This window comes from Brassica rapa, chromosome A10 (genome assembly GCF_000309985.2).
Source record: "Brassica rapa cultivar Chiifu-401-42 chromosome A10, CAAS_Brap_v3.01, whole genome shotgun sequence".
Lineage (NCBI taxonomy): Eukaryota > Viridiplantae > Streptophyta > Magnoliopsida > Brassicales > Brassicaceae > Brassica > Brassica rapa.
The window spans coordinates 5,515,331-5,587,419 of record NC_024804.2 but is presented as its reverse complement, the minus strand read 5'-3'; the positions used below and the strand labels follow the sequence as shown (position 1 = coordinate 5,587,419).

At 40.3% G+C, this 72,089-nt stretch overlaps 1 protein-coding gene and 1 non-coding gene across 2 annotated transcripts; one reads left to right on the top strand and one right to left on the bottom strand.

Annotated features, from left to right (window-relative positions):
* The first annotated feature begins 36,900 nt into the window (after positions 1-36,900).
* Positions 36,901-37,005, top strand: LOC117129407. Its single transcript, XR_004453056.1, has one exon. It is a non-coding gene; the product is annotated as a small nucleolar RNA R71 (small nucleolar RNA).
* Positions 37,006-63,324: 26,319 nt separating this feature from the next.
* On the bottom strand, positions 63,325-64,445 carry LOC117129302 (oleosin-B6-like). Its single transcript, XM_033282866.1, has 2 exons — positions 63,827-64,445; positions 63,325-63,365 (listed from the first exon to the last, which is right to left on the bottom strand). The coding sequence occupies exons 1-2, from the start codon at positions 64,443-64,445 to the stop codon at positions 63,325-63,327; spliced, it is 660 nt and encodes a 219-aa protein (XP_033138757.1).
* Positions 64,446-72,089: the final 7,644 nt, after the last annotated feature.

The following is a 72,089-nucleotide window of genomic DNA, read 5'->3' as shown; positions in this document are numbered from 1 at the left end:
ATTCTCCACCACTTTATGTATCCAAATCAAGCTTCTTACAAAGTGATTCATCCTGGTTTGATTGGAACGACGAAGAAGCTGTCATATTCCCAAAATGGGAAACTAGAATCACCATATTTGAAAGTGGGATAACTTCTTCATCCCAACTCCTATGAGATTTATTCAGCATTCCTGGTGATTCTCCACCACTTTATGTATCCAAATCAAGCTTCTTACAAAGTGATTCATCCTGGTTTGATTGGAACGACGAAGAAGCTGTCATATTCCCAAAATGGGAAACTAGAATCACCAGATTTGAAAGGGATAACTTCTTCATCCCAACTCCTATGAGATTTATTCAGCATCCTGGTGATTCTCCACCACTTTATGTATCCAAATCAAGCTTCTTACAAAGTGATTCATCCTGGTTTGATTGGAACGACGAAGAAGATGTCATATTCCCAAAATGGGAAACTAGAATCACCAGATTTGAAAGTGGGATAACTTCTTCATCCCAACTCCTATGAGATTTATTCAGATCCTGGTGATTCTCCACCACTTTATGTATCCAAATCAAGCTTCTTACAAAGTTGTATCCAAATCAAGCTTCTTACAAAGTGATTCATCCTGGTTTGATTGGAACGACGAAGAAGCTGTCATATTCCCAAAATGGAAACTAGAATCACCAGATTTGAAAGTGGGATAACTTCTTGATTCATCCTGGTTTGATTGGAACGACGAAGAAGCTGTCCTATTCCCAACTGGGAAACTAGAATCACATATTTGAAAGTGGGATAACTTCTTCATCCCAACTCCTATGAGATTTATTCAGCATCCTGGTGATTCTCCACCACTTTATGTATCCAAATCAAGCTTCTTACAAAGTGATTCATCCTGGTTTGATTGGAACGACGAAGAAGATGTCATATTCCCAAAATGGGAAACTAGAATCACCAGATTTGAAAGTGGGATAACTTCTTCATCCCAACTCCTATGAGATTTATTCGCTCCTGGTGATTCTCCACCACTTTATGTATCCAAATCAAGCTTCTTACAAAGTGATTCATCCTGGTTTGATTGGAACGACGAAGAAGCTGTCATATTCCCAAAATGGGAAACTAGAATCACCATATTTGAAAGTGGGATAACTTCTTCATCCCAACTCCTATGAGATTTATTCAGCATCCTGGTGATTCTCCACCACTTTATGTATCCAAATCAAGCTTCTTACAAAGTGATTCATCCTGGTTTGATTGGAACGACGAAGAAGCTGTCATATTCCCAAATGGGAAACTAGAATCACCAGATTTGAAAGTGGGATAACTTCTTCATCCCAACTCCTATGAGATTTATTCAGCATCCTGGTGATTCTCCACCACTTTATGTATCCAAATCAAGCTTCTTACAAAGTGATTCATCCTGGTTTGATTGGAACGACGAAGAAGCTGTCATATTCCCAAAATGGGAAACTAGAATCACCATATTTGAAAGTGGGATAACTTCTTCATCCCAACTCCTATGAGATTTATTCAACATCCTGGTGATTCTCCACCACTTTATGTATCCAAATCAAGCTTCTTAACAAAGTGATTCATCCTGGTTTGATTGGAACGACGAAGAAGCTGTCATATTCCCAAAATGGGAAACTAGAATCACCATATTTGAAAGTGGGATAACTTCTTCATCCCAACTCCTATGAGATTTATTCAACTTCCTGGTGATTCTCCACCACTTTATGTATCCAAATCAAGCTTCTTACAAAGTGATTCATCCTGGTTTGATTGGAACGACGAAGAAGCTGTCATATTCCCAAATGGGAAACTAGAATCACCATTTGATGAAAGTGGGATAACTTCTTCATCCCAACTCCTATGAGATTTATTCAGCTTCCTGTGATTCTCCACCACTTTATGTATCCAAATCAAGCTTCTACAAAGTGATTCATCCTGGTTTGATTGGAACGACGAAGAAGCTGTCATATTCCCAAATGGGAAACTAGAATCACCATATTTGAAAGTGGGATAACTTCTTCATCCCAACTCCTATGAGATTTATTCAACTTCCTGGTGATTCTCCACCACTTTATGTATCCAAATCAAGCTTCTTAAAAAGTGATTCATCCTGGTTTGATTGGAACGACGAAGAAGCTTTCATATTCCCAAAATGGGAAACTAGAATCACCAGATTTGAAAGTGGGATAACTTCTTCATCCCAACTCCTATGAGATTTATTCAGCATCCTGGTGATTCTCCACCACTTTATGTATCCAAATCAAGCTTCTTACAAAGTGATTCATCCTGGGTTGATTGGAAGGACGAAGAAGATGTCATATTCCCAAAATGGGAAATTAGAATCACCAGATTTGAAAGTGGGATAACTTCTTCATCCCAACTCCTATGAGATTTATTCAGCATCCTGGTGATTCTCCACCACCTTATGTATCCAAATCAAGCTTCTTACAAAGTGATTCATCCTGGTTTGATTGGAACGACGAAGAAGCGACGAAGAAGCTGTCATATTCCCAAAATGGGAAACTAGAATCACCATATTTGAAAGTGGGATAACTTCTTCATCCCAACTCCTATGAGATTTATTCACATCCTGGTGATTCTCCACCACTTTATGTATCCAAATCAAGCTTCTTACAAAGTGATTCATCCTGGTTTGATTGGAACGACGAAGAAGCTGTCATATTCCCAAAATGGGAAACTAGAATCACCAGATTTGAAAGTGGGATAACTTCTTCATCCCAACTCCTATGAGATTTATTCAGCATCCTGGTGATTCTCCACCACCTTATGTATCCAAATCAAGCTTCTTACAAAGTGATTCATCCTGGTTTGATTGGAACGACGAAGAAGCTGTCGTATTCCCAAAATGGGAAACTAGAATCACCATATTTCAAAGTGGGATAACTTCTTCATCCCAACTCCTATGAGATTTATTCAACTTCCTAGTGATTCTCCACCACTTTATGTATCCAAATCAAGCTTCTTAAAAAGTGATTCATCCTGGTTTGATTGGAACGACGAAGAAGCTGTCATATTCCCAAAATGGGAAACTAGAATCACCAGATTTGAAAGTGGGATAACTTCTTCATCCCAACTCCTATGAGATTTATTCAACTTCCTAGTGATTCTCCACCACTTTATGTATCCAAATCAAGCTTCTTACAAAGTGATTCATCCTGGTTTGATTGGAACGACGAAGAAGCTGTCCTATTCCCAAAATGGGAAACTAGAATCACCATATTTGAAAGTGGGATAACTTCTTCTTCATCCAACTCCTATGAGATTTATTCAGCATCCTGGTGATTCTCCACCACTTTATGTATCCAAATCAAGCTTCTTACAAAGTGATTCATCCTGGTTTGATTGGAACGACGAAGAAGCTGTCGTATTCCCAAAATGGGAAACTAGAATCACCATATTTGAAAGTGGGATAACTTCTTCATCCCAACTCCTATGAGATTTATTCAGCATCCTGGTGATTCTCCACCACTTTATGTATCCAAATCAAGCTTCCTACAAAGTGATTCATCCTAGTTTGATTGGAACGACGAAGAAGCTGTCCTATTCCCAAACTGCGAAACTAGAATCACATGATTTGAAAGTGAGATAACTTCTTCATCCCAACTCCTATGACATTTATTCAGCAACCTGGTGATTCTCCACCACTTTATGTATCCAAATTAAGCTTCTTACAAAGTGTTTCATCCTAGGTTGATTGGAACGACGAAGAAGATGTCATATTCCCAAAATGGGAAACTAGAATCACCAGATTTGAAAGTGGGATAACTTCTTCATCCCAACTCCTATGAGATTTATTCAACTTCCTAGTGATTATCCACCACTTTATGTATCCAAATCAAGCTTCTTACAAAGTGATTCATCCTAGGTTGATTGGAACGACGAAGAAGATGTCATATTCCCAAAATGGGAAACTAGAATCACCATATTTGAAAGTGGGATAATTTCTTCATCCCAACTCCTATGAGATTTATTCAACTTCCTGGTGATTCTCCACCACTTTATGTATCCAAATCAAGCTTCTTACAAAGTGATTCATCCTGGTTTGATTGGAACGACGAAGAAGCTGTCATATTCCCAAAATGGGAAACTAGAATCACCAGATTTGAAAGTGGGATAACTTCTTCATCCCAACTCCTATGAGATTTATTCAACTTCCTGGTGATTCTCCACCACTTTATGTATCCAAATCAAGCTTCTTACAAAGTGATTCATCCTGGTTTGATTGGAACGACGAAGAAGCTGTCATATTCCCAAAATGGGAAACTAGAATCACCATATTTGAAAGTGGGATAACTTCTTCATCCCAACTCCTATGAGATTTATTCAGCATCCTGGTGATTCTCCACCACTTTATGTATCCAAATCAAGCTTCTTACAAAGTGATTCATCCTGGTTTGATTGGAACGACGAAGAAGCTGTCATATTCCCAAAATGGGAAACTAGAATCACCATATTTGAAAGTGGGATAACTTCTTCATCCCAACTCCTATGAGATTTATTCAGCATCCTGGTGATTCTCCACCACTTTATGTATCCAAATCAAGCTTCTTACAAAGTGATTCATCCTGGTTTGATTGGAACGACGAAGAAGCTGTCCTATTCCCAAAATGGGAAACTAGAATCACCATATTTGAAAGTGGGATAACTTCTTCATCCCAACTCCTATGAGATTTATTCAGCATCCTGGTGATTCTCCACCACTTATGTATCCAAATCAAGCTTCTTACAAAGTGATTCATCCTGGGTTGATTGGAACGACGAAGAAGATGTCATATTCCCAAAATGGGAAACTAGAATCACCAGATTTGAAAGTGGGATAACTTCTTCATCCCAACTCCTATGAGATTTATTCAACTTCCTAGTGATTCTCCACCACTTTATGTATCCAAATCAAGCTTCTTACAAAGTGATTCATCCTGGTTTGATTGGAACGACGAAGAAGCTGTCATATTCCCAAAATGGGAAACTAGAATCACCACCATTTGAAAGTGGGATAACTTCTTCATCCCAACTCCTATGAGATTTATTCAACTTCCTGGTGATTCTCCACCACTTTATGTATCCAAATCAAGCTTCTTAAAAAGTGATTCATCCTGGTTTGATTGGAACGACGAAGAAGCTGTCATATTCCCAAAATGGGAAACTAGAATCACCATATTTGAAAGTGGGATAACTTCTTCATCCCAACTCCTATGAGATTTATTCAACTTCCTGGTGATTCTCCACCACTTTATGTATCCAAATCAAGCTTCTTAAAAAGTGATTCATCCTGGTTTGATTGGAACGACGAAGAAGCTGTCATATTCCCAAAATGGGAAACTAGAATCACCAGATTTGAAAGTGGGATAACTTCTTCATCCCAACTCCTATGAGATTTATTCAACTTCCTAGTGATTCTCCACCACTTTATGTATCCAAATCAAGCTTCTTACAAAGTGATTCATCCTGGTTTGATTGGAACGAAGAAGAAGTTGTCCTATTCCCAAAATGGGAAACTAGAATCACCATATTTGAAAGTGGGATAACTTCTTCATCCCAACTCCTATGAGATTTATTCAACTTCCTGGTGATTCTCCACCACTTTATGTATCCAAATCAAGCTTCTTAAAAAGTGATTCATCCTGGTTTGATTGGAACGACGAAGAAGCTGTCATATTCCCAAAATGGGAAACTAGAATCACCAGATTTGAAAGTGGGATAACTTCTTCATCCCAACTCCTATGAGATTTATTCAAATTCCTGGTGATTCTCCACCACTTTATGTATCCAAATCAAGCTTCTTACAAAGTGATTCATCCTGGTTTGATTGGAACGACGAAGAAGCTGTCCTATTCCTAAACTGGGAAACTAGAATCACCGATTTAAAAGTGGGATAACTTCTTCATCCCAACTCCTATAACATTTATTCAACTTCCTGGTGATTCTCCACCACTTTATGTATCCAAATCAAGCTTCTTACAAAGTGATTCATCCTGGTTTGATTGGAACGACGAAGAAGATGTCATATTCCCAAAATGGGAAACTAGAATCACCAGATTTGAAAGTGGGATAACTTCTTCATCCCAACTCCTATGAGATTTATTCAGCATCCTGGTGATTCTCCACCACTTTATGTATCCAAATCAAGCTTCTTACAAAGTGATTCATCCTGGTTTGATTGGAACGACGAAGAACATGTCATATTCCCAAAATGGGAAACTAGAATCACCATATTTGAAAGTGGGATAACTTCTTCATCCCAACTCCTATGAGATTTATTCAACTTCCTGGTGATTCTCCACCACTTTATGTATCCAAATCAAGCTTCTTACAAAGTGATTCATCCTGGTTTGATTGGAACGACGAAGAGCTGTCATATTCCCAAAATGGGAAACTAGAATCACCAGATTTGAAAGTGGGATAACTTCTTCATCCCAACTCCTATGAGATTTATTCAACTTCCTAGTGATTCTCCACCACTTTATGTATCCAAATCAAGCTTCTTACAAAGTGATTCATCCTGGTTTGATTGGAACGAAGAAGAGCTGTCCTATTCCCAAAATGGGAAACTAGAATCACCATATTTGAAAGTGGGATAACTTCTTCATCCCAACTCCTATGAGATTTTATTCAGCATCCTGTGATTCTCCACCACTTTATGTATCCAAATCAAGCTTCTTACAAAGTGATTCATCCTGGTTTGATTGGAACGACGAAGAAGCTGTCCTATTCCCAAAATGGGAAACTAGAATCACCATATTGAAAGTGGGATAACTTCTTCATCCCAACTCCTATGAGATTTATTCAGCATCCTGGTGATTCTCCACCACTTTATGTATCCAAATCAAGCTTCTTACAAAGTGATTCATCCTGGTTTGATTGGAACGACGAAGAAGCTGTCATATTCCCAAAATGGGAAACTAGAATCACCATATTTGAAAGTGGGATAACTTCTTCATCCCAACTCCTATGACATTTATTCAGCAACCTGGTGATTCTACACCACTTTATGTATCCAAATCAAGCTTCTTACAAAGTGTTTCATCCTAGGTTGATTGGAACGACGAAGAAGCAATATAATTCCCAAAAATGGGAAACTAGAATCACCATATTTGAAAGTGGGATAACTTCTTCATCCCAACTCCTATGAGATTTATTCAGCATCCTGGTGATTCTCCACCACTTTATGTATCCAAATCAAGCTTCTTACAAAGTGATTCATCCTGGTTTGATTGGAACGACGAAGAAGCTGTCATATTCCCAAAATGGGAAACTAGAATCACATATTTGAAAGTGGGATAACTTCTTCATCCCAACTCCTATGAGATTTATTCAGCATCCTGGTGATTCTCCACCACTTTATGTATCCAAATCAAGCTTCTTACAAAGTGATTCATCCTGGTTTGATTGGAACGACGAAGAAGATGTCATATTCCCAAAATGGGAAACTAGAATCACCATATTTGAAAGTGGGATAACTTCTTCATCCCAACTCCTATGAGATTTATTCAGCATCCTGGTGATTCTCCACCACTTTATGTATCCAAATCAAGCTTCTTACAAAGTGATTCATCCTGGTTTGATTGGAACGACGAAGAAGCTGTCCTATTCCCAAAATGGGAAACTAGAATCACCAGATTTGAAAGTGGGATAACTTCTTCATCCCAACTCCTATGAGATTTATTCAACTTCCTGGTGATTCTCCACCACTTTATGTATCCAAATCAAGCTTCTTACAAAGTGATTCATCCTGGGTTGATTGGAACGACGAAGAAGATGTCATATTCCCAAAATGGGAAACTAGAATCACCAGATTTGAAAGTGGGATAACTTCTTCATCCCAACTCTTATGAGACTAATTCAACTTCCTAGTGATTCTCCACCACTTTATGTATCCAAATCAAGCTTCTTACAAAGTGATTCATCCTGGTTTGATTGGAACGACGAAGAAGCTGTCCTATTCCCCAAATGGGAAACTAGAATCACCATATTTGAAAGTGGGATAACTTCTTCATCCCAACTCCTATGAGATTTATTCAGCATCCTGGTGATTTTCCACCACCTTATGTATCCAAATCAAGCTTCTTACAAAGTGATTCATCCTGGTTTGATTGGAACGACGAAGAAGCTGTCGTATTCCCAAAATGGGAAACTTAGAATCACCATATTTGAAAGTGGGATAACTTCTTCATCCCAACTCCTATGAGATTTATTCAACTTCCTCCTGTGATTCTCCACCACTTTATGTATCCAAATCAAGCTTCTTACAAAGTGATTCATCCTGGTTTGATTGGAACGACGAAGAAGCTGTCATATTCCCAAAATGGGAAACTAGAATCACCAGATTTGAAAGTGGGATAACTTCTTCACCAACTCCTATGAGATTTATTCAACTTCCTAGTGATTCTCCACCACTTTATGTATCCAAATCAAGCTTCTTAAAAGTGATTCATCCTGGTTTGATTGGAACGACGAAGAAGCTGTCATATTCCCAAAATGGGAAACTAGAATCACCATATTTGAAAGTGGGATAACTTCTTCAATCCTGGTTTGATTGGAACGACGAAGAAGCTGTCATATTCCCAAAATGGGAAACTAGAATCACCATATTTGAAAGTGATATAACTTCTTCATCCCAATCCTATGAGATTTATTCTCCACCACTTATGTATCCAAATCAAGCTTCTTACAAAGTGATCTATGAGATTTATTCAGCTTCCTGGTGATTCTCCACCACTTTATGTATCCAAATCAAGCTTCTTACAAAGTGATTCATCCTGGTTGATTGGAACGACGAAGAAGCAATCATATTCCCAAAAATGGGAAACTAGAATCACCATATTTGAAAGTGGGATAACTTCTTCATCCCAACTCCTATGAGATTTATTCAGCATCCTGGTGATTCTCCACCACTTTATGTATCCAAATCAAGCTTCTTAAAAGGTGATTCATCCTGGTTTGATTGGAACGACGAAGAAGCTGTCATATTCCCAAACTGCGAAACTGGAATCACATGATTTGAAAGTGAGATAACTTCTTCATCCCAACTCCTATGAGATTTATTCAGCATCCTGGTGATTCTCCACCGCTTTATGTATCCAAATCAAGCTTCTTACAAAGTGATTCATCCTGGGTTGATTGGAACGACGAAGAAGATGTCATATTCCCAAAATGGGAAACTAGAATCACCAGATTTGAAAGTAGGATAACTTCTTCATCCCACTCTTATGAGATTTATTCAGCATCCTGGTGATTCTCACCACTTTATGTATCCAAATCAAGCTTCTACAAAGTGATTCATCCTGGTTTGATTGGAACGACGAAGAAGCTGTCATATTCCCAAAATGGGAAACTAGAATCACCATATTTGAAAGTGGGATAACTTCTTCATCCCAACTCCTATGAGATTTATTCACTTCCTGGTGATTCTCCACCACTTTATGTATCCAAATCAAGCTTCTTAAAAAGTGATTCATCCTGGTTTGATTGAAACGACGAAGAAGCTGTCGTATTCCCAAAATGGGAAACTAGAATCACCATATTTGAAAGTGGGATAACTTCTTCATCCCAACTCCTATGAGATTTATTCAACTTCCTAGTAATTCTCCACCACTTTATGTATCCAAATCAAGCTTCTTACAAAGTGATTCATCCTGGTTTGATTGGAACAACGAAGAAGCTGTCATATTCCTAAAATGGGAAACTAGAATCACCATATTTGAACGTGGGTTAACTTCTTCATCCCAACTCCTATGAGATTTATTCAGCATCCTTGTGATTCTCCACCACTTTATGTATCCAAATCAAGCTTCTTACAAAGTGATTCATCCTGGTTTGATTGGAACGACGAAGAAGCTGTCGTATTCCCAAAATGGGAAACTAGAATCACCATATTTGAAAGTGGGATAACTTCTTCATCCAACTCCTATGAGATTTATTCAACATCCTGGTGATTCTCCACCACTTTATGTATCCAAATCAAGCTTCTTACAATGATTCATCCTGGTTTGATTGGAACGACGAAGAAGCTGTCATATTCCCAAAATGGGAAACTAGAATCACCATATTTGAAAGTGGGATAACTCTTCTTCATCCAACTCCTATGAGATTTATTCAACATCCTGGTGATTCTCCACCACTTTATGTATCCAAATCAAGCTTCTTAAAAGTGATTCATCCTGGTTTGATTGGAACGACGAAGATTCATCCCAACTCCTATGAGATTTATTCACTTCCTAGTGATTCTCCACCACTTTATGTATCCAAATCAAGCTTCTTACAAAGTGATTCATCCTGGTTTGATTGGAACGACGAAGAAGCTGTCATATTCCCAAAATGGGAAACTAGAATCACCACCGATTTGAAAGTGGGATAACTTCTTCATCCAACTCCTATGAGATTTATTCAGCTTCCTGGTGATTCTCCACCACTTTATGTATCCAAATCAAGCTTCTTACAAAATGATTTCATCCTGGTTTGATTGGAACAAAGTGATTCATCCTGGTTTGATTGGAAGAAGACGAAGATGTCATATTCCCAAAATGGGAAACTAGAATCACCAGATTTGAAAGTGGGATAACTTCTTCATCCCAACTCCTATGAGATTTATTCAACTTCCTAGTGATTCTCCACCACTTTATGTATCCAAATCAAGCTTCTTACAAAGTGATTCATCCTGGTTTGATTGGAACGACGAAGAAGATGTCATATTCCCAAAATGGGAAACTAGAATCACCAGATTTGAAAGTGGGATAACTTCTTCATCCCAACTCCTATGAGATTTATTCAACTTCCTAGTGATTCTCCACCACTTTATGTATCCAAATCAAGCTTCTTACAAAGTGATTCATCCTGGTTTGATTGGAACGACGAAGAAGCTGTCATATTCCCAAAATGGGAAACTAGAATCACCATATTTGAAAGTGGGATAACTTCTTCATCCCAACTCCTATGAGATTTATTCAGCATCCTGGTGATTCTCCACCACTTTATGTATCCAAATCAAGCTTCTTACAAAGTGATTCATCCTGGTTTGATTGGAACGACGAAGAAGCTGTCATATTCCCAAAATGGGAAACTAGAATCACCAGATTTGAAAGTGGGATAACTTCTTCATCCCAACTCCTATGAGATTTATTCAGCATCCTGGTGATTCTCCACCACTTTATGTATCCAAATCAAGCTTCTTACAAAGTGATTCATCCTGGTTTGATTGGAACGACGAAGAAGCTGTCGTATTCCCAAAATGGGAAACTAGAATCACCATATTTGAAAGTGGGATAACTTCTTCATCCCAACTCCTATGAGATTTATTCAACTTCCTGGTGATTCTCCACCACTTTTATGTATCCAAATCAAGCTTCTTAAAAAGTGATTCATCCTGGTTTGATTGGAACGACGAAGAAGCTGTCATATTCCCAAAATGGGAAACTAGAATCACCATATTTGAAAGTGGGATAACTTCTTCATCCCAACTCCTATGAGATTTATTCAACTTCCTAGTGATTCTCCACCACTTTATGTATCCAAATCAAGCTTCTTACAAAGTGATTCATCCTGGGTTGATTGGAACGACGAAGAAGATGTCATATTCCCAAAATGGGAAACTAGAATCACCAGATTTGAAAGTGGGATAACTTCTTCATCCCAACTCCTATGAGATTTATTCACTCCTGGTGATTCTCCACCACTTTATGTATCCAAATCAAGCTTCTTACAAAGTGATTCATCCTGGTTTGATTGGAACGACGAAGAAGCTGTCATATTCCCAAAATGGGAAACTAGAATCACCATATTTGAAAGTGGGATAACTTCTTCATCCCAACTCCTATGAGATTTATTCAGCTCCTGGTGATTCTCCACCACTTTATGTATCCAAATCAAGCTTCTTACAAAGTGATTCATCCTGGTTGATTGGAACGACGAAGAAGATGTCATATTCCCAAAATGGGAAACTAGAATCACCAGATTTGAAAGTGGGATAACTTCTTCATCCCAACTCCTATGAGATTTATTCAGCTTCCTAGTGATTCTCCACCACTTTATGTATCCAAATCAAGCTTCTTACAAAATGATTCATCCTGGTTGATTGGAACGACGAAGAAGCTGTCATATTCCCAAAATGGGAAACTAGAATCACCATATTTGAAAGTGGGATAACTTCTTCATCCAACTCCTATGAGATTTATTCAGCATCCTGGTGATTCTCCACCACTTATGTATCCAAATCAAGCTTCTTACAAAGTGATTCATCCTGGGGTTGATTGGAACGACGAAGAAGCTGTCCTATTCCAAAATTCTTACAAAGTGATTCATCCTGCTTTGATTGGAACGACGAAGAAGCTGTCGTATTCCCAAAATGGGAAACTAGAATCACCATATTTGAAAGTGGGATAACTTCTTCATCCCAACTCCTATGAGATTTATTCAACTTCCTAGTGATTTTTCACCACTTTATGTATCCAAATCAAGCTTCTTACAAAGTGATTCATCCTGGTTTGATTGGAACAAGCTGTCTTATTCCCAAAATGGGAAACTAGAATCACCATATTTGAAAGTGGGATAACTTCTTCATCCCAACTCCTATGAGATTTATTCAACATCCTGGTGATTCTCCACCACTTTATGTATCCAAATCAAGCTTCTTACAAAGTGATTCATCCTGGTTTGATTGGAACAACGAAGAAGCTGTCGTATTCCCAAAATGGGAAACTAGAATCACCATATTTGAAAGTGGGATAACATCTTCATCCCAACTCCTATGAGATTTATTCACTCCTGGTGATTCCACCACTTTATGTATCCAAATCAAGCTTCTTACAAAGTGATTCATCCTGGTTTGATTGGAACGACGAAAGAAGCTGTCTATTCCCAAAATGGGAAACTAGAATCACCATATTTGAAAGGATAACTTCTTCATCCAACTCCTATGAGATTTATTCAGCATCCTGGTGATTCTCCACCACTTTATGTATCCAAATCAAGCTTCTTACAAAGTGATTCATCCTGGTTTGATTGGAACGACGAAGAAGCTGTCATATTCCCAAAATGGGAAACTAGAATCACCATATTTGAAAGTGGGATAACTTCTTCATCCCAACTCCTATGAGATTTATTCAGCATCCTGGTGATTCTCCACCACTTTATGTATCCAAATCAAGCTTCTTACAAAGTGATTCATCCTGGGTTGATTGGAACGACGAAGAAGATGTCATATTCCCAAAATGGGAAACTAGAATCACCATATTTGAAAGTGGGATAACTTCTTCATCCCAACTCCTATGAGATTTATAAAACTTCCTGGTGATTCTCCACCACTTTATGTATCCAAATCAAGCTTCTTAAAGTGATTCATCCTGGTTTGATTGGAACGACGAAGAAGCTGTCCTATTCCAAAATGGGAAACTAGAATCACCATATTTGAAAGTGGAAATAACTTCTTAACTTCTTCATCCCAACTCCTATGAGATTTATTCAGCTTCCTGGTGATTCTCCACCACTTTATGTATCCAAATCAAGCTTCTTACAAAGTGATTCATCCTGGTGATTGGAACGACGAAGAAGATGTCATATTCCCAAATGGGAAACTAGAATCACCAGATTTGAAAGTGGGATAACTTCTTCATCCCAACTCCTATGAGATTTATTCAACTTCCTAGTGATTCTCCACCACTTTATGTATCCAAATCAAGCTTCTTACAAATGATTCATCCTGGTTTGATTGGAACGACGAAGAAGCAATCATATTCCCAAAAATGGGAAACTAGAATCACCATATTTGAAAGTGGGATAACTTCTTCATCCCAACTCCTATGAGATTTATTCAGCATCCTGGTGATTCTCCACCACTTTATGTATCCAAATCAAGCTTCTTAAAAGGTGATTCATCCTGGTTTGATTGGAACGACGAAGAAGCTGTCATATTCCCAAACTGCGAAACTGGAATCACATGATTTGAAAGTGAGATAACTTCTTCAGCCCAACTCCTATGAGATTTATTCAACTTCCTAGTGATTATCCACCACTTTATGTATCCAAATCAAGCTTCTCACAAAATGATTCATCCTGGTTTGATTCGAACGACGAAGAAACAGTCATATTCCCAAACTGCGAAACTGGAATCACCATATTTGAAAGTGGGATAACTTCTTCATCCCAACTCCTATGAGATTTATTCAGCATCCTGGTGATTCTCCACCACTTATGTATCCAAATCAAGTTTCACAAAGTGATTCATCCTGGTTTGATTGGAACGACGAAGAAGCTGTCCTATTCCCAAAATGGGAAACTAGAATCACCATATTTGAAAGTGGGATAACTTCTTCATCCCAACTCCTATGAGATTTATTCAGCATCCTGGTGATTCTCCACCACTTTATGTATCCAAATCAAGCTTCTTACAAAGTGATTCATCCTGGTTTGATTGGAACGACGAAGAAGCTGTCCTATTCCCAAAATGGGAAACTAGAATCACCAGATTTGAAAGTGGGATAACTTCTTCATCCCAACTCCTATGAGATTTATTCAGCATTCCTGGTGATTCTCCACCACTTTATGTATCCAAATCAAGCTTCTTACAAAGTGATTCATCCTGGTTGATTGGAACGACGAAGAAGCTGTCCTATTTCCAAAATGGGAAACTAGAATCACCATATTTGAAAGTGGGATAACTTCTTCATCCCAACTCCTATGAGATTTATTCAGCTTCCTGGTGATTCTCCACCACTTTATGTATCCAAATCAAGCTTCTTACAAGTGATTCATCCTGGTTGATTGGAACGACGAAGAAAGATGTCATATTCCCAAAATGGGAAACTAGAATCACCAGATTTGAAAGTGGGATAACTTCTTCATCCAACTCCTATGAGATTTATTCAACTTCCTGGTGATTCTCCACCACTTTATGTATCCAAATCAAGCTTCTTACAAAGTGATTCATCCTGGTTTGATTGGAACGACGAAGAAGCTGTCATATTCCCAAAATGGGAAACTAGAATCACCATATTTGAAAGTGGGATAACTTCTTCATCCCAACTCCTATGAGATTTATTCTTCCTGGTGATTCTCCACCACTTTATGTATCCAAATCAAGCTTCTTAAAAGTGATTCATCCTGGTTTGATTGGAACGACGAAGAAGCTGTCATATTCCCAAAATGGAAACTAGAATCACATGATTTGAAAGTGGGATAACTTCTTCATCCCAACTCCTATGAGATTTATTCAGCATCCTGGTGATTCTCCACCACTTTATGTATCCAAATCAAGCTTCTTACAAAGTGATTCATCCTGGGTTGATTGGAACGACGAAGAAGCTGTCATATTCCCAAAATGGGAAACTAGAATCACCAGATTTGAAAGTGGGATAACTTCTTCATCCCAACTCCTATGAGATTTATTCAACTTCCTAGTGATTCTCCACCACTTTATGTATCCAAATCAAGCTTCTTACAAAGTGATTCATCCTGGTTTGATTGGAACGACGAGAGAAGCTGTCTATTCCCAAATGGGAAACTAGAATCACCATATTTGAAAGTGGGATAACTTCTTCATCCCAACTCCTATGAGATTTATTCAGCATCCTGGTGATTCTCCACCACTTTATGTATCCAAATCAAGCTTCTTACAAAGTGATCATCCTGGTTGATTGGAACGACGAAGAAGCTGTCCTATTCCAAAATGGGAAACTAGAATCACCATATTTGAAAGTGGGATAACTTCTTCATCCCAACTCCTATGAGATTTATTCAGCATCCTGGTGATTCTCCACCACTTTATGTATCCAAATCAAGCTTCTTACAAAAGTGATTCATCCTGGGTTGATTGGAACGACGAAGAAGCTGTCATATTCCAAATGGGAAACTAGAATCACAGATTTGAAAGTGGGATAACTTCATCCCAACTCCTATGAGATTTTTATTCAGCATCCTGGTGATTCTCCACCACTTTATGTATCCAAATCAAGCTTCTTACAAAGTGATTCATCCTGGTTTGATTGGAACGACGAAGAAGCTGTCATATTCCCAAAATGGGAAACTAGAATCACCAGATTTGAAAGTGGGATAACTTCTTCATCCCAACTCATTGGAACGACGAAGAAGCTGTCATATTCCCAAAATGGGAAACTAGAATCACCAGATTTGAAAGTGGGATAACTTCTTCATCCCAACTCCTATGAGATTTATTCAACTTCCTGGTGATTCTCCACCACTTTATGTATCCAAATCAAGCTTCTTAAAAAGTGATTCATCCTGGTTTGATTGGAACGACGAAGAAGCTGTCGTATTCCCAAAATGGGAAACTAGAATCACCATATTTGAAAGTGGGATAACTTCTTCATCCCAACTCCTATGAGATTTATTCAGCATCCTGGTGATTCTCCACCACTTTATGTATCCAAATCAACCTTCTTACAAAGTGATTCATCCTGGTTTGATTGGAACGACGAAGAAGCTGTCCTATTCCCAAATGGGAAACTAGAATCACCATATTTGAAAGTGGGATAACTTCTTCATCCCAACTCCTATGAGATTTATTCAGCATCCTGGTGATTCTCCACCACTTTATGTATCCAAATCAAGCTTCTTAAAAAGTGATTCATCCTGTTTGATTGGAACGACGAAGAAGCTGTATATTCCCAAAATGGGAAACTAGAATCACCAGATTTGAAAGTGGGATAACTTCTTCATCCAACTCCTATGAGATTTATTCAACTTCCTAGTGATTCTCCACCACTTTATGTATCCAAATCAAGCTTCTTACAAAGTGATTCATCCTGGTTTGATTGGAACGACGAAGAAGCTGTCGATTCCCAAAATGGAAACTAGAATCACCATATTGAAAGTGGGATAACTTCTTCATCCCAACTCCTATGAGATTTATTCAACAGAACGACGAAGAAGCTGTCCTATTCCCAAAATGGGAAACTAGAATCACCATATTTGAAAGTGGGATAACTTCTTCATCCCAACTCCTATGAGATTTATTCACATCCTGGTGATTCTCCACCACTTTATGTATCCAAATCAAGCTTCTTACAAAGTGATTCATCCTGGTTTGATTGGAACGACGAAGAAGCTGTCATATTCCAAAATGGGAAACTAGAATCACCATATTTGAAAGTGGGATAACTTCTTCATCCCAACTCCTATGAGATTTATTCAGCTTCCTGGTGATTCTCCACCACTTTATGTATCCAAATCAAGCTTCTTACAAAGTGATTCATCCTGGTTTGATTGGAACGACGAAGAAGCATGTCATATTCCAAAATGGGAAACTAGAATCACCATATTTGAAAGTGGGATAACTCTTCATCCCAACTCCTATGAGATTTATTCAACTTCTGGTGATTCTCCACCACTTTATGTATCCAAATCAAGCTTCTTACAAAGTGATTCATCCTGGTTTGATTGGAACGACGAAGAAGCTGTCCTATTCCCAAAATGGGAAACTAGAATCACCATATTTGAAAGTGGGATAACTTCTTCATCCCAACTCCTATGAGATTTATTCAGCTTCCTGGTGATTCTCCACCACTTTATGTATCCAAATCAAGCTTCTTACAAAGTGATTCATCCTGGTTTGATTGGAACGACGAAGAAGCTGTCATATTCCCAAAATGGGAACTAGAATCACCATATTGAAAGTGGGATAACTTCTTCATCCCAACTCCATTGAGATTTATTCAGCATCCTGGTGATTCTCCACCACTTTATGTATCCAAATCAAGCTTCTTACAAAGTGATTCATCCTGGTTTGATTGGAACGACGAAGAAGCTGTCATATTCCCAAAATGGGAAACTAGAATCACCATATTTGAAAGTGGGATAACTTCTTCATCCCAACTCCTATGAGATTTATTCAGCATCCTGGTGATTCTCCACCACTTTATGTATCCAAATCAAGCTTCTTACAAAGTGATTCATCCTGGTGATTGGAACGACGAAAAGCTGTCATATTCCCAAAATGGGAAACTAGAATCACCAGATTTGAAAGTGGGATAACTTCTTCATCCCAACTCCTATGAGATTTATTCAGCTTCCTAGTGATTCTCCACCACTTTATGTATCCAAATCAAGCTTCTTACAAAGTGATTCATCCTGGTTTGATTGGAACGACGAAGAAGCTGTCATATTCCCAAAATGGGAAACTAGAATCACCAGATTTGAAAGTGGGATAACTTCTTCATCCCAACTCCTATGAGATTTATTCAGCATCCTGGTGATTCTCCACCACTTTATGTATCCAAATCAAGCTTCTTAAAAGTGATTCATCCTGGTTTGATTGGAACGACGAAGAAGCGTCATATTCCCAAAATGGGAAACTAGAATCACATATTTGAAAGTGGGATAACTTCTTCATCCAACTCCTATGATTTTATTCAGCATCCTGGTGATTCTCCACCACTTTATGTATCCAAATCAAGCTTCTTACAAAGTGATTCATCCTGGTTTGATTGGAACGACGAAGAAGCTGTCATATCCCAAAATGGGAAACTAGAATCACCAGATTTGAAAGTGGGATAACTTCTTCATCCCAACTCCTATGAGATTTATTCAACTTCTAGTGATTCTCCACCACTTTATGTATCCAAATCAAGCTTCTTACAAAGTGATTCATCCTGGTTGATTGGAACGAGAAGAAGCTGTCCTATTCCCCAAATGGGAAACTAGAATCACCATATTTGAAAGTGGGATAACTTCTTCATCCCAACTCCTATGAGATTTATTCAGCATCCTGGTGATTCTCCACCACTTTATGTATCCAAATCAAGCTTCTTACAAAGTGATTCATCCTGTTTGATTGGAACGACGAAGAAGAGTCATATCCCAAAATGGGAAACTAGAATCACCAGATTTGAAAGTGGGATAACTTCTTCATCCCAACTCCTATGAGATTTATTCAGCTTCCTGGTGATCTCCACCACTTTATGTATCCAAATCAAGCTTCTTACAAAATGATTCATCCTGGTTTGATTGGAACGACGAAGAAACTGTCATATTCCCAAAATGGGAAACTAGAATCACCAGATTTGAAAGTGGGATAACTCTTCATCCCAACTCCTATGAGATTTATTCACATCCTGGTGATTCTCCACCACTTTATGTATCCAAATCAAGCTTCTTACAAAGTGATTCATCCTGGTTTGATTGGAACGGACGAAAGATGTCATATTCCCAAAATGGGAAACTAGAATCACCAGATTTGAAAGTGGGATAACTTCTTCATCCCAACTCCTATGAGATTTATTCAGCCTCCTGGTGATTCTCCACCACTTTATGTATCAAATCAAGCTTCTTACAAGTGATTCATCCTGGTTTGATTGGAACGACGAAGAAGCTGTCATATTCCCAAAATGGGAAACTAGAATCACCATATTTGAAAGTGGGATAACTTCTTCATCCCAACTCTATGAGATTTATTCACATCCTGGTGATTCTCCACCACTTTATGTATCCAAATCAAGCTTCTTAAAAAGTGATTCATCCTGGTTTGATTGGAACGACGAAGAAGCTGTCGTATTCCCAAAATGGGAAACTAGAATCACCAGATTTGAAAGTGGGATAACTTCTTCATCCCAACTCCTATGAGATTTATTCACTTCCTAGTGATTTTCCACCACTTTATGTATCCAAATCAAGCTTCTTACAAAGTGATTCATCCTGGTTTGATTGGAACGACGAGAAGCTGTCCTTTTCCCAACTGGGAAACCTGAATCACCTATTTGAAAGTGGGATAACTTCTTCATCCCAACTCCTATGAGATTTATTCAACTCCTGGTGATTCTCCACCACTTTATGTATCCAAATCAAGCTTCTTACAAAGTGATTCATCTGGTTTGATTGGAACGACGAAGAAGTTGTCATATTCCCAAAATGGGAAACTAGAATCACCAGATTTGAAAGTGGGATAACTTCTTCATCCCAACTCCTATGAGATTTATTCACCCAAATCAAGCTTCTTACAAAGTGATTCATCCTGGTTTGATTGGAACGACGAAGAAGCTGTCATATTCCCAAAATGGGAAAACTAGAATCACCATATTTAAGTGGGATAACTTCTTCATCCCAACTCCTATGAGATTTATTCAACTTCCTGGTGATTCTCCACCACTTTATGTATCCAAATCAAGCTTCTTACAAAAGTGATTCATCTGGTTTGATTGGAACGACGAAGAAGCGTCATATTCCCAAATGGGAAACTAGAATCACAGATTTGAAAGTGGGATAACTTCTTCATCCCAACTCCTATGAGATTTATTCAACTTCCTGGTGATTCTCCACCACTTTATGTATCCAAATCAAGCTTCTTACAAAGTGATTCATCCTGGTTTGATTGGAACGACGAAGAAGCTGTCCTATTCCCAAAATGGGAAACTAGAATCACCAGATTTGAAAGTGGGATAACTTCTTCATCCCAATCTATGAGATTTATTCACTTCCTGTGATTCTCCACCACTTTATGTATCCAAATCAAGCTTCTTACAAAGTGATTCATCCTGGTGTTGTTGATTGAACGACGAAGAAGCTGTCATATTCCCAAAATGGGAAACTAGAATCACCAGATTTGAAAGTGGGATAACTTCTTCATCCCAACTCCTATGAGATTTATTCAACTTCCTAGTGATTCTCCACCCTTTATGTATCCAAATCAAGCTTCTTACAAAGTGATTCATCCTGGTTGATTGGAACGACGAAGAAGCTGTCATATTCCCAAAATGGGAAACTAGAATCACCATATTTGAAAGTGGGATAACTTCTTCATCCCAACTCCTATGAGATTTATTCAACTTCCTGGTGATTCTCCACCACTTTATGTATCCAAATCAAGCTTCTTACAAAGTGATTCATCCTGGTTGATTGGAACGACGAAGAAGCTGTCTATTCCCAAAATGGGAAACTAGAATCACCATATTTGAAAGTGGGATAACTTCTTCATCCCAACTCCTATGAGATTTATTCAACTTCTGGTGATTCTCCACCACTTTATGTATCCAAATCAAGCTTCTTACAAAGTGATTCATCCTGGTTGATTGGAACGACGAAGAGAAGCTGTCATATTCCAAAAATGGGAAACTAGAATCACCAGATTTGAAAGTGGGATAACTTCTTCATCCCAACTCCTATGAGATTTATTCAACTTCCTAGTGATTCTCCACCACTCTTTATGTATCCAAATCAAGCTTCTACAAAGTGATTCATCCTGGTTTGATTGGAACGAAGAAGAAGCTGTCATTTCCCAAAATGGGAAACTAGAATCACCATATTTGAAAGTGGGATAACTTCTTCATCCCAACTCCTATGAGATTATTCAACATCCTGGTGATTCTCCACCACTTATGTATCCAAATCAAGCTTCTTACAAAGTGATTCATCCTGGTTTGATTGGAACGACGAAGAAGCTGTCGTCTATTCCAAAATGGGAAACTAGAATCACCATATTTGAAAGTGGGATAACTTCTTCATCCCAACTCCTATGAGATTTATTCAACATCCTGGTGATTCTCCACCACTTTATGTATCCAAATCAAGCTTCTTACAAAGTGATTCATCCTGGTTTGATTGGAACGACGAAGAAGCTGTCATATTCCAAAATGGGAAACTAGAATCACCAGATTTGAAAGTGGGATAACTCTTCATCATCCAACTCCTATGAGATTATTCAACTTCTGGTGATTCTCACCACTTTATGTATCCAAATCAAGCTTTTAAAAAGTGATTCATCCTGGTTTGATTGGAACGACGAAGAAGCATGTCATATTCCCCAAAATGGGAAACTAGAATCACCAGATTTGAAAGTGGGATAACTTCTTCATCCCAACTCCTATGAGATTTATTCAACTTCCTAGTGATCTCCCACCACTTTATGTATCCAAATCAGCTTCTTACAAAGTGATTCATCCTGGTTGATTGGAACGACGAAGAAGCTGTCTATTCCCAAAATGGAAACTAGAATCACCATATTTGAAAGTGGGATAACTTCTTCATCCCAACTCCTATGAGTTTATTCAATCAAGCTTCTTACAAAGTGATTCATCCTGGTTTGATTGGAACGACGAAGAAGCTGTCCTATTCCCAAAATGGGAAACTAGAATCACCATATTTGAAAGTGGGATAACTTCTTCATCCCAACTCCTATGAGATTTATTCAGCATCCTGGTGATTCTCCACCATTATGTATCCAAATCAAGCTTTTACAAAGTGATTCATCCTGGTTGATTGGAACGACGAAGAAGAAGCTGTCTATTCCCAAAATGGGAAACTAGAATCACCATATTTGAAAGTGGGATAACTTCTTCATCCCAACTCCTATGAGATTTATTCAGCATCCTGGTGATTCTCCACCACTTTATGTATCCAAATCAAGCTTCTTACAAAGTGATTCATCCTGGTTTGATTGGAACGACGAAGAAGCTGTCATATTCCCAAAATGGGAAACTAGAATCACCAGATTTGAAAGTGGGATAACTTCTTCATCCCAACTCCTATGAGATTTATTCAACTTCTGGTGATTCTCCACCACTTTATGTATCCAAATCAAGCTTCTTACAAAGTGATTCATCCTGGTTTGATTGGAACGACGAAGAAGCTGTCATATTCCCAAAATGGGAAACTAGAATCACCAGATTTGAAAGTGGGATAACTTCTTCATCCCAACTCCTATGAGATTTATTCAGCTTCCTAGTGATTCTCCACCACTTTATGTATCCAAATCAAGCTTCTTACAAAGTGATTCATCCTGGTTTGATTGGAACGACGAAGAAGCATTATTCCCAAAATGGGAAACTAGAATCACCATATTTGAAAGTGGGATAACTTCTTCATCCCAACTCCTATGAGATTTATTCAGCATCCTGGTGATTCTCCACCACTTTATGTATCCAAATCAAGCTTCTTACAAAGTGATTCATCCTGGTTTGATTGGAACGACGAAGAAGCTGTCTTATTCCCAAAATGGGAAACTAGAATCACCATATTTGAAAGTGGGATAACTTCTTCATCCCAACTCCTATGAGATTTATTCATCATCCTGGTGATTCTCCACCACTTTATGTATCCAAATCAAGCTTCTTACAAAGTGATTCATCCTGGATTGATTGGAACGACGAAGAAGATGTCATATTCCCAAAATGGGAAACTAGAATCACCAGATTTGAAAGTGGGATAACTTCTTCATCCCAACTCCTATGAGTTTTATTCAGCTTCCTAGTGATTATCCACCACTTTATGTATCCAAATCAAGCTTCTCACAAAATGATTCATCCTGGTTTGATTGGAACGAAGAAGAAGCTGTCCTATTCCCAAAATGGGAAACTAGAATCACCATATTTGAAAGTGGGATAACTTCTTCATCCCAACTCCTATGAGATTTATTCAACATCCTGGTGATTCTCCACCACTTTATGTATCCAAATCAAGCTTCTTACAAAGTGATTCATCCTGGTTGATTGGAACGACGAAGAAGCTGTCATATTCCAAAATGGGAAACTAGAATCACCATATTGAAAGTGGGATAACTTCTTCATCCCAACTCCTATGAGATTTATTCAGCATCCTGGTGATTCTCCACCACTTTATGTATCCAAATCAAGCTTCTTACAAAGTGATTCATCCTGGTTTGATTGGAACGACGAAGAAGATGTCATATTCCCCAAAATGGGAAACTAGAATCACCAGATTTGAAAGTGGGATAACTTCTTCATCCCAACTCCTATGAGATTTATTCAACTTCCTGGTGATTCTCCACCACTTTATGTATCCAAATCAAGCTTCTTACAAAGTGATTCATCCTGGTTTGATTGGAACGACGAAGAAGCTGTCATATTCCAAAATGGGAAACTAGAATCACCATATTTGAAAGTGGGATAACTTCTTCATCCCAACTCCTATGAGATTTATTCAGCATCCTGGTGATTCCTCCCACTTTATGTATCCAAATCAAGCTTCTTACAAAGTGATTCATCCTGGTTTGATTGGAACGACGAAGAAGCTGTCATATTCCCAAAATGGGAAACTAGAATCACCAGATTTGAAAGTGGGATAACTTCTTCCCAACTCCTATGAGATTTATTCAACTTCCTAGTGATTCTCCACCACTTTATGTATCCAAATCAAGCTTCTTACAAAAAGTGATTCATCCTGGTTTGATTGGAACGACGAAGAAGCTGTCATATTCCCAAAATGGGAAACTAGAATCACCATATTTGAAAGTGGGATAACTTCTTCATCCCAACTCCTATGAGATTTATTCAGCATCCTGGTGATTCTCGACCACTTTATGTATCCAAATCAAGCTTCTTACAAAGTGATTCATTCTGGTTTGATTGGAACGACGAAGAAGCTGTCGTATTCCCAAAATGGGAAACTAGAATCACCATATTTGAAAGTGGGATAACTTCTTCATCCAAACTCCTATGAGATTTATTCAGCATCCTGGTGATTCTACACCACTTTATGTATCCAAATCAAGCTTCTTATAAAGTGATTCATCCTGGGTTGATTTGAACGACGAAGAAGATGTCATATTCCCAAAATGGGAAACTAGAATCACCAGATTTGAAAGTGGGATAACTTCTTCATCCCAACTCCTATGAGATTTATTCAACTTCCTAGTGATTTCCACCCACTTTATGTATCCAAATCAAGCTTCTTACAAAGTGATTCATCCTGGTTTGATTGGAACGACGAAGAAGCTGTCTATTCCCAAAATGGGAAACTAGAATCACCATATTTGAAAGTGGGATAACTTCTTCATCCCAACTCCTATGAGATTTATTCAGCATCCTGGTGATTCTCCACCACTTATGTATCCAAATCAAGCTTCTTACAAAGTGATTCATCCTGGTTTGATTGGAACAACGAGAGAAGAAGCTGTCGTATTCCAAAATGGGAAACTAGAATCACCATATTTGAAAGTGGGATAACTTCTTCATCCCAACTCCTATGAGATTTATTCAGCATCCTGGTGATTCTCCACCACTTTATGTATCCAAATCAAGCTTCTTACAAAGTGATTCATCCTGGTTTGATTGGAACGACGAAGAAGCTGTCTATTCCCAAAATGGGAAACTAGAATCACCAGATTTGAAAGTGGGATAACTTCTTCATCCCAACTCCTATGAGATTTATTCAACTTCCTGTGATTCTCCACCACTTTATGTATCCAAATCAAGCTTCTTACAAAGTGATTCATCCTGGTTTGATTGGAACGACGAAGAAGATGTCATATTCCCAAAATGGGAAACTAGAATCACCATATTTGAAAGTGGGATAACTTCTTCATCCCAACTCCTATGAGATTTATTCAGCTTCCTGGTGATCTCCACCACTTTATGTATCCAAATCAAGCTTCTTACAAAGTGATTCATCCTGGTTTGATTGGAACGACGAAGAAGCTGTCATATTCCCAAAATGGGAAACTAGAATCACCATATTTGAAAGTGGGATAACTTCTTCATCCCAACTCCTATGAGATTTATTCAGCATCCTGGTGATTCTCCACCACTTTATGTATCCAAATCAAGCTTCTTACAAAGTGATTCATCCTGGTTTGATTGGAACGACGAAGAAGCTGTCCTATTCCCAAATGGGAAACTAGAATCACCATATTTGAAAGTGGGATAACTTCTTCATCCCAACTCCTATGAGATTTATTCAGATCCTGGTGATTCTCCACCCCTTTATGTATCCAAATCAAGCTTCTTACAAAGTGATTCATCCTGGTTTGATTGGAACGACGAAGAAGATGTCATATTCCCAAATGGGAAACTAGAATCACCAGATTTGAAAGTGGGATAACTTCTTCATCCCAACTCCTATGAGATTTATTCAGCTTCCTAGTGATTCTCCACCACTTTATGTATCCAAATCAAGCTTTCACAAAGTGATTCATCCTGGTTGATTGGAACGACGAAGAAGCTGTCTATTCCAAAATGGGAAACTAGAATCACCATATTTGAAAGTGGGATAACTTCTTCATCCCAACTCCTATGAGATTTATTCACATCCTGGTGATTCTCCACCACTTTATGTATCCAAATCAAGCTTCTTACAAAGTGATTCATCCTGGTTGATTGGAACGACGAAGAAGCGTCATATTCCCAAAATGGGAAACTAGAATCACCATATTTGAAAGTGGGATAACTTCTTCATCCCAACTCTATGAGATTTATTCAACTTCTGGTGATTCTCCACCACTTTATGTATCCAAATCAAGCTTCTTACAAAGTGATTCATCCTGGTTTTGGAACGACGAAGAAGCATGTCATATTCCAAAATGGGAAACTAGAATCACCATATTTGAAAGTGGGATAACTTCTTCATCCCAACTCCTATGAGATTTATTCAGCTTCCTGGTGATTCTCCACCACTTTATGTATCCAAATCAAGCTTCTTAAAAAGTGATTCATCCTGGTTTGATTGGAACGACGAAGAAGACTGTCATATTCCCAAAATGGGAAACTAGAATCACCAGATTTGAAAGTGGGATAACTTCTTCATCCAACTCTATGAGATATTCAGCATCCTGTGATTCTCCACCACTTTATGTATCCAAATCAAGCTTCTTACAAAGTGATTCATCCTGGGTTGATTGGAACGACGAAGAAGATGTCATATTCCCAAAATGGGAAACTAGAATCACCAGATTTGAAAGTGGGAAACTTCTTCATCCCAACTCCTATGAGATTTATTCAACTTCCTAGTGATTCTCCACCACTTTATGTATCCAATCAAGCTTCTTACAAAGTGATTCATCCTGGTTTGATTGGAACGACGAAGAAGCTGTCCTATTCCAAAATGGGAAACTAGAATACAGATATTGAAAGTGGGATAACTTCTTCATCCCAACCTATGAGATTTATTCAGCATCCTGGTGATTCTCCACCACTTTATGTATCCAAATCAAGCTTCTTACAAAGTGATTCATCCTGGTTTGATTGGAACACGAAGAAGAAGCTGTGTATCCCAAAATGGGAAACTAGAATCACCATATTTGAAAGTGGGATAACTTCTTCATCCCAAACCTATGATGATATTCAGCTTCCTGGTGATTCTCCACCACTTTATGTATCCAAATCAAGCTTCTTAAAAAGTGATTCATCCTGGTTTGATTGGAACGACGAAGAAGAAGCTGTCATATTCCAAAATGGGAAACTAGAATCACCATATTTGAAAGTGGGATAACTTCTTCATCCCAACTCCTATGAGATTTATTCAGCTCCTGGTGATTCTCCACCACTTTATGTATCCAAATCAAGCTCTTACAAAGTGATTCATCCTGGTTTGATTGGAACGACGAAGAAGTGTCATATTCCCAAAATGGGAAACTAGAATCACCATATTTGAAAGTGGGATAACTTCTTCATCCCAACTCCTATGAGATTTATTCACTTCTGGTGATTCTCCACCACTTTATGTATCCAAATCAAGCTTCTTACAAAGTGATTCATCCTGGTTTGATTGGAACGACAAAGAAGCTGTCTTATTCCCAAAATGGGAAACTAGAATCACCATATTTGAAAGTGGGATAACTTCTTCATCCCAACTCCTATGAGATTTATTCAGCATCCTGGTGATTCTCCACCACTTTATGTATCCAAATCAAGCTTCTTACAAAGTGATTCATCCTGGTTTGATTGGAACGACGAAGAAGCTGTCGTATTCCCAAAATGGGAAACTAGAATCACCATATTTGAAAGTGGGATAACTTCTTCATCCCAACTCCTATGAGATTTATTCAACTTCCTGGTGATTCTCCACCACTTTATGTATCCAAATCAAGCTTCTTAAAAAGTGATTCATCCTGGTTTGATTGGAACGACGAAGAAGCTGTCGTATTCCCAAAATGGGAAACTAGAATCACCATATTTGAAAGTGGGATAACTTCTTCATCCCAACTCCTATGAGATTTATTCAGCATCCTGGTGATTCTACACCACTTTATGTATCCAAATCAAGCTTCTTACAAAGTGATTCATCCTGGGTTGATTTGAACGACGAAGAAGATGTCATTTTCCCAAAATGGGAAACTAGAATCACCAGATTTGAAAGTGGGATAACTTCTTCATCCCAACTCCTATGAGATTTATTCAACTTCCTAGTGATTATCCACCACTCTATGTATCCAAATCAAGCTTCTCACAAAATGATTCATCCTGGTTTGATTGGAACGACGAAGAAGCTGTCATATTCCCAAAATGGGAAACTAGAATCACCATATTTGAAAGTGGGATAACTTCTTCATCCCAACTCCTATGAGATTTATTCAGCATCCTGGTGATACTCCACCACTTTATGTATCCAAATCAAGCTTCTTGCAAAGTGATTCATCCTGGGTTGATTGGAACGACGAAGAAGATGTCATATTCCCAAAATGGGAAACTAGAATCACCAGATTTGAAAGTGGGATAACTTCATCATCCCAACTCCTATGAGATTTATTCAACTTCCTAGTAATTCTCCACCACTTTATGTATCCAAATCAAGCTTCTTACAAAGTGATTCATCCTGGTTTGATTGGAACAACGAAGAAGCTGTCATATTCCTAAAATGGGAAACTAGAATCACCATATTTGAACGTGGGATAACTTCTTCATCCCAACTCCTGTGAGATTTATTCAGCATCCTTGTGATTCTCCACCACTTTATGTATCCAAATCAAGCTTCTTACAAAGTGATTCATCCTGGTTTGATTGGAACGACGAAGAAGCTGTCCTATTCCCAAAATGGGAAACTAGAATCACCAGATTTGAAAGTGGGATAACTTCTTCATCCCAACTCCTATGAGATTTATTCAACTTCTAGTGATTCTCCACCACTTTATGTATCCAAAATAGCTTCTTACAAAGTGATTCATCCTGGATTGATTGGAACGACGAAGAAATGTCATATTCCAAAATGGGAAACTAGAATCACCAGATTTGAAAGTGGGATAACTTCTTCATCCCAACTCCTATGAGTTTTATTCAGCTTCCTAGTGATTATCCACCACTTTATGTATCCAAATCAAGCTTCTCACAAAATGATTCATCCTGGTTTGATTGGAACGACGAAGAAGCAATCATATTCCCAAAAATGGGAAACTAGAATCACCATATTTGAAAGTGGGATAACTTCTTCATCCCAACTCCTATGAGATTTATTCAGCATCCTGGTTTCTCCACCACTTTATGTATCCAAATCAAGCTTCACAAAGTGATTCATCCTGTTTGATTGGAACGACGAAGAAGCTGTCTTATTCCCAAATGGGAAACTAGAATTACCATATTTGAAAGGGGATAACTTCTTCATCCCAACTCCTATGAGATTTATTCAGCATCCTGGTGATTCTCCACCACTTTATGTATCCAACTCAAGCTTCTTACAAAGTGATTCATCCTGGTTGATTGGAACGACGAAAGAAGCTCGTATTCCCAAAATGGAAACTAGAATCACCATATTTGAAAGTGGGATAACTTCTTCATCCCAACTCCTATGAGATTTATTCAACTTCCTGGTGATTCTCCACCACTTTATGTATCCAAATCAAGCTTCTTAAAAGTATTCATCCTGGTTGATTGGAACGACGAAGAAGCTGTCATATTCCCAAAATGGGAACTAGAATCACCAGATTTGAAAGTGGGATAACTTCTTCATCCCAACTCCTATGAGATTTATTCAACTTCCAGTGATTCTCCACCACTTTATGTATCCAAATCAAGCTTCTTACAAAGTGATTCATCCTGGTTTGATTGGAACGACGAAGAAGATGTCATATTCCCAAAATGGGAAACTAGAATCACCAGATTTGAAAGTGGATAACTTCTTCCCAACTCCTATGAGATTTATTCAACTTCCTAGTGATTATCCACCACTTTATGTATCCAAATCAAGCTTCTCACAAAATGATTCATCCTGGTTTGATTGGAACGACGAAGAAGCAATCATATTCCCAAAAATGGGAAACTAGAATCACCATATTTGAAAGTGGGATAACTTCTTCATCCCAACTCCTATGAGATTTATTCAGCATCCTGGTGATACTCCACCACTTTATGTATCCAAATCAAGCTTCTTGCAAAGTGATTCATCCTGGGTTGATTGGAACGACGAAGAAGATGTCATATTCCCAAAATGGGAAACTAGAATCACCAGATTTGAAAGTGGGATAACTTCATCATCCCAACTCCTATGAGATTTATTCAGCATCCTGGTGATACTCCACCACTTTATGTATCCAAATCAAGCTTCTTACAAAGTGATTCATCCTGGTTTGATTGGAACAACGAAGAAGCTGTCATATCCTAAAATGGAACTAGAATCACCATATTTGAAGTGGGATAACTTCTTCATCCCAACCTCTATATGAGATTTATTCAGCATCCTTGTGATTCTCCACCACTTTATGTATCCAAATCAAGCTTCTTACAAAGTGATTCATCCTGGTTTGATTGAAACGACGAAGAAGCTGTCGTATTCCCAAAATGGGAAACTAGAATCACCATATTTGAAAGTGGGATAACTTCTTCATCCCAACTCCTATGAGATTTATTCAGTATCCTGGTGATTCTACACCACTTTATGTATCCAAATCAAGCTTCTTACAAAGTGATTCATCCTGGGTTGATTTGAACGACGAAGAAGCTGTCTTATTCCCAAAATGGGAAACTAGAATCACCATATTTGAAAGTGGGATAACTTCTTCATCCCAACTCCTATGAGATTTATTCAGCATCCTGGTGATTCTCCACCACTTTATGTATCCAAATCAAGCTTCTTACAAAGTGATTCATCCTGGATTGATTGAAACGACGAAGAAGATGTCATATTCCCAAAATGGGAAACTATAATCACCAGATTTGAAAGTGGGATAACTTCTTCATCCCAACTCCTATGAGTTTTATTCAACTTCCTAGTAATTCTCCACCACTTTATGTATCCAAATCAAGCTTCTTACAAAGTGATTCATCCTGGTTTGATTGGAACAACGAAGAAGCTGTCATATTCCTAAAATGGGAAACTAGAATCACCATATTTGAACGTGGGATAACTTCTTCATCCCAACTCCTATGAGATTTATTCAGCATCCTGGTGATTCTACACCACTTTATGTATCCAAATCAAGCTTCTTACAAAGTGATTCATCCTGGTATGATTGGAACGACGAAGAAGCTGTCCTATTCCCAAAATGGGAAACTAGAATCACCAGATTTGAAAGTGGGATAACTTCTTCATCCCAACTCCTATGAGATTTATTCAACTTCCTAGTGATTCTCCACCACTTTATGTATCCAAATCAAGCTTCTTACAAAGTGATTCATCCTGGATTGATTGGAACGACGAAGAAGATGTCATATTCCCAAAATGGGAAACTAGAATCACCAGATTTGAAAGTGGGATAACTTCTTCATCCCAACTCCTATGAGTTTTATTCAGCTTCCTAGTGATTATCCACCACTTTATGTATCCAAATCAAGCTTCTCACAAAATGATTCATCCTGGTTTGATTGGAACGACGAAGAAGCAATCATATTCCCAAAAATGGGAAACTAGAATCACCATATTTGAAAGTGGGATAACTTCTTCATCCCAACTCCTATGAGATTTATTCAGCATCCTGGTGATTCTCCACCACTTTATGTATCCAAATCAAGCTTCTTACAAAGTGATTCATCCTGGTTTGATTGGAACGACAAAGAAGCTGTCTTATTCCCAAAATGGGAAACTAGAATCACCATATTTGAAAGTGGGATAACTTCTTCATCCCAACTCCTATGATTTATTCAACATCCTGGTGATTCTCCACACTTTATGTATCCAACTCAAGCTTCTTACAAAGTGATTCATCCTGGTTTGATTGGACGACGAAGAAGCTGTCGTATTCCAAAATGGAAACGAATCACATATTGAAAGAAAGTGGGATAACTTCTTCATCCCAACTATATGAGATTTATTCAAACTTCCTGTGATTCTCCACCACTTTTATGTATCCAAAATCAAGCTTCTTAAAAAGTGATTCATCCTGGTTTGATTGGAACGACGAAGAAGCTGTCATATTCCCAAAATGGGAAACTAGAATCACCATATTTGAAAGTGGGATAACTTTTTCATCCCAACTCCTATGAGATTTATTCAGCATCCTGGTGATTCTACACCACTTTATGTATCCAAATCAAGCTTCTTACAAAGTGATTCATCCTGGGTTGATTTGAACAACGAAGAAGATGTCATTTTCCCAAAATGGGAAACTAGAATCACCAGATTTGAAAGTGGGATAACTTCTTCATCCCAACTCCTATGAGATTTATTCAACTTCCTAGTGATTATCCACCACTCTATGTATCCAAATCAAGCTTCTCACAAAATGATTCATCCTGGTTTGATTGGAACGACGAAGAAGCAATCATATTCCCAAAAATGGGAAACTAGAATCACCATATTTGAAAGTGGGATAACTTTTCATCCCAACTCCTATGAGATTTATTCAGCATCCTGGTGATTACTCCAACCACTTTATGTATCCAAATCAAGCTTCTTGCAAATGATTCATCCTGGGTTGATTGGAACGACAGAAGATGTCATATTCCCAAAATGGGAACTAGAATCACCAGATTTGAAAGTGGGATAACTTCATATCCAACTTATGAGATTTATTCAATCTTCCTGTAATTCTCCACCACTTTATGTATCCAAATCAAGCTTCTTACAAAGTGATTCATCTGGTGATTGGAACAACGAAGAAGCTGTCATATTTCCAAAAATGGGAAACTAGAATCACCAATTTGAAACGTGGGATAACTTCTTCATCCCAACTCCTATGAGATTTATTCAGCTTCTGGTGATTCTCCACCACTTTATGTATCCAAATCAAGCTTCTTACAAAGTGATTCATCCTGGTATGATTGGAAGACGAAGAAGCTGTCCTATTCCCAAAATGGGAAACTAGAATCACCAGATTTGAAAGTGGGAAACTTCTTCATCCCAACTCCTATGGAGATTTATTCAACTTCCTAGTGATTCTCCACCACTTTATGTTCCAAATCAAGCTTCTTACAAAGTGATTCATCCTGGATTGATTGGAACGACGAAGAAGATGTCATATTCCCAAAATGGGAAACTAGAATCACCAGATTTGAAAGTGGGATAACTTCTTCATCCCAACTCCTATGAGTTTTATTCAGCTTCCTAGTGATTATCCACCACTTTATGTATCCAAATCAAGCTTCTCACAAAATGATTCATCCTGGTTTGATTGGAACGACGAAGAAGCAATCATATTCCCAAAAATGGGAAAACTAGAATCACCATATTTGAAAGTGGGATAACTTCTTCATCCCAACTCCTATGAGATTATTCAACTTCCTGTGATATTCCACCTTTATGTATTCAAAATCAAGCTTCTTAAAAAGGGATTCATCCTGGTTTGATTGGAACGACGAAAGAAGCTTGTCGTATTCCAAAATGGGAAACTAGAATCACCATATTTGAAAGTGGGATAACTTCTTCATCCCAACTCCTATTAGATTTATTCAACATCCTGGTGATTCTCCACCACTTTATGTATCCAAATCAACCTTCTTACAAAGTGATTCATCCTGGTTTGATTGGAACGACGAAGAAGAAGCAATCATATTTCCCAAAATTGGGAAAACTTAGAATCACCATATTTGAAAGTGGGATAACTTCTTCATCCCAACTCCTATGAGATTTATTCAGCATCCTGGTGATTCTCCACCACTTTATGTATCCAAATCAAGCTTCTTAAAAGTGATTCATCCTGGTTTGATTGGAACGACGAAGAAGCATGTCGTATTCCCAAAATGGGAGAACTAGAATCCCACATATTTGAAAGTGGGATAACTTCTTCATCCCAACTCCTATGAGATTTATTCAGCATCCTGGTGATTCTCCACCACTTTATGTATCCAAATCAAGCTTCTTACAAAGTGATTCATCCTGGTTGATTAACGAAGAAGATGTCATATTCCCAAAATGGGAAACTAGAATCACCAGATTTGAAAGTGGGATAACTTCTTCATCCCAACTCCTATGAGATTTATTCAACTTCCTAGTGATCTCCACCACTTTATGTATCCAAATCAAGCTTCTTACAAAGTGATTCATCCTGTTTGATTGGACGACGAGAAGCTGTCCTATTCCAAAATGGGAAACTAGAATCACCATATTTGAAAGGGGATAACTTCTTCATCCCAACTCCTATGAGATTTATTCAGCATCCTGGTGATTCTCCACCACTTTATGTATCCAAATCAAGCTTCTACAAAGTGATCCATCCTGGTTGATTGGAACGACGAAAGATGTCATATTCCAAAATGGGAAACTAGAATCACCAGATTTGAAAGTGGGATAACTTCTTCATCCCAACTCCTATGAGATTTATTCAACTTCCTAGTGATTCTCCACCACTTTATGTATCCAAATCAAGCTTCTTACAAAGTGATTCATCCTGGTTTGGTTGGAACGACGAAGAAGCTGTCCTATTCCTAAAATGGGAAACTAGAATCACCGATATTTGAAAGTGGGAAACTTCTTCATCCCAACTCCTATGAGATTTATTCAGCATCCTGGTGATTCTCACCACTTTATGTATCCAAATCAAGCTTCTAACAAAGTGATTCATCCTGGTTTGATTGGAACAACGAAGAAGCTGTCGTATTCCCAAAATGGGAAACTAGAATCACGAAACTAGAATCACCATATTTGAAAGTGGGATAACTTCTTCATCCCAACTCCTATGAGATTTATTCAGCTTCCGTGATTCTCCACCACTTTATGTATCCAAATCAAGCTTCTACAAAGTGATTCATCCTGGTTTGATTGGAACGACGAGAAGCTGTCATATTCCCAAAATGGGAAACTAGAATCACCATATTTGAAAGTGGGATAACTTCTTCATCCCAACTCCTATGAGATTTATTCAGATCCTGGTGATTCTCCACCACTTTATGTATCCAAATCAAGCTTCTTACAAAGTGATTCATCCTGGTTTGATTGGAACGACGAAGAAGCTGTCATATTCCCAAAATGGGAAACTAGAATCACCATATTTGAAAGTGGGATAACTTCTTCATCCCAACTCCTATGAGATTTATTCAACTCCTGGTGATTCTCCACCACTTTATGTATATCCAAATCAAGCTTTTACAAAGTGATTCATCCTGGTTTGATTTGGAAAGACGAAGAAGCTGTGCTATTCCCAAAATGGGAAACTAGAATCACCAGATTTGAAAGTGGGATAACTTCTTCATCCCAACTCCTATGAGATTTATTCAACTTCCTAGTGATTCTCCACCACTCTATGTATCCAAATCAAGCTTCTCACAAAATGATTCATCCTAGTTTGATTGGAACGACGAAGAAGCAATCATATTCCCAAAAATGGGAAACTAGAATCACCATATTTGAAAGTGGGATAACTTCTTCATCCCAAATCCTATGAGATTTATTCAGCTTCCTGTGATTCTCCACCACTTTATGTATCCAAATCAAGTCATCCTGTGTTTCATCTTCTCTCTGACTTGATGAAACATTCTCTAATGTCCTCCTCATTACCTTGTTTCTCTGAAGAACATCACAACCGGTGTGAAGTAAGCTTCATCAAAAGCTTTTTATTGATTGAGATTCTGAGACTCTTTAGTGAAACCATCCATTTCTTTCTCGTTAGCTTCCCCTCATAACGTTCTTAGAATTTTCTCATTTCTTTTCCTTAACCTTCTCCCTTCAGTTTCATGATCTTCTTGAACTGGTTCTAGTGAACTATTTAAAGCGTTGGGTTTTGGTTCGGGTGGGTTAGCTAATGGTTTAGGTGATGGTCTGAGTGCGTTGATATAGTCATTATCGATTGAGGGTAACCACACTCGGTATGTCAGAGGTGCCTGTCGATCGATGGGAGGTGTGTTGTGACGATCGACGTCGGACTCACTCTGTCGATCGATGGTTGGCTCAACCGATCGAATCGATTTAATCATAGAAAGGGGAGGGTGGTGAGGATGCTTAGCTGCAAATTCCTCATGAGTTAGAATTCGAACCGCATTGCATTTCAGCGATTTAGCGGACGACGTCGATCGATGACTGGAGTTATCCGTCCATCGATCTTCGTCCATGGTCTGTCGATCGAATGCGAGTTTCTCGACATGAGTCGAACACCATTGGGATCGCCGAGACTCATGGAGATTCGATTTTGAAGTCTCCTTCCTCAGCTTTTCATGTCTCACCACTTACCAGAAATCATTATCTATGATGCATTTACGGGTGTTTTCCTTTATCAGCTCCTGCCTCTCTAGCGAAAGCTTCTTGTTCTTTATAGTCTCGCCAGTCTGAATCACTTGCGTTTCAAGTTTTCTCACCTGAGTCCCTAAGGTCTCGATTTGGTGTTTAGAATTGTTGTGGCGGAGTCTATTTTACCGTTGAAATCCACGGTGATTTGTTGTTGTTCCCAACAGTACTTGATCAAGCATTTCTTCGATCTTGCTTTCACTGAGTTTGGAGTAGTAGGAGTTCGAGTAGCGTTTGCTGTTGTTGAAGGGTTTTTGAGCTGTTGTTGAAGGGTTTTGAAATGTGAACTCTGGTTACTTCTTTGACCATTTCAAAGAAGTTTCTGTTCCGCCCTGGTTCCAAATTTCTTGAATCGGGTACCTCCGATGTAGTTCACATTTTCTTCTCCTTCCGTATCTACTACTTCTCCTTCAGCTAAACAGACTGCTTCCTAAGAGCTCGTGCACACCACATCTAACTTAGCTCTTACTTCGTCCATCTGTTCCTTCCCGATAGAGGTACAGACTTCTTCCGTTCAGAGTCCGTGTTTTTGGTTTTAACGGATTCTGAGTAGTGAAGTTTCCTTCACTCGCCGTATCAAGAGCATTGATACTGTAAGGCGAGACCTCGGAAGAAAGTGCTTAGCAGCTGCACTTCGTTAAATTCGTGGTGTGGACAGTTTCGCTGGAAGACCTAAACCTAATCCACGCATCTTTGAAGGACTCTCCAGCCTCCTGCGAGAATGTGGAAATTTTGTTTCGAAGTTCTTCAGCACGCGCCTCATCGAAGAAGTTTCGTAAGAAAGCATTCTTGATGTCGGCCCAGGATGTTAAGGATCCTGTGGGTTGCTGCCTAAGCCAGTGCATTGCTTCTCCATTCAGTGTGTATCTGAAGAGCTTGCACAGCAGGTAATTTTCGGGGACTCCTTCCATCCGAATAGCAGCGATTAAATCCTCGAACCGTTCTAGATGCTCCATAGGATGCTCGTGCGGTAACCCAGAGTAGGGTATCTGCGACACGAGAGTGTAGTATTGAGGCTTCAGCTCGAAATTCTGCTTCTGGATCTCCGGAAGTCGAATAGTTGATCTGTTGGAATACTACTCATCTGGGCGATTGTAGTCGGCCAGTGGTTTCGATCGAGCGTCCTCGTCTACAGGTTGAGCAGCTCCTGTAGCATCAGCATCAGGGATTACAGTCCCATGAGCATCTATTGTCTGACCTGTTGCATTACGCAGATGACCGTCCTGGTCATACAGGTTTCCGTTCTCGTCCTGTGTTAGAATAATAATGTTTACCATTTTTGACGACACGATATCGATCGACGTACGCAGTGTAGTATCGATCGTTGTCGAACGATTAGGATCGATCGACGATGAAGGTCTGGTGTCGGTCGATGGTTGGTTGTGAGTATCGATCAACGACGAAGTTGTTGCGTCGAGCGATGTGGAACGTTGACCTCTACGGATGGTGCGTTCCAAGTTAGCAGGATCGTCTGAGAACAACAAGTCTTTCTCCTTGTTGCTTCTGGTACCGCTGGGCATGCACCCGAAAAGACAAGAAAAAGATTATGTTAGAAAGGGGGTAGAGAAAAGAATAAGAATCAATAAAACTAAATCTAATGGCGATCAAAACTCCCCGCAACTGCCCAAATTTGATACCACTCAAATTACCCTAAGGAGTGTTACTCTCATCATAAGAGGTTCAGATGTAGTACTTAGGGATCAAATCCACAAGGAGCTAGGGAACAATTAAATCTAGTGTTTATTAATTCTAAGAGTTGTAAATGTTTAAATGAAATAGCAATAGTAACAAGCAAAGTAAAAAGTAAATGTAACTTGGTTGGAAATGATATTAGATGCAGGGCCACTATTCAGGTGTTGGAGATTATAATATCTATAGATGCCTATTTGTTGCATGCATGATATGTTAGAGCTCAACCGCTTAACTCAGTGATCAGCTGTCGCATGTTTCACTGGTTAACATGCTAGATCTCGTGTCTCAACGGTTAGTATGTTGACAACGAAAGAGTGTCGATCGACGGTCCTATAGGGACGTCGACCGATACACCTTTGCCTGAGTCGACCGATAGTCAGTTGAGGACATCGATCGACGGGTTCTAGCCAGGCCTATGAGCGAGATGATATGCCCTATTAAGATATTAAATTGGCAGTTAGCCCTCTCTAGCAGTCCTAATATGATAGATAGATGTCAGGATGGGATAACAAGGGTGCTTGAGTATGCAATCCTATGATCAAGTTCTAGTTAGCAAGGCTAAAACAAGCAATGAATACAAATCTATCATGAATATCACAACATGGCAGATCTATAAATTGGGGCTATTCCAACAAACCTATCTGAACCCTGGATCTAATAAATGAACTACTCAGACATAGCAAAGCAATTCATAACAATAAAGAAATGGGAATTCATAGTATAGATGAAAAGAAATGAAAACAAGGAGTTCCAATCACAAGTGATCTTCTCTCCAAACCTCTCTCTTCTCTCTCAAAATAAAACTGTAACAAAAAGCTCTCTCTGCCGTCAAAACACTTAGGCAGTATATAATCTACTAGGTTAAAAACTCGTCAAGGCATTTTCGTAATTTGGCTTGGCCTTAGGTTTTAAGTCCGCTGGATCCAAAATGTCGCATCTCCAATGTCTCGACATCGATCGATGGTACTTGTGTACATCGATCGATGGTACTTGTGTACATCGATAGATGGTACTTGTGTACATCGATCAATATTAATCTTCATTTGTCGAGGCATCTCCTGGTGTCGATCGATAGCACATGATGCACATCGATCGATTGTTCTTCCTCTCGTCGACCTCTACATGGTCAGCTCGGGTGAAATGTCCTTTAAGCTCCAAAATGCTCCAAAGTCATAGCTTTACTCTGAAATGCACCTGAACCTGAAAACATACCTAGAAGAGTAGAAAACATAGATATATATAGTAAAACACCTATATACCATAGATGAAAACGGGTCAAATCCAAGGTATATCAGTTTGCATGAGAATTAGATAGAGTCCACATATTTCAGTGCAGTTCAATTCGAGAGAGCAATTAGGTGATGTGGCATGAAAGTGATTCCTTATTGGATGATTTTTTTGGCAGACGTGGACACGCTGAGCACTCAGGATATCAGCCTTTTATTATTGTTAGATCTATCAGTTTATATCAACCAATATATTCTCATTAACTTGTAATACCATACCAACCTCATTGTCTATATACTTACATCACTATTGAAAACATATCAAATCATTTTTCAATAAATCAAGAACAATCATCTTCCTAAAACGATAAAAATATTTTTTTTTCTCTCCAGTAAAACCTCACAATGAGTTCCTCCAAAAACATTGTAATGCTCTAATTTCTGGTATATAATGAAATGTTTAAAATAATTGATTTGGTTATATATATTATCAAAATATGTTTACCATTTCAAAAACACATCCGCTAAGAATTACTGAGTTAAGCGTGTTTGAACTTAAATAGTAAAAATATGGGTGACCTATCGGAAAATAATTCGTGATATCGTGTGAATGAGGCCAAAGCACAGGAAAAGGTAATGTGGTGATTGTAGGATTAGTAATCAAAATTTAAGAGCCACTAAAAAATTAACGTACCGCCCATCACACATGATTGAGCCTACAAGCGAGAGAACAGGCGTGGAAGGCCCATACAAGTGGTATCCGAGCTGATTAGCCATCTCGGTTCTTACCCGAGAGGCGTCTTTAGACCAGTCATGGTGCGGCACGAGGACATTGTGCTCTAGTGAGTGGAGATGAATTGTAACATCATGATTTCTCATATATGATGAAAGGTTAAATATAATTGATTTGACTACATATATCATCAAAGTGTGCTTACCTTTTCGGCCACACATCCATTTAAAACTCCAGAATTAAGTATGTTTGAGCAAGAGTAATAGAAGAATGAGTGACCTATCCGAAAGTGATTCACGATATCTGATAGTGCTCAAATTAACCCTAAAGCTACTTTTACTCTCTCAAATAAGAGGTTCAGTTGTACTACTTGGGGATCAAATTCACAGAGACTCTAAGATTACAAAATAGATTTATTGTTTTCAAAATTATGCCAGACATTAATGATATTAAGCAAGTAAATTAGTAGAAGTTGTTTGTTGTTTTTAAAGATGAGGGAAAAGCTAGGACTCTAAGATTACAAAATAGCTTTTTGTGTTCAAAATTATGCTAGACATTAATGATATTATGCAAGTAAATTAATAGAAGTTGTTTTTGTTTATAAAGATGAGGGAAAAGCTAGACTTAAGTGAACTCTCAGGTATGATAGGTATGCAAACTAAATAAGTTATTAAGGATTTATTAAAAGACTCGTTCTCAAACTCATAGTTGGAATATAATCTATCAACTTTCATAGGTAGAGAATATCTAATGCTTAGACCTAGGAATCCAACTCTCGTATGTGAATCCTGAGGGTGTCGATCTATGCCTTCTATGGATTGTCGATCGGTGTCTCTTACTGATTATCGATCGATGTCTCTGATGGAGTGTAGATCGATACTACTTCTAGAAAGCTTTAGCGAAAAGATTTGATGTGTTCTATAACCCTTTTACCAACTTTCATATGTGCCTAACTTATCCGAGCGTGCTAGTTTCATTCAGGCAGCATACCATGCTTTTGCTTGCGACTATCAATCCTAAGATTTAAGTTCAAGGTTGGTTATTAGTCCTAATCTTAGAAATAAGAAAACTATAATTAAACCCTTGAAGAACCCTAAATCTAATTTAATCAAACCATAATTCAACCCTTGACGAACCCTAAATCTAACAGAATATCTACTCAGACATATTCATAAGAAACATTATGATGGTCTGGATAATATATCAGTATAATAAATCAAAAGACAAAGTACAGTAAAGAAACAAAGGAAGTTCAAGATCTTCTATCTCTAAAGGTGTTCAGATCTCTCTCCCCAATCCTAAGCTCTTTCCCTCTAGAATAGTATGAAGCCTAACCATTAACAATGGCTTAGAAACAGTAAATATATGATATCAAGTCGTCTAGGGATATTTTGGTAACATGTGGTCACTTATGGGCTTAAATCAGTCACGAAATAGGTTCAGCCCATCTTCTGACATCAGTGTCAATCGACACCAAGGCTGTGTCATCGATCGACACTCCTTCTAAACCTCGACAGCTTCCTCTCACGAGGCAGACGTACCACTCTTCAGTAAATCGAGCATAACTTTAGATCTAACCATTGGATGGACCTCACACCGGTGGCATTGGAAAGATAACTAAATGTGGTGAAATCCAAGGTATATAAACTCCCTCAAACTTATCCTCTGCTTGCTCTCAAGCAAAAAATAGAACAAATATGTGAAAAAGGTTTGAAAACAGTAGGGATTTACAAAATTTAAAATCACTACTTTCATCTCTGCAATGTTGCAAGCCACATCAAATAAGTACCTATCTCAAAGGCACTTCCATGTACTAGGCCTTAGCTTAGCAACCAAACCATCCAGCTATTGCTCAGCTGATTCCATCTGACATACCCCTCTACTGACTTCATTTCTTCATATAAATAATGTGTATGCTACATCTTGGGAGTATTGATCAAAGGACAGATGGATTGAACTCACGCAAGTATATGAACTAACAGGTAGTCTAATTCTAATTATTTCCCTTTCTCTCTTATCTGAATATTTTTATCTCAATTCAAAGGAATAGTGATGCTGATGCAGTCATCGGTAATGTACCTACCCCTTGCTTCCAGAAATGTGTGATCATTCTTTTTAATTAGAATAGTGGGGTCATAGGTAATGTACCTACCCCTCTGCATCTCAGGAAATCATCTCAGTGTAGATGCTGAAGAGAGTTAAAAGATTTCGATCCAATGTATACCAAGCCCCAAAACAAGGAAGTTGGATTGATTATGGTTGGAAGTCAGCTTTGGCTTCTCCAGACTTTCTCAGCTAGCGTGGATATTATTGGCGGGTGATCCACTACGGCGTTTCTATTCAGTTCACCCTGCAGTCAATAACCTCAAAGAATGGTGCTAAAAAGAGTGGTCAGAGTAGTAATAAAAATTGAAAGTTCATCATCCGTTTCTTGACTTTATAAAACTCATAATATCAAAAGAAAATACAGTATTAGTAATACCTCCCCCAGACTTAAACAACATTATCCCCAGTGTCATATAGTCTAAGATTGGTGGGAAAACAAATGGTAAGTACACAATGTAACATGGAAAACTGATATACCTGCTCACTGGATATGAGTGTCGCTCGACACAGTTAACTGGCGGTAGATCGATGCTCATGATGCTGCCTATCAATACTGACCGGTCCTATCGGTCGATGATGTGTGCAGTCGTCTCCTCAGATTATTTTTTTAGTAAAGAAGAAAATATCAAAGCAGTGGGTTCCATCCCACTGAGTGCTTGTTGTACGTTGTTTAGCTGGACTGTCATGCCATATCAATAGGTAGGTGCACTCCCACATGTGCAATTTGCTTGTCTGGTATTTCAGCCTTCACCCAATAGTACTTTACTCTCTGTCCATTCACCATGAACTCTTCTCCCTTAGAGTTGATTATCACGACAGTTCCATAGGGACCTGACCAGCATGAACGCAATTTCTCAGGGAATATCGTCAAACGAGAGTTATTCAGAAGCAGTCGGTCATTCGGTTCAAAATGTCTAGAGATAATCTTCTTATCGTGATAAGCTTTTGTTCTTTCCTTGTACAGTTTCGAGTTCTGATAAGCATGATTTCTGATTTCATCTAACTATTCAGTTGTATCAATCTCCTTTCATTTGAAGGCTTGATATCAAATTTTAACATTATTAGGGCCCGTACTGCTTTGTGTTCTCACCCCACTGGAAAGTGACATGCTTTCCCATAAAGCATGTGTAATCATGCAGTTCTAAGTGGCGTTTTAAATGCAATTATGTAAGCCTAAAGTGCATCATCCAATTTGGTAGGGCAATCTTTCTTGTTTTTGCTACTGTCTTTTCTAGGATTTCCTTGATCTGACGGTTGGAAAATTCTACTTGTCCGCTGGTCTGAGGATGATAATTCACAGATACTCTATGGTGGACTCCATGCTTTTAAGCAGCTTCTCAAACACTATGTTGATGAAATGGGAGCCTCCATCGCTTATAACTACTCAAGGAACTCCAAATCTAGGAAAAATGATACTTTTGAAAAGTTTCACGACTACATCAGCGTAATTTGGTGGGGAGGCTATTGCTTCTACCCATTTGGATACATTTTAGACATCGACTAAGATATATTTATTCCCAAACGAAGAAGGAAAAGGGCCCATGAAATCGATGCCCCAGCAGTCAAACACTTCTACTTTACGAATGAAGTTTTGTTGCATTTCGTGTGTTTTGCTGATTTTTCTCTTTGTTGACATCGGTAACATTGCGCTATGTATGCTTGAGCGTCATGAAACATGGTTGGCCACCAAAAGCCTGCTTTTAGGATTTTAGATACTGTCTTAAGACTCTCAAAGTGTTCAGCATAATCAAACCCATGGCACTCGAACAAGATACCGGGAACATCACCTTCAGCGACACAACATCTATATAAACCATAAAAGTAATGTTTGTAGAGGTATGATTCGTCCCAATAGCATCTCCAAATTTCTCTAAGAAATTTCTTATTGGTGTATACTATATCAGCATACCAATACCTATCTGAGTTGGTGTTATCTAACACATGCAGCCGCCGACTTAAACTTCTACCTCCGGGAGAATTTAACTCATATTGCGTGGGATTGCAAGAAACGTTGATAAACAATTACTTCGTCTATTTGTGGTTCGGTTTGATGGCCGTTTGAGATATCGATCGATACACCTTGTTAGGTGTCGGTCTACACCTGTTCAGATGTAAGAGATACATTACCGATAAACGTTGATTCCGTCTGATAGACGTTTTTGGTGGGTAGGAAGTCATCAATTGAAACGTCGTCTTTTGCTCTTATTAATGAGAGGTGTTCAGCAACTTCATTTTCTACTCCTTTTTATCCTTGATTTCTATATCAAACTCTTGCAGGAGAAGGATCCATCTTAAAATTCTTGGCTTCGCCTCTTTTCTCTGCATCAAGTACTTTAGGGCAGCATGGTCAGTGTGAACAACTACTTTAGAACCAACTAGGTAAGGTCAAAACTTTTCAAAAGTGAATACGACAGCTAGTAAATCCTTTTCCGTTGTTGCATAATTTCATTGTGCATCGTAGAGAGTCTTACTACTATAGTAGACATCATGTAGCTTCTTGTCCTTTTTCTGCCCAAGTACTGCACCTATAGAAAAGTTGGTTGCGTCGTACATTATTTTGAATGGTACAAATGGGAGCAGTCACTAGATCAGTCCTAACAAGATGAACTACTCAGACATAGCAAAACAATTCATGACAAATAACATAAAGGAATTCATAAATAGATTAAGGTTATAAATATTGGAGTTCCGATACAAATCTCTGAGGGAGTCATGGATCTTCTCTCCAAATCTACTAAAAAACCTTTCTGTGTGAAACTAGAAAATATGAATCGTGTAGAATGTGTGTGTTGCCTAGAACAATGGCAGAGCACATAAATATTAGGTTAAAAGTCGGCCAGGGGTATTCCTGTAATTATGTCTTGACTTGGGTTTTAAGCCGGCTGGGATTTGCGCGCTTCGCTGTCGATCTACAGCACAAAGTGTGCATCGATCGATGGTGGACTCTAAAGGTCGACCTCGAACTGGTTCGATGGTCATCTTCGAGCTTCCTCTCATGTTATCTCAAAAATGCACCAAAATCACTACTTTTCTCCAAATCATCCCTGAACCTGTAAAAGTGCTAAAAGGACTCGAAAACAACATAGATAGTTCCTAAAACACTGATATACCATGGATGGAAGTGGGTAAAATTCATGATATATCACATCCCAAACTTACCTTTTTCTTATCCTCAAGCAAAACAAAGGGTAGTCTTTGCAAAGAGTTTTTTTAAAAACAGCAGAGACTCACACAATTTAAGAACTATTAATCAAGTCTAATGGCGAATCCTTGCTCCCCGGCAACGGCGCCAAATTTGATATCACTCAAATTACCCTAAGGAGTGATTTTTACTCTCTCAAATAAGAGGATCAGTTGTAGTACTTAGGGATCAAATCCACAAAGAACATGGGGACACAATAGACTACAAAAATCAAGGTTAAGCTAGGCAATCAATAGTAAAGCAGTAAATATAAATGAAAGCAAGGTGAACAAGGCAGTTGTTCGATTGATTGAAGTTGTAAACAATAAGGAGAAATAGTTAGACCTAAGGATTTGTCAATAAAGATATTCAAAACTACAATTCAAGGATGCTAATGGTTTATAGATTCAATTCTAGAACTCAATTTTACTAAGTAATCCATATCTCACATTAATTTGGGGAATTGGTGATTCAATTGGTGATTGGTTAGCCCCTTTTTTTAATAAGTAATCCATATCTCAATTTGGGGCGATCTTCCTCAATCTCTGAGGATTTGGTGGATCAGATCGGGGGATCATCTGTCCCTGATGATTCCGCTTCTTGCTAGTTTTTGATTTAATATCTTTTTGCGTTTTTGTTTTTCGCGATCTTTGATCATGACGTTTCAGATATTCTTATCGGATAAGCATAATTTATTGGGATATCTTTGTTTCCTTAGTCTTCGGGATTCCTTTTTTCTCAGGTCGTTGAGATACGGCGAGGTCTTGACCTTTATAAAGCTTTACTTTGTTTTAGGATTTACCATAGTGCTTTGTTTAATTTCGTTTTGCTTGCCAAAGAAACATGGCATCGAGAAGATCAAACCTTCGCGTCTCTGATAGGGTGCGAACTTGAACTGGTAGTATTAATGCGGAACGCATTCGATCCGGAGATGTGAGCGAAGCGCTCACAGAAGTTCTTTGTGAGGAGACCTGACTTCTGCGGGCTTTGGCCCAAGAGGTAAAGGACCTTGAGTAGCCCGACAGGTTCGGAGGGACGTGACCGCCCCCTGAAGAAGGCAAAAACGAATGGTTCGGACCATCGTCTCGGTGTTTCGGGTGAGGCGGCTGTTGCCAAGCCGTTTCATTGGCAGTTTTCTCACTCCAAGGATTGCCCTATTACGGAAGACCCGAAAAGTATTGCTCACTTGGTGAGGCACTTCAAACATGCTGGGAGTCCCCTTCCTTCTTTGCGAAATATGATGGAACGCGAGGCTTATGTGAAGATGGCAGTGGCCCATGCTAAGGTCGTTCTTTTTCGATATTCGATCCTTTTAAATCTTCGGTTTGTTTTGTTTGTGCTGATTTGTTGTTTTCCTAGGCTATGGAGGCTAACAACTAGTTCGCAGCGACTTTGGAGAAACGCCTGCGGGATGTTCCGCATTCCGACGAGCTTTACGAAATAAAGAAGGTCGTTCGAGAGCTAAAGCTTGGCCTGAAGATGGCTCAGGATCGAGAGCGTGTCAACGCTGCTCAACTGGCCGCTGCCGAAAAGTTAGGGAATCAGGCTGCTTCGCTCGAAGCTCGTCTGCGAGTTTTGAGTAACGAGAGGAAATCGGCCCTCGAGCAGGTTTCCTTTTTAAAGGAGAAGGTTGAATTTTCTGCTAATAAGTTCTCTGACGATCTTCGTCGTGCGACTTATGACGCCAAAAAGGCTATGGGGGACAACTACTTGGACATGTTGGTATCTCTAAAGGAGAGGTGGGAGAGGAAGAAAGCCGCAACTGATTCTGAAGCTCATCTTAGGGTTGTCATGGAGAATATAGATCTCTTGAAGGAGATCATGAACAACAATCTTTTGGCTTCGGACGAGCTGTTGGGCCTTCAAACGAAGGAGGTCAAGCTCGAGTCCAAACTCGATGTGATGGAGATTTCGGATTTCTCCGTTGGGAAGCTTGATCTGCCTCAGATTTCTGAGGATTTACCAGAAGATTTCCTTGCTAAGGTCCCATCTGTGGCGGGCGACGTGACGAAGTCCTCGGGTGGTCAGTTCAAGGATGGCAAATTCGGCATCGAAGAGTAGCTTTATGGATTTTGTTTCTGTTTTTCCCCTTTGCTTTTGTTTCTTTATTATTATTATTTAATAAAGAAGGGGTAGCGAGTCCCGTTTTATTTGTTGCTATTTTTATGTTTATGCGAGGCCGATCTTTTGGGGCCGTGAGTCAATTTGCTGTAGATACTCTTATCGACGGTTTTGATGTAACAAAAGATTTTGTTAGCTAGTTTCGTTGCGCTCGTTGGCGGAGTTTGCCGCAACTGAGGACTTGATCAGGGTCCTGGTTTTTGGTCGACTGTCGTAGTTTTACGATAGGAGATCCGATATGCTCGAACAGCAATGTCTAAGAACTGTATTTATTAAGGTGTCGGATTCTAGTTTGTTACAGATTTGAAAAGGAAAGCAGCTTAATATTGTCGTGCCATTGTCCCTCGGGTGTTGTTATATGTTTACTTCGAGCTTTGAAGTTGGAGGGTGACTGTACTCGTGTCGTGAGTTCCTACGTACCCTCGTCGAGGGATCAAGTCATAACGTAGTTTGATTATTTCCCCAGGGACTGGGTTTGTTGTTCGATGGTTCGTGTACACGGGCACGTCTGTTGTTGGTTTTGGCTGCTTGATTTAGGAGTGTTGCTCGATGCCCTTGAAGCTTGCTAGGTAGCATATCCTGGAGCTCTTCTGGCTTCCTCTAATACTCTCGACTACTTTCGGGGTTTGAAATTTCAGGCATTGGTGATATGTTGAGGGAACTGCTCAACATTCTTCGGTCGATTGGCTTTTGCGGTCATGAAAAGCGCAATATTTGCTGAGGTCGTATGTTGAAGATTTTTGCGGTGAGTTGTTTGTGGGAACCAAAATTCGCACTGTCGATTTCCGTTTAAATAAGGAAACTAGGAAAACCCTAATTTCCCAGAGGACCCGGATATCTGCTAATTACCAGACGTCAAGCAATCAGAACACGAGAATAACAATGATAAAAATAAGAAATCGAAAAAGGAGAGCAAAGAAGATCTTATTCCGAATTTGCGTATGAGCGTTTACAACAAGGTATAAGCCTGGGCTCGAGAGCTGTCGGCGAGATTCCTAGTTCTAGCAACCCTAAGACGGCTAAACCTAATTGAGTCGCAGTTCGAAATAACAAAAACAAAAAATTGCCTAAATTGCTCTAAGTGCTAAGTTTGCTCTGAAAAAATCCTTCTTCTACGCTCCTCGCCTAGGACTCCTTATATACTAGCTCCAAGGTCGGTTTACGGTTTTACTCTTCTGCCCTTAAGCCGTCATAGCATAAAATGGAGATATTCCATTTTTTCCGATCTTCATAATTATCCTCAAAACTTCTTTATTTATCCGCGGAAACTTGACATTTATCTTTCCTTGTGGACCAAGCGTAAACCGTGTTGTGGTTTACGGGCTTTTGGTTAAAAATCGTAGGATGGGCCTCGAGTCGTGTTTTAGGTCCCTTTGGGCCGTCTTCCGACTCGAAGCGTTTACTACGATTTTTTCCGATAAGGAATTAACTTTCCGCGGTGTTAATCCGCAAAGTTTGATCGATGATCTAGAATAGCGGAAATCATAGACTGAGCTTGCTACGGTCTTCGGGAGATAGCATTGATGGTTTGAAGAGAATGCATGGACTGGTGTCGTCTCGACGTTTCAAAAGAGCTCGGTCGCTACATAGCGACCGATCTTTGGTTCGAGCCCGGTCGCTACGTAGCGATCGAGCGGGATGGATGCTCGGTCGCTACGTAGCAACCGAGCATTCGCTTGGACTTGGTTGCTACGTAGCGACCGGATAGCGTGCATGCGCGGTAGTTTCGCAATGATCGAGCTTGAGTTGTTATTTCGAGTCTTTCAAGGATACTTCTTCGTAAAAACTTCGTATTGATTATTTTTTACGAAAATTATATTTTTCTTTTTACTATCTTTTTTCGAAAATACGATTTCCGAGAATTTTCGGATTTTAATTCCGTCGTGACCGTTTTTGACCCCAACAGTTAGCCCCCCAGCCCGTTAGGACCATGCATTGTAGAGTCCTAGCGTGCGGTTAGGCATGTTTGGCAAGTTAGGCGTGTTGGATGGAATTAATATCCGAAAGTCCGAGCTTGAATAGTAAATTCTTATACCTATAAGAAAGGAGGTAATTTCTTCACATTTTTTTCACTTTCTTGTTTTCTCCAAGATTTCTCATAAGAAAAACTTTCTTTCTTTCTCTCCATCCTTTCCCTCTATTTTCCCAAAAGAGAAGTATAAAATGTCGAGCAAGAAAAAGATTGCGAGAAAAGGGTCTTCATCCGCGAGTGCACATGAAGAGCTCATTGTTCCGAAGATGGAGTTCGTGCCTCACTCGGTAGATCCCGCCGAGAATGAGGCATGGTGGGTTGCGCATTACGGTTCAATGACTCCTCCCAAGAAGAAGTCGTTCCCGGTCCTGACCCATCGTGCAATAGAGGAAGGGGCACCGAGCAGGAGTACCGGCGAGTTTCTCGAGATTATATTCCGAGTACGGTGGAGTTCCGGGTTCCTCGTCGAGTCGAACGCGCTGATAACCCCCCGGAGGGTTACTTTACTTGCTACGAAGTGCGTTGTCGCTTGTTGTTCCCGATTCCTAAAATCGTTGTCCGAGTACTGGATCGTTTCGAGGTGGCGATAAACCAGCTGAATCCTCTTGCCATTCAGCACCTTATTGGAATCCTGATCCTGAGCTATGAGCATGGTCTCTCCCTTTCCGTTGATCACTTTGAAGCGCTTCTGAGGCTACAGCTTGTCAAGGATAAGGAAAAGTATAGGCTGGTCCCTCGGAGCTTCATGTCGGTGGTTAAGAGGTTCAGCTCCAACTTCAACTCGTGGAAGAAATTTTATTCTTTGTTCGTATAGACGCTGCATCTGTCGAAGAGAGTTATATCCCACTACTCCGGAGGTTGCCGAACGATCGTCCTTTCATCAACCCGCTGGCTCCGTTTCCCGAGGATATCATTGAAGTGAGGGACCTTCTTAGGAATGGTCCGTTTTTCTGGACATCTTTCACGCCGAAACGAGTTCAGAAGGCGCTAAGGTTTGTGTGTCCCGATCCTGTGGAAGCGGGGAACGACTCCGAGCCTGATGATCAGAGTCCCGACGCTGCCCCCGCTGCCGCGACGGGGTGGAATTCTTCAAAGGGGAAGGATATCGATCTTGGCGACATAGAGTTTTCGATGGACGATTCTATGCTTCCGGGATGGGATCCAGACCTTGCTCATGGCGATGGCAGCGGTTCTAGCGAGGTTCCTATTCCGGACTTCGACGATTTCTTCGCTGGTTTACCATCGGGCTTTGATGCTCCTCCACCAACGAATGAAACAGGAAGGCCGAAGGTTGTCGCGGAAGGGTCTCGTATTATCAACGGGGTTTGATTTTTTCGAAAATATTTGTGATTGCCTAGTTATTTCTTTTTCTGCTTATAATGCGTTAATTGGTTTCGCAGGGCCTCAACTTGCTTGGCTCGGCCATTGAAGCGAGCCATAGGGAAGCTATGGTCTATCATTTTAAAGCGGAGAAAGCAGAACGAGATCTCGCTCGCATGCAAGGCGAGATGTTGGAGCGAGAGGCGCAACTTACTCGTGATCATGCGCGGGCTGTCCGTAAAGGAAGGGAAAAAGAGAAATCGTCGAGGTGATGAAGACTCGTGCCTCTCAGTTCCAGGTTGAGTATGGGAACCTCAAGAATGCCTTTACCTCGGTGGGTGATTTCCGTGAGTGCTGCGGTTCAGTCGGAAGTCTTTGGAGGACGCAAGCCGATGACTATGTGTTCGAGAAGGAAATGAGCTTGATGAAGAGTGGCATGAACGAACGTGCCCAAGCTGAGGCTCTCATTCCCTCGATCGACGAGCGGATCCAAGGGTTCTGGGATTCCATCCCGGTTTCCCCTGATACCGAGGAGGTTCCGACCGGGTTTCCCGATGGTGGCGAGGAAATGGATCGTCCCGCGGATGCGTTTGGTGTTTCGTTGTCCGGGGACTTTGACTTTGGACTATGAGAGGTGATGAGGCCGAGTGTGGCCTTTATTTGGAGAGATTTGTATGGGCCTGTTTTGGCCGTTTTTATTGCTTATCGGGACTGGCCGTTGGTGGCTTTGAATCCCTTACCGCTTTACGCGGTTTTATATATATGACGAATGTTTCATTTCGAGTTTTTCCTGAGTAGGTTTAGAAGTAGATATGAGTTGTCGTCTCATATTTAATTCCGATGAGACGTTCAATATGTTGGTTCGTTCGTGATTTTCGTAGAAAATTACTTATCTTTAGCATTTTCGGGAACATTGAGACGTGAACGGAGAGACATGGTTTAGGATCTCGTATCTTTTAGATATCATGTCTTGAGATGTTTGAGACCAGAGCGTTGGGTTTAGGGCAAGACCTAGGTTTACTTTCGGTTAAGGTTTGTGCGGTGACTAGCCGGCTATCGTTTTTCCTATTGCGATTTCTTCCTGACTCGTACCGATTTAAAGTCCGCGATAGGTTCTCGGCTTATATGACTTGTATGGTACGAATCGAGCATCTTATCAGAGGCAATTTTTAAGCCAACTGGAAGTGCTAAACCAAAATTTCGGATTTTTGTTGTAGCGCGCTTTTGTCCTTGTGTTGGACGTTTTTGAAGATCAAAAGAGTGATCAGATTGCGTTTGTTTAAGACGGTTGGCGTGTTCGTCGGGGCCAATCGACGAACGGGGAGTAAGGTTTTAGTGGTCGCATTCGGACAGTTTGTTCGTATTATCTTCAAATTTTAACTTTGCGACGTCTTGCAGTAGTTTCGAGGATTATACGTGTATCTTTGAGTGTTTTAAAGATGATAATTTTACGATTTTGGACCGGATGAGGCTGCAGACAAGAGTCTTGACATTTTCAGGTGTGTCCTGAAAGTTTTCGTGTTTAACTGAAGCGTAAACGTTTTTGATAAAAAGGAGCAACGTAGATTGTAGTAAAAGTTTTTGAAGCTTCTAAAAACTCGATTACAATAATGAAGATTTTTCTAAGTGGGAGTATACGAGTACACGCACCCACTCCCCCCCCCCTTTTTACAGAGTGGGATAGCTGAACTCGTCTTTTGACGAGCTGCCTACGTACCCCTTTCGAGGATCAAGCCATCTCGTAGTTCTGTTTCATGCCACGAGCGTTTTTACTCGGCGGTAGATGTCGCGCTGTCCGCCTTGACCGTGTTGATCATGGCTGGGTCAACGCTATTTTCCGGATGTTCCGATTGAATTGTAGCGTCGGCTTCGGATTCGTGTTGAGTTTTGACGTCCGATGCGTTTGTGTCGGCAGACGATTTTAATTCGTCTTTCCTTGGGGCATTTATGGCCGTAAATCGATCCATCTTCGTGCGTTTGCGATTTGCAGTTGCAGAAGTCGTGATTTGCCTTAACGTGTGCTCTGCGAGGAAGCATAGCCGCGACTGTTTTTGGCATCTCCAGATAGCCGCGACTCCGCTTGGGGTCAGAAATTTGAGACCCAGATGGTAGGTTGATGGAACTGCTTGCATGGCATTAACCCATGGAGTTCCCATGATCACGTTGTAGATAGCGGGATGATCGACTACCGCAAACTCGACGATTTTCGTGATCTCTTTGGCCATGACTGGCAACTGGATTGATCCAAGAGTCATTGATACTTCGCCTGAAAAACCCTTGAGCGGTTTTGGCGTCGGAATTACTTCTCCGAGTTCGATGCTCATCCGCTTGAGAGTGTCGCTGAAGATTACGTTGACCGTGCTTCCCGTGTCGACGAGTACCCTTCTGACTTCTAAGTCTCGTATGATGAGATCTATGACGAGCGGATCACAGTGAGGTTGATCGATGCCGCCGGCTTCCTCCTTTGTGAAGGTGATCGAGCAATTTTGGCCATCTCGGGGAGGAGACCATGTAGGCCAATTTACACTCGACTCTGCCTTCCTATGGTAAGCCTTGATGGCCGACACAGTATCACCGCAGTATTGTGATCCTCCGATGATCATGTTGACTCTGCGACGATTGTTATCATTCCCCTTGTCGTCCGGCCTCCTACCGCGTTTATCCCCATGCTGGTTTCGTTGAGGGGATTTTTCAGCGGACGGATTTCTGTCCGTCTTTGGAGGGCGATCAGAGTCGAGGATGAGATCCTTGACGCTGGTTACTTCCGAGAGCTCTCCAGCGAGTAGCTTCGCGGCTAGCCTTGCTCCTAGGACTTTGCAGTTGGTCGTGGAGTGTCCTCGGGACTGATGGAAGTCGCAGAAGGTGTTTTCGTCATACCCTTGATTGCGGGTCCACGTGTTGCGTGTGGTTCGGCCTTGATCCGAATTGATCGCATAATTATGCACCCCTTGGAGATCTTCCCCCTCGTGATGGACGTACTTGTCGTTACGAGAGTTCTTCTTTCTTGCTTTCGGATCAACGTCCTTCGAGGATGGTCTTGCCGCCTTATGTTTTTGCGATAAGACTTTAGTTTCTTCCTCGACTATGATGTAGTCTGTTGCTTTGTGGAGGGCGTCCTGGATCGTTCGCGGTTTGTCGAGGGTTATCCACTTTCTGAATTTTGACTTGTACCAGAGCGTCTTTCTCAGCGCGTCAATGGCCACTTTGTCGCTTATCCCGCTGACCCTGGACATTATCAGTTTGAAACGGCTGATAAACTCACGGAGGGGTTCGTCTTCCCTTTGGGAGAGACTCCAGAGATCGACATCAGAAGTTTCTTTGTCTATGAACACAGAGTATTGTTTGAGAAATTCCGATGCGAGCTGTTGGAAACTCCCGATAGTGTTGCGATGAAGGCGTGCGAACCATTCGAGCGCCGCTACTTCAAGATTTTCGACGAACAGGCGGCAGTAGCCGGCATCTTTTTCGCCGTCCTTCAGTCTCGCTCTTCCCATCGCGATGTGAAAAGCCTGAAGGTGCGCTTTTGGATCGGCCGTACCATCGTACTTCGGTACTTTGATTTTTCCCGGATCGGATACCCTCATGTCTGAAATGCGACTGGTAAAAGGGGTCTTCCGAGCTCCTTCCAGTAGTCGATCGATTTCGGGGGCAGCACTAGTAGCATGATGGATTTGAGAATTTACGGCTCTCACTTCCGCCGCATTCTTGGTGATGTAGTCGCGAAGATCGCGGATATCCGATGTCTCGTCAGTAGATTTCTGAGCCTGTCGGCGTTTACTGGGAGTGAGCTCGTTGGAGACATCGCTAGGATCCAGGTCGATGTGTTCGGCTTCGTTATTCTCCGAATCCTTTGCAGGAGGCGGAGGACTTTCAGGGTTCCTCTTTTCGATGGGAGATTTCTCACTAGGGTTTTGATCCGAAGGTCGTTCCCGAGCGACTCCAGATCTGTCGAGTGGGGTAGCGAAGTCGAGTTTCTTCCCGCGGATTCTGGTGGTTCCGCGGGGACGGATTGCTCGAGTCCTTGCCGTTAAAGTTTCAACCTGTTTGGTTTAGGTACTCACGAGCTTATCCTGTTCTTCCGACCTTTTCTCATAGGTGGCGAACATCTTTTTGAACTCCTCGAGCGTCGCGGCGTTGGCTGGTGCGTTGGCCGCAGGTACGTCCGCTGCTGGAGTGTGGAGATTGGTGCCGCTGCTTCCGTTAATAGAAGTCTGCACGTTATCCACGTCGTTAGTTGACATGTCTGATTGAGTGTGATGTGGTTTTTGCGGGTTAGATTGATCCGTATCCCCCTCCTTCTAGCGCCAAACTGTGGGAACCAAAATTCGCACTGTCGATTTCCGTTTAAATAAGGAAACTAGGAAAACCCTAATTTTCCAGAGGATCCGGATATCTGCTAATTACCACACGTCAAGCAATCAGAACACGAGAATAACAACGATAAAAATAAGAAATCGAAAAAAGAGAGCAAAGAAGATCTTATTCCGAATTTGCGTATGAGCGTTTACAACAAGGTATAAGCCTGGGCTCGAGAGCTGTCGGCGAGATTCCTTGTTCTAGCAACCCTAAGACGGCTAAACCTAATTGAGTTGCAGCTCGAAATAACAAAAACGGAAAATTGCCTAAATTGCTCTAAGTGCTAAGTTTGCTCTGAAAAAATCTTTCGTCCACGCTCCTCGCCTAGGACTCCTTATATACTAGCTCCAAGGTCGGTTTACGCTTTTACTCTTCTGCCCTTAAGCCGTCATAGCATAAAATAGAGATATTCCATTATTTCGGATCTTCGTAATTATCCTCAAAACTTTTGTATTTATCCGCGGAAACTTGACATTTATCTTTCCTTATGGACCAAGCGTAAACCGTGCTGTGGTTTACGGGCTTTTGGTTAAAAAATCGTAGGATGGGCCTCGAGTCGTGTTTTAGGTCCCTTTGGGCCGTCTTCCGACTCGAAGCGTTTAATACGATTTCTTTCGATAAGGAATGAACTTTCCGCGGTGTTAATCCGTAAAGTTTGATCGATGATCTAAAATAGCAGAAATCATAGACTGAGCTCGCTAAGGTCTTCGGGAGATAGCATTGATGGTTTGAAGAGAATGCATGGACTGGTGTCGTCTCGACGTTTCGGAAGAGCTCGATCGCTACGTAGCGACCAATCTTTGGTTCGAGCCCGGTCGCTACGTAGCGATCGAGCGAGACGAACGCTTGGTCGCTACGTAGCGACCGATCTTTGGTTCGAGCCCGGTCGCAACGTAGCGACCGAGCTTGGCTCGGGCTCGGTCGCTACGTAGCGACCAGATAGCGTGCATGCGCGGTAGTTTCGCAATGATCGAGCTTGAGTTGATTATTTTTTACAAAAATTATATTTTTCTTTTTATAGCGACCGGGCTTGGCTCGGGCTCGGTCGCTACGTAGCGACCAGATAGCGTGCATGCGTGGTAGTTTCGCAATGATCGAGCTTGAGTTGATTATTTTTTATAAAAATTATATTTTTCTTTTTACTATCTCTTTCGGAAATACGATTTCCGAGGATTTTCGGATTTTAATTCCGTCGTGACCGTTTTTGACCCCAACATTGTTTATTGCGTAGGAATGTTGCCCTTTGGTCGCTGGTTCTTTAGGAGCGGTTGGCTTTTTCGCTACATTTTTTTTGTTCGCGCTATACTGCTTCTTCAAGGCTGCGACCTCCTCTTCATGGGTGGCGAAGTAAGAGGCTCAGTTTAAGGTGTCACCCAACGAGATAGGTGATCGTACTGCCAGTTCTTCCCTGAATTTGGATGAGAACCAAATGCCATTCTTCAGTGCTGCCAAGGCGACAACTTTGTTTGGATGCAAAATCTTGGCTTTGATTTGTCGGAACTTGTTTATGTATGCTCTCAACAGCTCGAAAGGCGCTTGCTTGAGATTCCAAAGATCTGCCTCGGCAACTCTTGTTTCTATGAAGACTGAGTACTGTTTGAGGAACATAGATACCAACTGGGTGAAGTTGTCAATCGAGTTTTCATCTAGTCCAGCGAACCATTCGAGGGCGGCTCCCGTGAGGTTCTCGGCGAAGAAGCGGCAGTAACGGGCCTCTTTTTCGTCGTCGGTGAGGTGTGCTCTTTATATTGCTAGGCGGAAGTGTGACACCCCCGATCGTAGATAACCGGAAATGACACGGTAGATGTTCCCTGATGGTCGACCCGAGGTTCTCGAAATAAATCCGATCACCTTAGACCAACAACCAAAGAACACAGACTCTCCTATCGGATATTACTCTAGGCTTTTCAACCCGATAAAGCAATATTCGATAGTTAGTTCGTCCCGGACAAGGACTAATATCATATGAGAACTCGTGATTTATAAACATCTTTTATACATTATTTATTTACTTTAAACATCTTACAAACTGTTATAGTTTACCCTACGACCTATCGCCCAACAACGTTTTAAGAAAATATACATCAAAATGTACGTTGCAAGGACAACAAAATACTACCGCTGGTTGGCCGCTCCTTCCGTCCAAAAGATTTAAGTGTCTCCCGCCTAAGGGTTACCTGCACACACAAATGAGTCATGAGCAACTAGTTTACTCAGTGAATCTAAAATCACAACACAATCAATAATAAATCAAGCAATTATCAAATGCATATACATGATCATGCAAGTACTAGTACTATACTTTAATATCGATCATCATTGTGAATTCTTATTTTTAAACATCACTTCCACAACACCCGCCCGTTACCATAATCATATAATACAATATATATACTAGACCCGAGAAACCACTAAGGCTAACCGAGACTAGTGAGTTAGCATCACCATCATTGTCGAATGTCCGGTATGAACAATCCGACACTGCATCGTCATGGCAGTACACGGTCTCCAGGGAGCTACCCCATCATCGTGTCTTCATGACCTTGTTCCATTCGCAGGACCAAGTCACGGTAATGCGGGGGCTTTAGAGATAGTGAATATAACAAGACTTCACATCATTTTACTTCACATCATTTTACTTCACATTATTTTACTTCCATATTTATTTCAAATTAATCTATAATTAATCCTTAATTAATCATAATTAACTCTTAATTAATCCTAGATTAATCCTTAATTAATCTTTAATTAATCCAAGATTAGTACTTAATTAATCATGATTACTCCTTAATTAATCTTAAATTAAATTCTTAATTAAACCAAGATTAATCCATAATGAAAACCATGATTATTTCATAATTAAGATTAGTACTTGGGAACAAGTACTATGATTATGATTAACCTCACTTTAACCTTTTGATTAATCTTTAAGTGTAAGTGTTTACACTAAGTAAACCCATACACTTCTTAAAGGATTCAAAGACTTTACTATCTAATTGAGATACTACAATTTAAACTCAATCATGTACACATTCATGATCTATCTCATCTTCTCTCTAGACTCATCTAAAGATTAGTCTTGAAACTTGCTTGGACAAGACTTGAGTTCCACTTGATAAAGGCTGAATGGACAGGACTGGATACTTCAAGCTTTACTCTACCTCTGACCTGAAACAGAGTGGTATGATCACAAGATCAGTTCGGTTCATGCCTTAACACCTTAGATCAGATCAGTTCAAGCTTGGTTCTGCTCAGACTATACAAGTTCAGCTCGGTTCTAGTCAGTCTACCAAAGTTCAGGACAAGATCAGACTGAGTTCAAATCGGTTTACTCAAAGCCAGATCAAAATATCATAGCTGGCGGTTCTAAGAGGTTGATTCAAACAGAAATTAACAAGAACTGAACTGTATCAGAACTTATACAACTGATCCGACCAAGACCTAAACTAAACATCAACTGTTCTGATCAGATACTGACTGAGGCAAGGAGACCAAAGCTTACCAAGATGAACCAAAGGACTAGATGGCCTCAGCTGATCCTCTTCTCCAAGGTAAGCTTGTGGCTGAACTGATCAAAGAGAAAGATCAAGGTCTGATCATGATCTGAACTCAATTAGGTCTAGGGTTTTATTTAAAAATCTCACCTTCTGATCTTTCCCAAGGTAAGAAACTGAGCTAAGGTTGAAGATTAGGTCACCACCAATTTTTTCTTGATTTATTTTCTTGATTTTTCTCACTGATTTTTCTGTTCTTCTTTCTCTTTTTCTCTCTGAAATTCTCTAGGTTTTTCGGCAGGGTTCTGAATGTGGGAAGAAGCTGGAGAGGGGTTAAATATGAGGTGAGCTTGCTTCAGGTGAGGGTTTCACTCAGGACAAAGCTAAGCTGAGTGGGGACAGCTGGCCAGCTGCTTCAGCACTCTCAGCACAAGCTGCTGTCCTTTCCTTAACCTGAAGAAACTCCAGCCCTTTCATGTGCTTCTCACATGACAATCTAAGAAACAAGGCAAGCAGGCAGCTTGTGATTGTCATGTGACAGTTACTGAAGAAGCTAGGCAAGCAGGCAGGTGCAAGTCATGTGATTAAAGACTTGAGTGAGCAAGCAGGCTGGTGGAAGACATGAGTCTGGTCCAAAATTAATTGTAGCAGTTGGTTGATAATTTTCAATAATTTTTCAACCAAATATTCCTTATCTTTGGCTCTCTTCTTGCTCTCGGAAAATCTCTTCCATTTTAATAAAAATTCGACCAAAATATTAAGACTCGACCAAACTATCAAGTGAAAGTCTTTCAACCACAAGACAGTCCTTTCAAGAAATTAATCTACCGGGTCGATCTTTATTTTTATTAATCCTTGTTGAACCAACTAAAAACTGGTCGAGCGGAATTTTTCTCGACCAAAAATTTATTGGCTCATGAGGGTTATTACACTCTTCCCCCCTTAAAAGAATTCGTCCCCGAATTCTCAAAAAACAAGTGTACACCCTTTACTGGACGACTGGGGTATCTGAGAAGAGTTCTGGATAATCAACTCTGAACTTATCTTTATCCTCCCATGTTATAACAACTCTCTGTCGCTTTCCCCAAAATACTTGAACTTGCGAAATTTCCCTATTCTTCAATTTCTTGATACGACACTCGCCTATTCGCAAAGGACCTTCAGGATAAGTAAGGTTAGGTTGCAAGTTCTCTGGTCGCTGCGGCTCGACTATATTCGGATCTGGTATATGCTTACACAGCATTGACACATGAAATACCGGATGCATAGGCATATCGTGTGGAAGTTCTAGTCTATAGGCTACTTTTCCAACTCTAGCGACAATTTGGTACGGCCCAATGTAACGAGTAGCTAGCTTCCCAATTTTTCCAAATCGATCCTTTCCTTTTTGTGCAGCTACTTTCAAGAAGACTAAATCATTTACTGCAAAAATGACTTCTCTTCTACCGCGGTCTGCATACTTCTTTTGTCGGTCTTGAGCCTTCTTCATATTGGCTTGAATTATCCTTACTTTTTCTGCAGCCTCATCTACTATTTCTGGACCAAGAATTCTTCTCTCACCAACTTCTGCCCAACATACTGGCGTTCTACAAGGTCGACCATACAATGCTTCGTATGGTGACATACCAATACTAGAGTGGTAGCTATTGTTGTAGGAGAATTCTATCAGCGGCAAAAACTTTTCCCACGGACCATTCCAGTCTAAGATACACAACCTTAACAGATCTTCCAGAGTTCTAATGGTTCTTTCGGTTTGGCCATCGGTTTCTGGATGAAACGCTGTACTCATATGCAAATCAGTTCCCAAGGCTTGTTGAAAGGCTCGCCAAAATTCAGCTGTAAAGCGCGGGTCTCGGTCTGAAACTATATTTGCTGGTACCCCATGAAGCTTTACTATTTCCTCCAAATACAGCTCTGCTAACGTCTCAACTTTGTCTGTAAGTTTCATCGATAGGAAATGAGCAGATTTGGTGAGACGATCGACAATCACCCAAACTGCATCATTCCCACGGCCGGGTGCTCGAGGTAAACCAGAAATAAAGTCCATCGCTACTGCATCCCATTTCCATTCAGGGATAGGTAGGCTTTGAAGTAAGCCACCTGGGACTTTGTGTTCAGCTTTTATCCTCTGGCAAATTTGACACTAAGAAACCCATATGGCAACATCTCTCTTCATCCCTGGCCAGTGGTAATATCTTCTGATATCTCGATACATCTTTGTGCTCCCGGGATGAATGCTTAAGAGAGAATGGTGTGCAGTCCTTAGAATCTCCTCTTGAAGTCCTTCTCCTTTCGGAACAGTTACTCGACCATTGAGTAACAAAGTTCCATCACTTGCAACTTGATATCCTCCGATGTTTCCTTCGTTCAACTGCTCTCGTATCTTCTTCAGGTTCACATCTCTCATTTGATATTCTCGGATACGAGAAAGTAAACCAGCTTGGCTTACTGCTTGTAGTCCTAGAGGTTCTCTTTCCTCTCCTTCTAAGGCAGCCAAACTAATCATCTTGAATTCCGCTTCCAAGTTCTGGAGTTCTTTTTCAACATCTACATCAACTTTCCTTCTGCTCAACGCATCAGCAACAACGTTGGCTTTTCCTGGATGGTATAGGATCTGCATGTCGTAATCAGCTACGAACTCCATCCATCGTCTTTGCCTTAGGTTCAGATCAGGTTGAGTGAAAAGATACTTAAGGCTTTTATGGTCAGTGAACACTTGGATCTTCTCACCATACAAATATGATCGCCAAATCCGAAGGGCAAATATTACTGCAGCCATCTCTAGGTCATGTGTCAGATAATTCACTTCATGCTTTCTTAGTTGCCTAGATGCATAGGCGATTACCTTATCTTCTTGCATCAGCACACAACCTAAACCAACATGAGATGCATCCGTATACATGGTGTATGGTTGGTTAGGCTTAGGCAATGCTAAGATAAGTGCAGTCGTCAAAGCTTCTTTTAACTTTTCGAATGCTTTCTCGGTTTCTATACTCCATTCATAAGCAATCCCTTTACCGGTAAGACGAGTCAAAGGCTTTGATATGCTTGCAAATGCTTGGACAAACTTTCTGTAATAGCCGTCCAATCCGAGAAAACTTCGAATCTCGGTAACAGAAGTCGGATGCGGCCATTCCTTAATAGCAGCTATGTTTTCTGGATCGACGGCAACTCCTTCTTCTGACACTCGATGTCCTAAGAAGCCAACTTCTCTTTTCCAGAAACGACATTTACTAAGCTTTGCAAAAAGCTTTTGATCTCGGAGACGCTCCAAAACTAATCGTAGATGCCTTTCGTGTTCTTCTGCACTTCGGGAATATATGAGGATGTCGTCAATGAATATGATAACAAACTCATCCAGGTAATCCCGAAATACTTCATTCATCAGTCGCATAAATGCAGCCGGGGCATTGGTAAGACCAAAAGGCATTACTACGAACTCAAAGTGTCCATAGCGGGTTCTAAAGGCGGTCTTCATGATATCGGTTTCGGAAATTGGAATCTGATGATAACCTGAAGCTAAATCAATCTTCGAAAACCAGCTTGCGCCTTGTAACTGGTCTAACAGCTCATCAATTCTTGGGAGTGGGTACTTGTCTTTTATGGTTACGTTATTGATTTCACGATAATCAATACATAACCGCATGCTTCCGTCTTTCTTCTTTACAAATAGAACGGGTGCTCCCCATGGTGATGAACTAGGACGTATGAAACCCTTTTCTAACAAATCAGCTAACTGCTGCTTCAACTCGGCGAGTTCTGCTGGTGCCATTCGGTATGGTGCCTTTGCTATTGCAGCTGATCCGGGTTCTAAGGTTATACTAAAGGGGTTACTCCTAGACGGCGGCAATCCCTCTAATGCCTTAAACACGTCCTCATATTCTCTGACTACTGGTATTTCTTCCATGTTCTGCTTTTTCTCGTCTTCTACTAGTCCAGCAACTAAGGTCACTAAGTATACTTCTTCACCCTTCTCCAAAAGGTTTTCAATTCTCAATGCTGACACTAATGACGCTCCATCACTTGGTACTATGCCATGGTAAGCTAAAGGGGGTTGGGTATCTCTCTCGAAAACAATCTTTCCTCGACCACAATCAAGGTGAGCTCGGTAACTTGACAGCCAATCCATCCCTAAGATTACCTCGTACCTCTCTAAGGGGAGAACTAACAAATCAGCCGGAAAAACCATATCTTGGATAATGATTGGAACTCTTAGAATACAGCCTTCAGTTTCAAGAACTTGATCTCCGGGAGTTAGAACGGGAATGGATAAATTCACCTTAGTGAATTCTCCATCGAATTGGGATGCTACTTCGGGAGCTACAAAACTATGTGTTGCTCCTGAATCGAAAAGGATGTGGGCGGATATTCCACACACAAGCAAAGTCCCTGACAATAATTGACTTTACCGTCAATTACTTACTCAACCACTTTTATAATATTTTTATATCACTAATTCACAAATCAATTATTTTTTATTTTTAATAATTTATGCAACACTCAATCGGATAAGAAAACAAACCTGAAATCGGACCCTGAGGTGGTCCGGATGGTCCTGGTAACTCTAAAGCGTAAGCCCTACCAGCAGTGGCTTGACGCTTAGCAGGAGGTAAGGGTAAAGGTGGGTTAACTGGTCTGGCGGGTCGAGCACTCGAAACAACAGGCTGAGCAAGATGAGTGCGTGGACATGATGTCGCATAATGTCCTCGCTCTCCACACGTGAAACAAGTGATGTGAGATGGTACAGCCGGTTGGAACTGTCCCACGGTCGGACAATCCCTCCTAACATGGCCCAGCTGGCCACAAGTGAAACAAGTCGGGGTTCTAGGTCTAGAACCTCCAGAACGACCTCCCCGAAAAGCTCTACCTCCTCGTCCTCGCTGCATAGCAGAATGCGGCTGAGGCTGGAACGGAACAGATGGACGTCTAGGTTGTGCGGCATTGCTAGAAGAAGCTCTCTCAGCAGCAATGGCCTCCTCAACGTTCACAGCACGCTCAACAAGATCAGCAAGCCGATGAAACTCTACTGCCTCAAGTCTGCTCCTGATATATGGGTTAAGTCCTCGAAGGAACTTACGGATAATCATCATCTCGTCCTCTCGACCATAGTGGACATACTTCCTGAGACGGGTGAACTCTGCCTCATACTTCCTAACAGATAATCCTCCCTGAACTAGCTCCATGAATTTAATCTCCAATCGATCACGGGCTTCCGGTGGGAAGTACTTTCGAACGAACGCTGTACGGAAGTCAGCCCAACTCAGATTGAAGTCTCCAAAGTTCCTCTCTACGCATAACCACCAACTGATGGCGTCCTTCTCTAAATAGTAAACAGCCACGTCTTTTTTAAATTCTTCCGGACAACAGGTTGCAACAAAGTTCTGCTCGAGATTGTGAAGCCACGCATCAGCTTTAAAGGGATCAGTGCCTCCCTGGTAATGCTTCGTCCCCAAGTTCTTCATAATCATGACTATCTTCAGGAAGTCCGGGTGAGAAGTGGTAGGTACTGGAGCTGGCTGAGCACGCTGTGCTTCTCGCTGTGCATTCAATGCTTGATATTGCGAATTCACCATCTCAGCCATCAGTTCCAGAAGTGCTATCATAGCTGGATCTGTTGGCGCTGGTTGAGGTTGTGCTGCCGGAATAGGTGCGGCAGGGGCCGGTGGAATATGAGCGGCAGGAGCTGGTGGAATATCAGCGGCAGGAGATGCAGGAGCTGCGGGATGATCTCCATGCACTGGACTATCGTGTACCACATCCACCTCGATGTCCATAAAGTATGGGTCTGGAGACAAAGGAATGTGCTCTGGTGTCTGATCATATGACCCTTCAGACGGGTCAGTCTCAAAGCTAGAGCCTGAAGGTGTAGCCTCAAAGCTAGGAGTCAGAAGTGGTGCCGGAGTAGATGACGGCGAGGAGTCTGAAGATGATGAAATAGGTATCGGTAGATAATGTCCACCACGATGTGCATGTCTCGGTGGCATCTGCAACAAAAGATCATGGTAAGTTTCTACCCAGGTCTATCAATTCCTAAAAGAAGGAACAAACCAGCATATCCTAATTATCCTTGCGACACATTTTTGACTCGAAAGTTTTTTGAAACAAGTCTCATTCTAGCATCGTATAACAATGCTCTGATACCACCTTTGTGACACCCCCGATCGTAGATAACCGAAAATGACACGGTCGATGTTCCCTGATGGTTGACTCGAGGATCTCGAAATAAATCCGATCACCTTAGACCAACAACCAAAGAACACAGACTCTCCTATCGGATATTACTCTAGGCTTTTCAACCCGATAAAGCAATATTCGATAGTTAGTTCGTCCCGGACAAGGACTAATATCATATGAAAACTCGTGATTTATAAACATCTTTTATACATTATTTATTTACTTTAAACATCTTACAAACTGTTATAGTTTACCCTACGGCCTATCGCCCAACAACGTTTTAAGTATATATACATCAAAATGTACGTTGCAAGGACAACAAAATACTACCTCTGGTTGGCCGCTCCTTCCGTCCAAAAGATTTAAGTGTCTCCCGCCTAAGGGTTACCTACACACACAAATGAGTCATGAGCAACTAGTTTACTCAGTGAATCTAGAATCACAACACAATCAATAATAAATCAAGCAATTATCATATGCATATACATGATCATGCAAGTACTAGTACTATATTTTAATATCGATCATCATTGTGAATTCTTATTTTTAAACATCACTTCCACAACACCCGCCCGTTACCATAATCATATAATACAATATATATACTAGACCCGAAAAACCACTAAGGCTAACCGAGACTAGTGAGTTAGCATCACCATCATTGTCAAATGTCCGGTATGAACAATCCGACACTGCATCGTCATGCAGTACACGGTCTCCAGGGAGCTACCCCATCATCGTGTCTTCATGACCTTGTTCCATTCGCAGGACCAAGTCACGGTAATGCGGGGGCTTTAGGGATAGTGAATATAACAAGACTTCACATCATTTTACTTCACATTATTTTACTTCCATATTTATTTCAAATTAATCTATAATTAATCCTTAATTAATCATAATTAACTCTTAATTAATCCTAGATTAATCCTTAATTAATCTCATATTAATCTTTAATTAATCCAAGATTAGTACTTAATTAATCATGATTACTCCTTAATTAATCTCAGATTAAATTTTTAATTAAACCAAGATTAATCCATAATCAAAACCATGATTATTTCATAATTAAGATTAGTACTTGGGAACAAGTACTATGATTATGATTAACCTCACTTTAACCTTTTGATTAATCTTTAAGTGTAAGTGTTTACACTAAGTAAACCCATACACTTCTTAAAGGATTCAAAGACTTTACTATCTAATTGAGATACTACAATTTCAACTCAATCATGTACACATTCATGATCTATCTCATCTTCTCTCTAGAATCACCTAAAGATTAGTCTTGAAACTGGCTTGGACAAGACTTGAGTTCCACTTGAACAAGGCTGAATGGACAGGACTGGATACTTCAAGCTTTACTCTACCTCTGACCTGAAACAGAGTGGTATGATCACAAGATCAGTTCGGTTCATGCCTTAACACCTTAGATCAGATCAGTTCAAGCTTGGTTCTGCTCAGACTATACAAGTTCAGCTCGGTTCTAGTCAGTCTACCAAAGTTCAGGACAAGATCAGACTGAGTTCAAATCGGTTTACTCAAAGCCAGATCAAAATATCATAGCTGGTGGTTCTAAGAGGTTGATTCAAACCGAAATTAACAAGAACTGAACTGTATCAGAACTTATACAACTGATCCGACCAAGACCTAAACTAAACATCAACTGTTCTGATCAGATACTGACTGAGGCAAGGAGACCAAAGCTTACCAAGATGAACCAAAGGACTAGATGGCCTCAGCTGATCCTCTTCTCCAAGGTAAGCTTGTGGCTGGACTGATCAAAGAGAAAGATCAAGGTCTGATCATGATCTGAACTCAACTAGGTCTAGGGTTTTATTTAAAAATCTCACCTTCTGATCTTTCCGAAGGTAAGAAACTGAGCTAAGGTTGAAGATTAGGTCACCACCAATTTTTTCTTGATTTATTTTCTTGATTTTTCTCACTGATTTTTCTGTTCTTCTTTCTCTCTTTCTCTCTGAAATTCTCTAGGTTTTTCTGCAGGGTTCTGAACGTGGGAAGCAGCTGGAGAGGGGTTAAATATGAGGTGAGCTTGCTTCAGGTGAGGGTTTCACTCAGGACAAAGCTAAGCTGAGTGGGGACAGCTGGCCAGCTGCTTCAGCACTCTCAGCACAAGCTTCTGTCCTTTCCTTAACCTGAAGAAACTCCAGCCCTTTCATGTGCTTCTCACATGAAAATCTAAGAAACAAAGCAAGCAGGCAGCTTGTGATTGTCATGTGACAGTTACTGAAGAAGCTAGGCAAGCAGGCAGGTGCAAGTCATGTGATTAAAGACTGAGCAACCAGGCTGGTGGAAGACATGGGTCTGGTCCAAAATTAATTGTAGCAGTTGGTTGATAATTTTCAATAATTTTTCAACCAAATATTCCTTGTCTTTGGCTCTCGTCTTGCTCTCGGAAAATCTCTTCCAGTTTAATAAAAATTCGACCAAAATATTAAGACTCGACCAAACTATCAAGTGAAGGTCTTTCAACCACAAGACAGTCCCTTCGAGAAATTAATCTACCGGGTCGATCTTTATTTTTATTAATCCTTGTTGAACCAACTAAAAACTGGTCGAGCGGGATTTTTCTCGACCAAAAATTTATTGGCTCATGAGGGTTATTACATGAAGGCTCGTACGTGGGCCTTTGGGTCCGAGTTTTCTGCATATTCAGGGAATTTTAACTTCCCATCATGATGCACCCTCATGTATCCTTTTTAGCTCGACGTCATTCCTCTCGATATAATTCTGGAACGCTCCGGTTTCACTCAGGATCCCTAGGTCTTCCCGTTGGAGGTCGATATTGACGGGGGCGCGATGTTCATTCCTCCGAGCTTGTTCTGTTAGGTTGTCGAATCCTGCCTGATGGAGGGTCCTCGTGGCGGATGGAGTTAGATTTTAGGGGATCAAATGATTTGACGGTGGGGTCTGCATTCTTGGTTCCCCCTGCCTTTCTGTTGATCCGTTTTGGAATTGGATCGAAGTGATTTGTGGACATTGCAGCCCAGTGTCGATTTCGTCCAATCCGCTATAACTTAACCTTCGGTGGATCATGCCCTGCGGCGAGGGTCGTTGTGAGGTTTCTCCCGTGTAGCGTCTGGATCGAGCGCTTGGGATCTCCGGAGTGCCGAATAGACTGGCATTTTCGGGGTTCGACGTCTCTCTTAACGAATCTAGGGGCGTTTGATTTCTTTCTCGAACGTTGATACCACTCAAATTACCCTAACGAGTGTTACTCTCATCAAAAGAGGTTCAGATGTAGTACTTAGGGATCGAATCCACAAGGAGTTAGGGAACAATTAAATCTAGTGTTTACTAATTCTAAAGGTTGTAAATGTTTAAATGGAATAGCAATAGTAACAAGCGAGTAAATATAAATGTAACTTGGTTGGAAATGATATTAGATGCAGGGCCACTATTCAGGTGTTGGAGATTATAATACCTATAGATGCCTAATTGTTGCATGCATGATATATTAGAGCTCATTCGCTTAACTCAGTGATCAGCTGTCGCATGTACCACTGGTTAACAGACTAGATCTCGTGTCTCACCGGTTAGTATGCAGACACAAGAGAGTGTCGATCGATAGTCTATTAAGACGTCGACCGATACACCTTTGCCAACATCGATCGATTGTCAGTTGAGAACATCGATTGTCAGTTGAGAACATCGATCGACGGGTTCTAGCCAGGCCTATGCGCGACTATGAAATGCTATACTAAGATTCTAAATTGGCGGTTAGCCCTCTCTAGCAATCCTAATATGATAGATAGATGTCAGGATGGGATAACAAGGGTGCTTGAATATGCAATCCTATGATCAAGTTCTAGTTAGCAAGGCTAAAATAAGCAATGAATACAAATCTATCATGAATATCACAACAAGGCAGATCTATAGTTTGGGGTTAATCCCACAAACCTATCTGAACCATGGATCTAACAGTTGAACTACTCAGACATAGCGAAGCAATTCATATCAATAGATAAATAGAAACTCATAGAATAGATGAAACTTGTAACAAAACTAGGTCTAGAAAAAGCTCTGTTCTTCTGCCGTCAAAAACACTAGGCAGTATATATTCTACTAGGTTAAAAACTCGTCAGGGCATTTTGGTAATTTGGCTTGGCCTTGGTTTTTAAGTCTGCTGAATCCAAAATGCCGCGTCTGGTGTCTCGACATCGATCGACGGTACTTGTGTACATTGATCGATATTAATCTTCATCCGTCGAGGCATTTCCTGATATCGATCGTCAGCACTGATGCGCATCGATCGATTATTCTTTCTCTCGTCGACCTCTAAGTGGTCAGCTCGGTGAAATGTCCTTTAAGCTCCAAAATGCTCCAAAGTTATAGCTTTACTCCGAAATGCACCTGAACCTGAAAACATACCTAGAAGAGTAGAAAACATAGATATATATATAGTAAAATACTTATATACCATGGATAAAAATGGGTCAAACCAAGGTATATCAACTCCCCCAGACTTACCCTTTTGCTTGTCCTCAAGCAAAACATATAGGCAGTTTCTCTGAAAGAGGTTTGAAAATATTTAAGGATTTAAGATTTTAGAACATAGAAATATTTCCTCAACAATTTTGCAACCACATTTAAAAAGTCCTAATCACAAAAGCACACTATGCAATATCCTAGCTTAGCAACCATTTCTAACATAACACAACTCATCAATTCACGTCTGACATCCCCTCTACTGATTTCATTTCTTAGCATATATAATAAGTGAATGCTTTACCTTGGGAGTATCGATCACAGGATGCAAGGATTTCAGACAGGTATCTGGAGCTGTAGGTAAAAGTTAGTTCCTAGTTTCTCTCTCTCTCTCTAAATTTCTCTCTTGCGTTAAAGTCTGCTTCCATTGCAGGATCAGTGACCAAGATTGAACAGGCTTCCATGAATCAAAACTTAATGGTGGTTGCCACCAAGTTCTGTACACTTCTTTTTGACCTATATCCAAGAGTTCTTTGCGAAAGCGAGCCTTGAAGATTGCCGCCTCCAAGTCCTGTTTCGAACTCTTTTATTTGAGTCTTTATGAATCAAGCCTTAATGATTTTAGCCACCAAGTCCTGTTCAGACTCATCCTAATTAAACAATAGACCTTATTTATATTTTTTTATTATTTTATTATTATTATTATTATTTTTTTTAATACTTACTAACTAATCTAGTGTCGAAATTTAGAGAGAGAAAATGTGATAAATAATCTAAACCAGGCGTTACCTTCCAGAACTGTCTGAAGAATCCGATCCCATGTATACCAAGCCCCAAGACAAGCGGTTATGTCAGGTTTAGTGTTGGAAATCAGCTTTGGTTGCTTCATACGGTTCAAGGTAAGTGTGTAGTTGATAGGTTGATCCGCTTTAGCATCTTTAGTGCTATCTGCAATAAGTAAATCTATAATGGTGCTAAAGATTTGTTAGATATTCATGTTTAAATAAATATAGGATTATAGTCCCTATTTTCAATAGCTAAGCATAATTTATTTGAAATTCCTTTTTACATAAGAATAAAATAAATTATATCAGTAAATCTCCCCCGAGACTTAAATTACACTGTCCCAATGTAACTCAGCCGGAGTTATGATGAATAGTTTATAATATACGAAATGTAACAAGTAAGGAAGATACATCTGACCGGATTAGATATCGATCGATGGGTAAGTGTTACATCGATCGTCGTGTGGTTGCCTATGTCGAACGATGTCGACGTCTCGTCGTCGGTCGATATTCAGGTCCTCCTACTTGGGTCTCCTAAATATGAAAGAAATAAAACGAAAGAAATTAAATGCTAGCTAATAAAACCAAAGTAAAATACCTAATAGTGGGTTGCCTCCCACTCAGCGCTTGGTTATAGTCATTTAGCTGGACTGTGGTAGTGATTGGCTATTGTGTGGAGAAGAAGCTGCTTGTTGGAAAGCAAGCTTCCACGTCATCTCTGCGCATTCTGGACCAAGATGCAATGAAACTTCTTGTGGCCTCATCATTTCTTGTCCATTTGTCATCCATCTTCTCAAGTACTTTGGAGATGTTCTGTAGCCTTTCTTGAATGTTGTCAATGCTGACCTGGTGCCAGCCTATGTTGTCATAGGCGTATTCTGAAAGATCTGTCAGTTCCTTTTGCATTGACTCTACCGTCTTGTGTATCAGCTGCTCACCGATTGGTGTAGACTCGGCGTCGATCGATGCGATTATGTGTTCGTTGGTCGATCTTGGTGAGTTGCGATCGATCGATTTCGCTTTTGTCCTATCGATCGATGCTGATATCTGATGTTGAGCTGCGAGTTGCCTATGAATGGCTTTGACTTCTTTCTGTAGCCATTCTGCGTGGTTGTCTACTCCACTGATTTTGTTGTCGAATGGAAAGTAGATGTCATCGCAGCGTTTGTCAAGTCGTTCCTCCATGGTGTCTAGAGCAGTGTAGGTCTTGGATGTGATCTTGTCAACCTCTGCTGCTGTGTAAGGAAAAAACTCCACAGGTTTCTTGCCATCGATCCAAGGTCCTCGTAGCCTGTCGATCGATGCTGATTTTGCCTGAAAAAAACTTTGATTAGTAATGTTCTCAATATCCTTTTGGGCATGAAGTAATTGACTAGACAATTTGTTTAAATCTATCATGACTGGTGATATAAAACGGTCATGCATATCTTCGTAAGTCCTCAGCCTCTCGTTCATGGCTGAGACTTTGGCGTCGAGCGATGTGAAAGTACACATGTCTGGCTGGTTGTTGGTCCTTCTTGCGAATGGTGTCCAGATCTTGCTGTAGTAGCTCGATTTTAGTGCTTAGCCAGTCCACGTTGTTGTTGAGAGGGCAGTAAACGTCGTTTATCCTTGTGTCGATGTATGAGACTTCCCATTCATCCCTGTTTTGTGTTGAACATTGCGGTTCTGCAGGAACCTGACCTGTAGGAAGACTGACGTCGATCGATGTTGCATGTGGTGCGTCGATCGATGCTGAGGTCGTAGCTTCCTTCTTAAGTTGCTGACTTAAACTCTCAATTTTTGTCCTCATTTCTGCCATACATCTGAAAAGCTCATTGTAGCCTCTATCCAAAGGCTGATGTGTATCATCTACCAATGTTTTGAGCTCTTCTCCCAGTTTCTCCTGAGCTCCACAAATACCAAACACCATCTCATCGATTTCATCTTTGGTGTAGAGTTCTGGTGCCAGTCTTGTGGGTGTGAAGGAAGTGGCATGTTCTCGAAGACAGATGTGGCTCTCCTCAAAAAGAGATGCTCTTTCCAGTATTTTCCTGATGTTGTCCTTTGTGACAGGTATCATCTCACCAGCTACGCCTCGTGCGTGTCCACGCTCATCTCTGTAGACTCCATACTCGTCCCTTTGTTCCCAAGTGAACTTTCTGGCTCCGTACATGTCAAAAGCGCAGTTCCCACATTAGTACCGTCTGTCGATCGACGTCGGTTCATCCCTATCGATCGACG

What these genes read in the sequence shown, in the direction of transcription:
- LOC117129302 (XM_033282866.1), bottom strand. Translation starts at nt 64,445, where the DNA reads ATGCCACCGAGACATGCACATCGTGGTGGACATTATCTACCGATACCT. An exon ending in GCAGAACTTTGTTGCAACCT is followed by an intron (nt 63,366 to 63,826) that starts GTTGTCCGGAAG and finishes GTTCCGTTCCAG; the next exon opens with CCTCAGCCGCATTCTGCTAT.